The sequence below is a fragment of the Bidens hawaiensis genome, unplaced genomic scaffold, assembly GCF_021521415.1.
Source record: "Bidens hawaiensis isolate Kalapana, Puna unplaced genomic scaffold, B.hawaiensis_p1.1 tig00044823_1, whole genome shotgun sequence".
NCBI lineage: Eukaryota > Viridiplantae > Streptophyta > Magnoliopsida > Asterales > Asteraceae > Bidens > Bidens hawaiensis.
The window spans coordinates 59283-131371 of NW_027505919.1; the positions used below are offsets into that span (position 1 = coordinate 59283).

The window sequence follows — 72089 nt, forward strand, 5'->3', positions numbered from 1 at the left end:
CTAAAGTCTCACAGTGTTGTGTATAGTTGGGTTGAGTACGACTATTACTAATTGTGAACCATGATGTTGCTTTTGCAGAGAAACATGTGGGTTAAAACTGGGGTTTTCTACATACATCATATGGTGTATTCAAAATACCCATTTAATCCGTTACGGATTGGGCAATCCGTCATAAATTGTTGGGGTGCTTTGGAAAAAATGTTTTTTTTTGTCCTATTAATTATTTTATTGTTTTTTGTTGTCTTTTGTTTTTATTCTTATTTCTTCTTTTTGTTGGTTTTGTTTTTTTGTTAGTCGAGTATAACCATTTTTTGATCGGAGTTACAAAATTTTAAAATTGAAAACGAGCAAAATAAGCAGTAAGGGATTTATGTAGTAATAATGAATACATAACGAGTTCGTTTTGTTTTGTTTTTTTGTTAGTCGGGTGTAACCATTTTTTGTTCGGTTTTAAAGTTACAACGAAACAACAATTTTAAAAATGGAAAACGAACAAAACAAACAGAACGAGATTTAAATAATAATAATAATAATAATAATTAATACATTACGATTTAAAAAAAAAAACTAAACGAGTTCGGCAAAACGAGTTCTGGAAAAAGAAACAACATACAAAAAGAAATCTAAAATGCAGCACCACCGTCGTCATCATCGCCTAACGTGCTCCCCTCCTGGTCGAAAAGTGGCGCTTGTGCTGTGTATTGCTCACCATGCTGTTGGGCAGACATATACCCCACCATCCAGGTCATCTAACTACGGAGCTATGATACTCCATGCTCAACTCTCCATAGTCGGGAGTCAATGGCCGCATCCAAACGCACGGCGTGATATATACGCGGAACGTGCTGCGGGTCCTGATGCGGTGGCTGTTATGAACATGATAAAATAACGTTAATAACACTAAGATACAAAAAGAAATTAAACGATAACGTAACGTAATCGCAATCCGCGTAACCGGTCGGTCCGCGTAGCCCAAAGTAATCGCAATCCGCGTAACGTACGTGCCACCGTCCAACGACGTGCGGCCCTGCCTGTGCCAGTAAATGGCGAAGTAGTCGCCGAACGCGCGAGCTAGGTTGTAGTGTCTCCCCATAAGTAGGCATTGCAAAAAAAAAAAAAAACAGGTCACGTAGGTTGCAGTGATCTGCTCGCTGGTGACGACCCTGTATGGTAAATGCGATAAGCCTATGTAGGTACCTGTAAAAAAAGGATACAATTATATTATATTATATTATATTATATTATATTATATTATATTATATTATATTATATTATATTATATTATATTATACCTGTGCAACGGGTCCCTGATGGATGAGGATCGGGTGTCTGGGCCGTCGGGCCATGCATCATCGCTAATCTTTATCCACCAACGCTTCAACACATCATCTGGTGTCTCGTGTATGCTCTCCACGGCTTGAACACTCCTTCTTGCCTTTCAATCTCGACCTAAGCTTGGAGGGAATAGTGGCTTTCTTGTAGTAAATGAATCAGAACATATAGGTAGCAACTATCTCGAAATGGATAAGTAAGCTCCCCCATTTTTTCATGAGTATGGGTGAAAGGCCCGCTTTCACCTACGACTTTCTCTGATGAGAAAGAGGTAGTGATTCTAGGACTAGAGGGAAGTTCAAGTCGACCAATGTGATAGGCGAAGAACTAACTTCTCTGGTGTCCGTCAAAGGATTCGTAGGGGATGACCGTGAACAGAGAAATAAGCCACCTTCACCAAGCAACATCTTTAGATCAGGACTTGCCACGTTTTTCCCTGGTGACTGATCTGATTGGTTGGGCAACGATGCCTTCTTCTTTCTACTCCAACTTCCTTCACTCAAGCTGTTAATTGTGTAAGATTTAAACGTCTCCTCATTATATCCAGATTCATTTCTTTCCTTTGAATATAGGATATAGTAATATTTCTTACATTTATGAGGCTAACCAGGAGACCGCTGGACCAACATCCAACCGAGAGAGGGCAGTCTTTAGAAGCAACAGGTTGGGAAACCAAGAGAACGCTTGGCCTTTTCTTATCTTCTTCCCGCCCTAGGAGTAGGAGTAGCACAAAAAGAGGGATTAGCATTATAGACCATAAACCACTAACGCCTTCCTCATTCTCGATTCTACGAGAATTTTTATGAAAGCCTTTCATTTGCTTCTCTTCGATGGAAGTTTGATTTTCCCAGAATGTATCCTAATTTTTGGCCGAATTCTTCTTCTGATGATCGATTCAACCTCTGATCAAAAAGATATACCTTGGTTTCGAGCGCCAAAGCAAACTCCTCCATCGACAGATAACGGTCCTCCCCGAACATACGGAACTGAACCTCCGCCTTACTAGTATCTGCACCATCAACCAACATCTCGACCTGCGGCTCTCCAGCCGGCGTGGTCTGAAACAATATTAACACGTTTGTTAAATCTACTCTATTAAGTTATTTGAAAAGAAAAAAATAACTGAAAATAAACGTAGAGTAAAACTCTAGCGTGAGAGCCCGGTACGCTGGGTGCTCGGCGGTAAACAACATTTCCCATGGTGTATTAGTCCCAACAATGTTGTTTATCCTGTTTTTCGTCCCGACACTTCTTATAAAGTCCATACAAATGGTCGTGCTACGTTGCGGCGCCATACGCCGAAGCTGCGAAAACCGGATATGATAATTGGACTCTGGCTCAATAGTCAAAGGCGGATAGCCTTGTAGAAGCTCATCCCCTTCAATGTAGGTATTCGCCATCCATATTTAAGATATAATATTAGTTTATCAAACCCGTTTTCAAATCCAACCCGTTTTGAAACATGTTTCGTAACCTAATACCCAAATTTAACCCGTTTCATTTTCAATCCCGTATGTTAACCGAGGAACCAAATCCAACCATCAAATCCAACCCGTTTCAAACCCAAACCCAAACCCAACCCGTTTTCAAACCCAAATCCAACCTGTTTTCAAACCCTAACCCTAACCCGTTTCATTTTCAATCCCGTATGTTAACCGAGGAACCGAATCCAACCATCAAATCCAACCCGTTTTCAAACCCAAACCCAACCCGTTTTCAAACCCAAATCCAATGCGTTTTCAAACCTAACCCTAACCCGTTTCATTTTCAATCTCGTATGTTAACCGAGGAACCAAATCCAACCATCAAATCCAACCCGTTTTCAAACCCAAACCCAACTCGTTTTCAAACCCAAATCCAACCCGTTTTCAAACCCTAACCTATTTCATTTTCAATCCCGTGTTTTAACCGAGGAACCAAATCCAACCATCAAATCCAACCCGTTTTCAAACCCAAACCCAACCCGTTTTCAAACCCAAATCCAATCCGTTTTCAAACCTAATCCTAACCTGTTTCATTTTCAATCCCGTATGTTAACCGAGGAACCAAATCCAACCATAAAATCCAACCCGTTTTCAAACCCAAACCCAACCCGTTTTCAAACCCAAATCCAACCCGTTTTCAAACTCTAACCCTAACCCGTTTCATTTTCAATCCTATATGTTAACCGAGGAACCAAATCCAACCATCAAATCCAACCCGCTTTCAAACCCAAACCCAACCCGTTTTCAAACCCAAATCCAACCCGTTTTCAAACCCTAACCCTTAACCTAAATCAAAACCTATATCAAACTAGAGTATAATACAAGTATTTTACTTACCTTGATGTAGCCGGTCGGATCTTGAATAGTTTACGTAGAACGGAAACGGGTCGGCCAGAAGGGTGTGTGTTTGTTTTGTTTGAAAGTGGTAACTGATGAGAGACGGTGTGTGTATCATATGTGGGTCAATTCTCCATGGATAGGTCTATCCGCCACAGTTACTTTTTAAATCAAATCCGCCACAGATTGGGCTATATGTGGCGGATTGACTTTAAAATAATTTAAAATTTTTTTAGATATTATAAGTAATGTTTATACAAACTAAAACACGTTTGTTATATAATTTTTTATATATTTTGAGTTCCAATAATAACACAAATTTTATAGTAATAATAAATTACAAATAATAATAATAACACAAATTTTATATTAAACCAATAATAAATTACAAATTACAAATTTGAATAATTACATCAAAAAACATCTATATAGCGACAATTTCCTAATAATCTTCGGGGTTATTAGCAGTTCTTCTGGATAACCAGTCGAAAAATAACATCTACACAGCAAATCTTTGCCACAGCATTCCAGTCACCGGGAAGTGAGCAAATCTGTGTCGGTCAGAGCACTCCGGCCACCTGGATGTCAAATCCGGCAGGATACACCGGATAACTTTAAATAATGTACCCTATATAGGTACAGTTATGCCCGCATATCTCCTCCACCAGCTGTGGAGGGCCTTGCTGATATTATCGAGTCACTGATCGGTTAACATCAACAAGGCTACAATTTGGGGTGACACCAAATTCATCAAAGATTGTTAAATGAACCCCATGTGGGTGCATCGGTGCAATCTTTGTTGATATTGACAACCCCAAGTAGGTTGATACGGGACTTTATTATTTGGCTGACCAGTGTTGATCCCCACAATCACCACAATCCCCAATAAAGGACACTGTTGGGATTTATGAAGAGGGACTACTAAAGTGTTCCGCCAGCTCTCGACAGCTGCACTGGTAGCACATAAGTTCAAAATAGAATCTACACAACCAACATATGGTTTTATTTTGTAATAATAATGGACTCCAAAATAGCCTTTACACAGCCACCACTATTTCTGAACGAAATTATTATGGCTGTGTAGATGCTATTTTCAGACCCCGTCATCATTATTTTCCGCCAACATATGGTTTTATTTTGTAATAATAACGAACTCCAAAATAGCATTTACGCAGCCAACACTATTTCTGAACGAAATTATTATGGCTGTGTAGATGCTATTTTCGGACCTCGTTGTCATTGTTTTCCGGTGGTGGTGGTTTTGGTGGTATAATCTGGTGATATTTTGGTTGAAAGGTTGAGCATTTTTGAGGTTTTGGCGAGTTGAACGGTTATAATCCGTGGGTATTTAACAAAATCAATTATGGATCAAATCTGCCATGGATCTGATCTGCAGCAGAATCCGTGGAGGATAGGCCAATCCGTGGCAGATCTGATTTACATGCAGATATTTATTGTATTATTTTATATTATTCCTTATTATAAAATATATTATTTTTAAAAATATATTATGAAAAAATATATTATTTTTAAAAATATATTATAAAAAATATATTATTTTTAAAAAATAATATTATTCCTTACTATATATTATTTTAAAAATATATTATTTTTTAAAATATATTTTATAAAAAATATATTATTCACATATTCGCATATACTCTTTTATACGATCTTCGTACAAAGACTTCCATTCATGTGCCGCTTCATTGGCGTATCTTTCCCATTGACGTGTTGGTAACGGCACGGGGAAATTCCCTTCTAATTGTATGTTGAGCCGATGATTATCTTGAACATTTAAGATAGCTATCACTGGAACCTGACATAGCGGTTCGGGACTCTGTCTCATAGGGACGTAACTCTCATTGGAGGTCAGATAGAGATTGATTAAAACACAATGAAACGTTTGAGTCACTACATGTCCGTGCCTAGGTACCGAAAACCAGTTACTCTTTTGTTGGAATAAAGCTGACGTCAAGAAGTCTAGCGAATCACGAACCGTGTCATATTAACCAGTTGTATCGTAGTTCAACCTGTGCGTCCTCATGCATGCTCTAAACTCCTTGCAGTTTGTTTGACGCATGCCTAAACCGGGAGCGATTGCTCGGAAACCGCAATTACCATCTGGTTTTACATCGCTTATTCCTGAGATGAACGGGTATGCCATGTATGAATGATGTGCATATACTTTTCTATGATTGGGATGTCCTTTAGGTTACGCAGTAATGGGAAACCAAGGTCGGTTGCGGTCTGTTGCTTTTTAGATGAACGTTTTGGTGGTTTAGGTACCTTAAACCGGGGCTGAGACTGAGACTGGGAATGCGACAACAAATGGGTGGGGGTTTCAGGTGTTGGTTCCCGTGACGAGGGGCCGTACGAGCTGTGTCTGTGGGGATCAAATGACGGGGACGGGGCGTATGAGCTATGTCTGTAGGGATCAAATGACGGGGAGGGGGCGTTGTGGGGATCAGTTGACGGGGACGGGGAGTACGAACTTTGTCTAGGGGTTTCGTGTTTTATGGCTTATTGGTTTAGATTTGGACGCCCCCGATGGTCCTCTCGTTTCTCAGGCTCCTCCTTGTTTAATTTCCCAGGAAGAACATGCATTATCTTTGAGAGTAAACTTTTTTTTTTTCATTCGGTTGTTTAGTCGAAGAAATTGTTTTTCACATCTTCTAGCTCCGCTTCATAGTCTGGTTCTTCGTATTGAACAAACGTTGGACTGAAATCGAGCTTCCTCCAAAAGGGGTCTATGTCTTTTAATGGAATACGTATATTGTTAATAGTGTACCAGTTAAGCTTACAAGCACACCGTAGGCCCTGGGATGTATGTAACCGGTGGTCGCACGAACCCCCCGTATCTTGCAATGTGTCAAGCAAAGTCAGCTCTTTTTCAATTTTAGTGAGAGCAAAAATCGACACCCTATTATGTAGATTATTAAACAGAGTCAACTGATAGTACTTCTTGATCCTAACACGGGAGTCTTCAAAGGTTGCACCGATTTCTTCCATTTGGGAATTCACGACTTGAAGAGCAAACGCCGCAATAGAGTCTAGCGAATTGTTCGGTCCCGGAAGGTTTCTCTTCAAGTTCGTTGGTGGCCCTCTACTCCTTTTTTTGTATGCTCGTCGAAGTTTAGGCGGCCGTCAATCCAGCAGGACACGAATTTTTCTTTGTATGGAAGTTTACTCCTTTTGTTGTATGCTCGTACAGTACTTTCCACCAGTAAGAGAAGGATTCAAAGATATCAGTCTGAAAAAGACTCTAAGTTTTTTCTGTATGTTATGTATGATGTGCCACCAACAAAGGTTTTTGGTAGCTTCTGGAAAGACTATGTCATAGGATTTCAACAAGGCTTGGTCCGTATCAGTCAGGATCACACGCGGCTCCCTACAATCGCCGAGCATGTCTTTAAGTCATTCGAGGTCCCATGTGAAGTTTCACTGTTGTTCCCTGAAGATAACCGCGTGCGCAATACAGAAAGACTTTGATGTCTAAGTCACACCAACAAACTGAACAAACGACCACTTGTACATGTTGGTGTTGTACGTCATGTCAATCAAAAACAAATCTGGGAACGCACACCACACGGTATGCGACTTCTCATGACAGCAGAAAATATTCTCCGTCCTGTTGGTGGAAGGATTCTCCAATGTGTGAAAGGTGAACCCATGGGACACAAGAAAGTTTCTGTACCTACATTGGGTTTAACAAAAAATTACTAAATATTACAAATAATATATATTAAAAATAGTCTTACAAAATATTAAAAATAATAAAACAAAATAATATATAATAAAAATAGTCTTACAAAATAATATATATTAAAAATAGTTTTACAAAATAATAATATTCTTACAAAAAGTACCTGCAAGGGGGTGTCACCAATTTTATCTTGGCCATCAACGAGCTTCAAGATGTGGTATATGTCCTTATTAATACATTTGTTACCAGGAAACTGTTTCTTTAAGGCTGCCTTAATTTGAGTAGACCTCAGACCCTGCCTATGTAACGGCGCAACCATATCAACTTCCTCGTCGGTCATTTTCCGTAGAGCCGGGTTCCCCTCCTCAAACACAACGGGACCGTGGTTGTGCGTCTCTTTGACAACCTCTAACTTCCAACAATCACCTGCCGCGTTGTACCTCCCAATAAGTTTAAATGGACAACCCCTTTTAATACTCCCAGTATGCCTCACCCTGGCCTTGAGTTTTGGCCCCTCCTCGATTGCGTACAAGTTCAACACTTTTGTTCTTTGAACGTTGGACAGAGATAACACAACCATGCTCCCGTCCTGTCTTCTTAACCCAATCCACCAACTCATCAAGAGAATTAAAATACTGATATCAAGCAATGTAAATAAAGTATTATTTAGTAATGTGTTGAAAAAGAATAATAAGTTAAAAAAACATATGTCATACATTATCAGTTACATAGGAAAATGTCTCCTGGCATATGTAACGATCACCACCACCACCACCACCACCATCATCATCATCGTCGTCGTCGCCTCCTTCGACGTGAGCCTCTTGAATGCCATCAACGACGTTTCTCGTGACTGGTCGTGACACGTATGGTTGCTCTCCAAAAGGTAACTAGTACGAATTCTAGATTCCGTAATACGGATCGTCTGCATGTAACTGCTGCGAAGACTGACCATAAGGTTGTTCGGGTCTGGCATCGTGTATTTTCCTCCGGCCAGGAAGGGTGACTACCGTATATGACATACCCCTGATAAAATATAATGGCAACGTATAATATTTAAAAAATAACTGGCGCACTATTGTAATAAATAAATAACTAGAGTCTGGAAGTTCATTCAAATCTAGCAAACCCAACTTCTCCGGCTGATCGTTATATGCGTAGCCCGACTGCTCGTCGTTCCCGTCACCAAACAAAATATCATGCAACGACATTTTCTTTGTATATTTTAACAAATATTGAATCAATATATAAATATAGGACACCTTGGAGCCTTGAAGCCATTCATAATATATAAAGAAAGGGAGACGGTAGCCTTAAAATCAATTATTGAATCGATCCGTGGCGGATCGTGTATGAAGTCAAACTGATTTGATAGTCCGAGGTTGACGTGTACGAGATCTGTGGCGGATAGCCCTATCTGTGGCGGATATGGTATAGACATAATAAGACAAAAAATTTTGACATAATAAGACAAAAGCAGTTGATCCATGGTGGATCACCCAATCCGTGGCGGATTGTGTGGGTGTTTTTAATTTAGGGTGATATCTCTAGTAGGGCCCTAAAACTAACCTTAAACTGAAATTTCAGTCTTAATTCTCAATTTACTGTTATACCCTTTTCTGTAATATCTATTTAACAAACCAAAAAGTTGTGCATGGACAACCTGCAATTTGTTGCGGGGGTGTGGGGGGGGGGGGGGGGGGTTGGGGGTTGTGCCAACGTTGATCATGCTCACGAGAATAAACAAACTATATGATTTCACACACGAACAAGAAGGCTTGCACAAATTATATATACGCATTTAATTATTGAGACTACAAACCAATGTTGTTGGAAATTCATTTATTAATTATTAGTTCCGTGTATATTTTTGATAGAATGAATATATTTATACTCAATTTGTCTCATTCTCGTCAACCTCATGTAAATATACAAATACAATCTTCTCTATTTGGGTGAAGATATTAACAATTTTTAATATTAAAATTTTAATTGAGTTGTACATCAGCATTTTGTACTCTATGTAGGTGATGTTATACGCTAAGTTGTGCATCAACATGTTGTACACTATGTAGGTGATGTTGTACACTAATTTCCACTACCTCTTTACTTCAGATTTGGCAAAACCAGGGTCTCCTCTGTTGGGTTCACTCATCAATTTGATTGAAACATACGAATTGCCGGAGCATACAAAGAGAGTGAATTTCCCCCTCAAGATGCCAGATGGACGGTGGAGACGGTATCCACCTGTTGTCGCGGCGATAGAGATGGTTTCCATTTTCGGCAAGACTTTCGGATTTCTTGCCTAATATGCCTTTGTTAACGATAATGGATTTTCGGGTTAAAACCTTTTGGATTTTTGGCAAACGTACGGCTACATTATGCTTTTGATAGGTGTTTTGGATTTCGAGTGCATGTGATTTTGACCATTGTTATTTGATATGCACTGTGTTTTTGAGTTTTGATTAGGCAAATGAACATCAGATGGAATTTGAGTATCTGTAAGGTCACCTTATGGGAAGAGGTAATTCTCCAATCCAACTGGTAGGTAATGTAAAATGCAAAATAGCCTACCATCACTTGCACCAAAGTCGGCGCCTACTCAGGTATGTGTAACCTATAAAAGTGTAAAGACGAACTGTAGTTGTTCAAAACAGGCCAAACCAATAGTTTTGACTACATTCATGTCAACTTAATTTTTATATATCCAGTGGTTTTGTGTTGAAGCTGGCAACCTGCAGCTGAGTTCAACCACAGTAACAACTACATGTTTTTTTGTGCGTTTCTTATGAATGCGTAACAAAAATGGTTTTCGTGCATTTCTATTATACACGTTTTCTATCATCCCTTTTAGAGACCCGTTTTACTACTACAACAAGTTCTGGGTCATAACAACTTCACCTTCTTGCTTTAACAGGATCTGAACGTCACCCGTTCGTCCCGGATCGCACATGTTAACTCGTTTACTGTAAAATTTATGCTTTCCTTACACTTTATGGTCTAAATTACTATCCTACTCAGTTTCATGGAAAATTAACAACCTCAAACACTTAGACTTTTGATCAAAAGCGTACCTGTGTGGGTCCGATTCGCTACGGATCTGAGTCAACATGTGATCTAGACAGGTTTATTATTGTTTGGTGACGCTTGAACACGAAATATGTCCTCATTTATCTCGGATTTGGATATAGATTTGAAGGAGAGCGTTTGTGTGTGTGTTTGAGTGTGTGGAGGAAAATGTGAAAATGATGGTTTAAGGTTTTAGGAGGTTTAAGGGGTTTATATAGTATAAGCTCATTGACCTTAAGGCACACAACCATTCTCTTAACCCATCTTTTATTTTCGATGCCCACAACCCAACTTATTATTATTTAACTTAATTAAATGATAACACACCATTAAATAGACAAATTCTATTATTTATTATTTCAAAAGTAAGGTGTTACATTCAGCGATTCACAATGGGCCGGGCTAATGCCGATGGCAAAGAAAATGTGATACTGAAAGCAACCATGGACTTTAAAGAGTTCGTGCAAAAAAGGGTTTTCACATATGGCGGCGTGGGATGTTGTTCGTGATTATCCATGTTGGGCCATTATTTCTCTAATGGTACCGATTCACAACCCACAAAAAGATTAAGGACAAATGAAACGAGGGACTACACGACGTCTTCATAAACCCAATTTCTTAACACCAATCCCGAAGATGAAACCGATCCACATGTTTTTGTTGAGCCCGAAAGACAATTTAGGAAGGGTAAGGGATCTTTCGCATCCTTGTCGAACAAAGACGAGCATCTAAACAAGATTTACAAGCTTAGCACGTTCAATGAAGTCAAATGCGACCAAAGAACCTGAATTCGAGAGGAGAAGCCCTGTCTTATGCAAGAGGATGTTCTGATAGTTTATGTGAAAACAACTAGCTATGGACGAAGAACAACAAACTAAATACATGAATTTCATCTTAACCTACCACTTCACAGATTCCGTTGAGATGCCGGGGACAATTCTTAACTGAAAGTGTCAAGTGGCAAAACGTTGGGATGACATTTCCAATACTAATTTATTTTTGTTGTTGAACCTTTTATTTTAATTTATTGTAATATTTTAATCTCCTGATTTATTTGAGAAATAATTTTTAGTTTACACATTGTTTGACATTAATTATATATAAAAATAGTTATTATTTTTGTATTTTGAAAATAAATCAAAAATGGGGAAAATTGGGAGGGAACAAAAAGAAACCAGGAAAAAGTGGAAAAATACCATCAAAAATTTCACGTAAATTAATAATATGTTTCAATAAACATATACCTCAATATCCATATATATAAGCAAATTAACATGATCGATCAACACTTTTATAATCTTTTACTGGCAACTCACATAAACGCTATCACTGTTCTTCAATTATGTTTGTTTTACAAGACTTGAACCCTTAACTCTTTAAAGAAAGGAAAAACCTTAATTCAAGCCAAAGCCCTTTAATGTGTACATTTGTGAACTTAAACACCAAAATTAGCATCTAACTCGTTAACCAAACCAATACTTGTTGGATCCAAGAATTGCTCCCTCTAGGAATGACCCTAAAGCATGCATTAATCTCGTCCACTACATTTGCAGAAATAACCAAATTCACATACAATTTAATTTTTAGCAAGCTAGTAACACTATATAGCATGCATTTCTACATTTCTAAACACAAATTCAAATTTTTAACAATAAATTAACCAATTCAATAGCTAGCATATAGTCGATAGAAATTTTACTCAAAATACTTTGATTTTGACATTGTTTAATAATTTATGTGCACTAAATCACCAAAATTAGTCATGTTTGCAGTTGTTATAGCAAATTTTAACCTCAAAGTTTACATGAAAGTGGAAGACATTTGAGGTATGTTGTTTAATAAACACTATTTACTCATCTTACCCTTGATTATCACAGATAGCACAACTTAACAATGCCTACCCTGGCCCGTTTCGCTACCTCTGTCCTAGTTCAAATTATAGGGTCAGGTTTGAAACGTTAATCATGCATGGTGAAACTGAAACCATATCATATACTAAACTCGGTGGTGTCCCACAAAAGAAAAACACCAATAAAGACAAACATTTGAGATCTATTCACTTATCAAACAGACTTCATATTAACATATTCACTAATGTCTAATTAATATGCGGTGCTATGTCGATCTGTTAACGTAAACCGATTTCATCATCATAGAATTCATATTTCTTGTTCTAAGTATAAGTTGTTGCTAATTTTTGTGTTATTGGGTTAACTTGTCAATCGAGAAAATAACGTTACGTAGGGATTAAACGAGTTAGGTTACATGAGAGTGCGGGCTCGTTTAACACTAATGTTATTTGGGCTTTGTTATTAGTTTTATACTTGGGTTAAGTAATTATTTACTTGGGCAAGTGCAATGTTGCGTGGGCTTTTTATTAATATATATGGGCTCGTATGGGAACTGGTTTAGGTAGGATATTAATCGATGCTTTAATTCCTTGAGGCCGGCTCACTGATCGAACATATACAAAAACAAGAACACATAACATTTACTAGTTCTCTGGTTCTTCATCTATATAACATAAACAGTCAAAACTCTATTCTATTTACATAAATAAATCTTTCTCTTATCCGATAAATCATTGCATGTAACCCGCAAATAGGTTTATCTAAAAGTGATTCACGATTCAAATATTGATCCATTTGTCAATTTCTTCATCTACAATTGCATACAAGTTCTATGTTTGTTTTATTTGATTGATTTCTTGGGTTTTTAGACTACAAAATTTACAACATAAGTCGTATAGAACAGAATATGCAAAGGAATTATAATTAATTGATAGTTTATTGAATATCTTGATAAGATAATGAAGTAATGTTACAGACTTGATATATATAAATATATGTTTTGCAAAGAGGCAGTGAAAATAACCGTCTTAATAATAATAATAATAATAATAATAATAATAATAATAATAATAATAATAATAATAATAATAATAATAAGTGACATAATAATAATATATAAAGTTTACAGCAGTTGCTTCTGTTTAGCCCAAAGTAGTGTCGTCCACTTGAATCTTGCAAAGTGGGCAAGAATTGTTAACCCTTAACCACTTGTCCACACACTTCGTTGGAAAGAAGTGTGAACAAGGTAATTCCTTTACTTCATCATCATGTGCATACTTAACCAAGCATATGCAGCAAACCTGTTTTTAGACAAATAATTAAACAAGTAAGACTTTTTTTTTCTTTTTTTTTTTTTTTGTTATTTTACAGTGAGTAAACTCACGAAACAAAACACAGCTTGCTTTTTTTAAAGACTAGTTGTACACGCATCGTCTGACATCTAATCTCATACTGTTTCAAATGGTCATCTGGATATAGGTTAAACGGGCATATGACCACAGTTTTTCAAAGTTTGACCATTTGGTCAAACGGTCGTCCATATACTTGACAAACGGCCGTTCTAACAAAAACAATTCAAAGTTTGACCCTGATCTTTGGTTTGAATGGCCGTCCAGAAATAGTTAAAAATATTGTTCAGAGTTCAGAACAATAATTTCTAATTTTAAAGTTTTAACTTTTTTTTTGAGGTCAAAATGGCCATATGATAGTTTTGTGGACGGTCATTTGATGATGTTAAATCAATAGGGGTGGTGTAGCTATAGCCTGGCCCTTTAAAAAAATTATCGGTCAATAAATAACAGTTTGAAAACAACTGATTTAAAATTCAAAGAATTATCAAGGGTTTGGACTAGCTAACCGCATCTTCTCCGGATATGACCCGTTCACGATCAGTACCATCAGCTACAATCCCACCTTCATAAGCATCTGAGTTGTTTCCTTTATCATTTCTCTTATGTATTTTGAATTTGTAGGTAGGAAGAGACCTAATAGATTCTGCGGTAGCTCCTCCGTCTTCTTCAACAACTTCTCGGAAGCACAAAACCAACATCCAGCACATTGGCAAAATAGATGACCCTGTTATTTCAAATGTGATGAGAAACATAATGCATAGCCGGTTATTTCAAACCAAAATGAAAGAACAATGGCTATTGCACATACCCTTCCACCTTGAGAGCATAAGAAGCAGAAGGTCCATCATAATCCCAAAAGATCCAAACAAAACCAACGATAATCCAGACTGAAAGAAAACAATCCAGTAACATTTTGAAGCGCTCAACATATACCTGCACTCTGTGAAACAAAAAGCAGGTATTTTCTTTCATCATTTACGTAAATATGTATTATAAAATCACAAAAGGAAGAAAAAATAAAGTTACAGCTAGCCATATATACTTTGTTGATGTGCCATTAGTGTTAGGAATGTACCCTCGAAAAACAGCCGTAAGCCGCTGTTCCAGACTTAAAGGTGGATTACGGATTTTATAAAGCCAAATAAGAACAGGAAGTGTTGCGACACATCCGAAGGCATAACCACTAACCCAAGTGATTAGAAATCGAGCATGAGGAAGTTCATGCCTTGATAAATATAAAACAGCTATGGCTGCTATAATTTGGCACACTGTAATTACCAAAGCAGTTTATATGAGACTGTTACTACCCCCTCTAGCTGATGATGTATTTGTTGAATCGGTAGTAGAAAAAGAGGAAGGAGCTTGATTCATGTTTGTTACGTCAATCGTAACATCAATCGTTACGTCAATCGTAACATCAATCGTTACATCAATCGCATGCTGTGATTCCATTAGTATTGAAACCTAGAATTCCAACATAATTAATGTGATATTATGCTATATGACATCACAACATATATATTCTAGCATGGTTCAATGCATAAGTAAAATAAAAGAAATATTTTCTCAAAATTTTTGAAATTCAAGATTCAACATCAAATATATATATAATGAGACTATTTAATTAAGCTAAACATTTAACCAATCTTAAAAGCCATGTAGATTTAGAATAAACATCCCCAAGATCTAGCTAAGTTGATCTAAAGACATCTAAAAAAATCAAGATTAAATATAAAAAAATGGATTATCTTAAAATATTTTCAAGAACAAAACACAAATGATTGTACAAACACAGCAACGTCTAGTGATCAATTAACTAAAAATATCAATCCTTGTAATCTTAAGATTTTTGAAACTTACACTGTGTCCCGACTTTCATTTAAGGAGAGAAAAGAAAAGGAGAAAAATTGAAAGAGAAAAGAATGAGAGAGGGAGGAAAATGTGTCACTTCATTTCGTGTTCCTGAGTTTAATGAAAAATGGAAGAAAAGATGAGAAAATGTAGGAGTTAATAGGTAGTTAATGTTATACACATACATTTTCTCTCCTAATCTCTCCAATTTGGAAGAACGTGTATGAACTTAAGTTTTCTAGCCTTTTCTCTCCTCTCCCCTCCTTAAAAAATCTCTGGAACATGCTCCCCTCTTTAACTCAGGAACACGGCATTAGGGTTTTCTTTTTCATTTATATAACATTTATTTAAGACAATAGGAAAAAAAAGGAGCAAATTACACACACCAACTCTCTTTCTGTCTTTCAATCTAGATCTGTTGTAGTATTCATGACAACCAGATCATATGATTAAGATCAGAAATAAACTTCCCCATGAAGTTCTAATTTTATGGAACTATATAAGCAATCTCTGTGCATATATTATTATTAATCAGACCAAATAAAAGGAGTACCTTTGAAGAAGAAACAACATGCACCACCTTTCAAGAAACTGATCTCTCTCCAATGGTAGGTAGGTAAAGTGATGTTAATGTTGGGTTTTATGCAAGTTTATCAAAGTCTAAGTTAACCATATTTAACTAGAAAACGCAACGGAAGCTAGTGTTATAAAACTTGTTATGAACATACCATTATGTTAAAACTAAAAACCCGAAGCCAAGGATCAAAATTACAAGAACAAGATGCTCACAAAATGTAAATTGTACCTTCTTCTACCTTTAGAAGAACAAGTGGGTTGTTGAAGGGATGGTGGATGAATGACAAGCCTCCAAAGAAGAAGACCTCAAGAGTGTGATACCCCAAGCTATTTGTGACAACACCAAGTTGTTTTGCTAGGATTTATGAACACAAAACAAGCTCACAAAGCTCTCCTTTTTCTGCTGCTGCTGCCGTGAGTTTATGGAGAGGGAGAGAGAGATGTTGAAGCTTGTAAAACACTTGAGATTTCTTGAAAGAAAAAGTGAGTTTGCATGTGTTGTGTATGGAGGATCAAAAAGGGGAACCCATGATAAAAATAAGGAGCATCTTGGTTTTGATTGGGTAAAACCACCACCCCACATGGGTGGCCGGTTTTGTATATATATATATATTTTTTTTTTTTTTGTTTTGTTTTAACAATTAAAACATCTCCATCTCATACTTTATAAAACTAATTTTATAAAACATACATGCTATCTTAATTATTTAACCAATTTAAATAATTAATTTATATAAATAAATTATCCAGATAATTTATTTAAATCATCAAGTGTAATTATTTAGAAAACCAATTTTCTAATTGCGCAGTGTTCGGTATTCGTCTAAGTGATCAAATCACTAAAAGAATACATTTGGTGTTGTCTAGCTTGTTATTGGGTATGACCCGACTTGGATCAAACACAGTTAGCCACATTAATATAAATATGTGTCTCGGGCATATGAAATTCCAACAATCTCCCACTTGTACGAGATACATAGAAAATTAATGCAAGTGGTGAATACCGCCTAACAACAGTTCACCACCCCTAATGTGTTTGACGAAGTGCCATTCAATAACATCATCCCTTCAAGTCCCTTACTTGATATGATTTAGGTGAATCTATCATTATATCCCTTTGTTACTAGATGTCATGTTGGATCTAAGAGACATAGGCGATCATTCTCTTTACAATTCAACTTTATCAGGCCTTAGACATCTAAACTCTCAACACATAAGAAGAACAAATTCCATCTTGACTGTATACGCCTCTCACTATCACTTTATACTCCACCCGAGCTCATCCTTATGTACCATCTTTTACGAATAGCGAAGGGGAGAGTCAAAGTGTAATACTTAGTGAAAATCAAGACCCAGTATACATCTCAGGTCTAAGGATAATATGAAATTCTCCTTTACTCAAAATTACTAATGATCAGGTCCATCGACTCCATGTAGTAATATTGAGAGCGGGTCAGTCCAATATTTGTATCCCACAAATATCTATGAACCTTGGCAGCAAACCTATGCTCCATATTCATTCCTTATGAATATCCACCAATTCTAGTTCATAATAGTCTTGCTTCATATTTGTTCCCACAAATGTGATCGACTACGGACTTTTAGAATAAGATAACTTATTCATGGATTAAACATGCAAAATTAGAATTTAACTCAAGATTCCATAATCATATAAAAGAGTTAAATTACAAAAGTCTTTTAAACGTAAATACAAAATAGATCAAATCCAATTACTAGAATATCGAAGTCCTAAGCCACTCGCATGACGCTCATGTTTCGGTCTTTCTAGGAGCTTCGTGAATGGATCCGCAAGATTTTGATCAGTTCCAACTTTGCGAATACATATCTTTCCTTTTTCAACTTCATCCCTTATGTAGTTGAATCTCCGCTCTATGTGCCTTGTCTTTTGGTGCGAACGAGGTTCCTTGATTTGAGCAATCGCACCCTCGTTGTCACAAAAGATTTCTAGGGGGTCTTGAATGGTAGGGACCACCCCTAGATCAGTAATGAATTTCTTCAACCATGCAGCTTCCTGAGCTGCCAATGAAGCGGCGATGTATTCTGATTCTGTAGTGGACAATGCTACCACTTCCTGTTTTGAGCTCTTCCAAGAGACAGCTCCTCCATTAAGAGTGAACACATACCCAGATTGTGATCGAGAATCATCTCGATCAGTTTGGAAGCTCGCATCCGTGTAACCTTTTATAGCGAGTTCCTCCTCACCAGATCCATATATCAGAAACATATCCTTAGTTCTTCTAAGGTATTTCAATATGTTCTTAACAGCCATCCAATGACTGTTTCCTGGATTCTGTTGGTATCTGCTTGTCATGCTCAAAGCGCATGACACATCCGGTCTAGTACATATCATCGCATACATGATGGATCCTATAGCAGAAGCATATGGGATTTGTTTCATTATCTCTTGCTCACCCTTTGAGCTTGGACATTGAGCTGAACTCAATATAGTCCCTCTTTGAATAGGTACCAAACCTTTCTTGGAGTTTTCCATCTTGAACCTTTTCAAGATTTTATCAATGTATGTACTTTGGTTCAAACCTATCAAGCGCCTTGACCTATCCCTATAGATCTTTATTCCCAAAATATAGGCAGCTTCACCAAGATCCTTGATGGAAAATCTACTTCCAAGCCAAGCCTTAACGCTTTCCATGGTTGGAACGTCATTTCCAAATAGTAGAATGTCATCGACATATAATACTAAGAAGGTTATTATACTCCCACTAGCTTTCTTATACACACAAGCCTCATCAGCGTTCTTGATGAATCCAAAATTTTTGATTTCTTCATCAAAACGATGATTCCAAGTTCTAGATGCTTGTTTCAATCCATAGATTGATTTCTTTAACTTGCATACTTTATTAGGATGTTTCGGATCGACAAAACCTTCAGGCTGAACCATATAGACATCTTCCTCAAGATATCCATTTAGGAAAGCGGTCTTGACATCCATTTGCCAAATTTCATAATCATAATATGCAGCTATGGCAAATAATATCCTAATAGACTTTAGCATTGCTACAGGCGAAAAAGTTTCATCATAATCAACCCCTTGAGTTTGAGTGAAACCCTTAGCTACAAGTCTTGCTTTATAAGTATCCAAGTTTCCATGCATATCAGTTTTCCTTTTGAAAACCCACTTACTTCCAACAGCTTTGGAGTTGAGTGGTGGTTCAACCAATTCCCAAACTTGGTTGTCATACATGGATTGCATCTCAACGTTCATGGCTTCAAGCCATTTGTCACAATCATTCTTGGACATTGCATCACGGTATGTGGTTGGTTCATCCGAATCTACCACGTAGCAACCTTCTACAAAAAATCCATATCTTTCAGGTGGATTGCTAACTCTACCAGATCTGTGAACGTTTTGTGTGTTTTGATCAACCACTTGATCACTTTCAACAACCTCTTGTTGAGTGCTAGTATCAACCAATTCTGTATCATCTTGTTGTTCTTGATCCTCATCAAATTTCATTGTTCTATTATTAGTTCCTTCCTTAAGGAACTTAGTTTCCAAGAACTTACCCTTTCGAGCAATAATAACCTTTTGCTCACTAGGGTCGTAAAAGTAATATCCTAAATCATCTTTAGGATAACCTATAAAGATACACTTAGTGGATCGGACTTCTAATTTGTTTGGGGTGTATTGCTTTACATAAGCTTCACAACCCCAAACTTTTAAGAATGATAGCGATGGAACCCTTCCATGCCATATTTCAAAAGGTGTCTTCTCCACTTTCTTGGTTGGAGCCATATTCAATATGCGAACGGCGGAAGGTAAAGCATAGCCCCAAAATGATAGAGGTAAAGTGCTTCTAGCCATCATCGATCGAACCATATCTAATAGGGTACGATTTCTCCTTTCAGACACACCATTATGTTGTGGTGTTCCAGGTGGAGTAAGTTGTGAAATAATTCCACAACTCTTAAGATGATCTTGAAAAACACCACTTAGGTATTCACCTCCTCTATCACTACGAAGTACTTTGATTGTGGTCTTGAGTTGTCTTTCTACTTCAGTTTTGAAGTCTTTGAACATTTCAAAAGCTTCATCTTTGTGTTTCATTAAGTACACATAACCATATCGACTATAATCGTCAATAAAGGTAATGAAGTATCTTTCACCATTCCTAGTCATTGGTCTAAAAGGACCACATACATCCGAATGTATGATACCCAATAATTCTTTTGACCTTTCAAAAGTTTTATTAAAGGGTTGCTTTGTCATTTTGCCTTGTAAACAAGATTCACATACATCAAATGAATCATACTCATTTGTTTCTAGAATACCATTCTTGCGAAGAGTTTGCATGCGATTCTTGCTTATATGTCCAAGGCGACAATGCCAAAGATAGGAATCACCCAAGTCCTTCTTGAGTTTCTTGGTGTTGACATTGTACATTGAACTACTATGTGACGCACCAATTTGATCTATTTCATATATACCATTCATGGGTATAGCTTTAAAATAAAATATGCCATTCATCAAAACATGAATATCATAATCTATAAATTTAAGATCAAAGCCACATTGTTTTAAAAGGGACACGGAAATAATGTTTCTTCTTAACTTAGGAGCATACAAAACATTCTTCAAAATTACTTCCAAACCACTTGGAAGCTTTAACATGTAGTCTCCTTGGGCTTGGACTTCAACTCTTGCTCCATTGCCCATAAAGAGACTAATGTCCCCTTTGTTGAGTTGTTTACTTCTTTTGAACCCCTGCAACAAATTGCAAATGTGAGTTCCACATCCGGTATCAAGTACCCATGTATTTGAAGAAATAACATTTAGTTCAATATGTATAGTAAAGATAATACCTGAGGTATGCCCCGCATCCCTCTTATCTTTTAACGCTTTGAGATAGGTCGGACAATTCCTTTTCCAATGACCTATCTCTCCACACTCAAAGCATGGATCTTGCGCCGCAACCTTTTGCTTCTTTTCCTTCGGTTTGGTGGGCGTGATGGCTTTCCTCTTTCCCTTTCCTCGGACGTGGCCCTTGCCCTTAGCAACACTTGCTTTGGGGTTGGAGTTATGTCCCCTTTTTCCTTCATCGATTGTTAGAATGGGTAAAGCCTTTTTACCCATTCCCGCTTCGGCCGTTCTTAGCATTGCGTGAAGCTCACCAATGCTTTTGTCCCACCCATTCATGTTATAATTCATGACAAAGGTTTCAAACCTTTTGGTCAAAGAGTTGAGGATCAAATCCGTAGCCAACTCATTAGACACGGGACAATTCAACCTACGAAGCTTTTCGATGTAGCTTTTCATCTTTAGGACATAAGATGAGACGGTTTGGGTTTCCTCCATACGACATGCATGAAACGCTCGAACCGTTTCGAAACGTTCCGCTCTAGCTTGTTGAAGGAACATTTCCTTCAATTGAGTTATCATGTCGTATGCCCCATGATGCTCGAAATCCTTTTGGATTTCGGGAATCATAGTCCCTAACATGAGGCATGAGGCTTGCACCGAATCTTTGGTGTACTTGACCCAATCGTTATAAGCCTCCTCATTTTCCACGTCAGGCTCGTCGGGAATAGGATCGTCTAAGACATATGATATCTCTTCTTGCTTGAGAACTATTCTCAAGTTGCGATACCAATCCATAAAGTTATTATGGTTTAGACGATCCTTTTCAAGGATGGTTCTTAAGGATAGGTTACGGGTGTTATGGGTAGAGGTGTTGGCATTGTTAGCGGCCATCTACAAAATTTAACAAAGTTCTAATTTAGTATTATAAACAATTTAATTATTAATACCCTTTTATTCCAGATTTTAAAATAATAATTAAATTCTAGAATCCAACGATAAATCAAATTTCGGTTAGGTGACCTTTATCCCGTTATTTGATTTAACAAGGTAGTCAACCTTGACAATTGCAACCCTTTGCAACTTCTAGAGGTATGGGACCATTCGAAATCCTTATTTCGTGTTGGCATGTTTATCCCATCAACACCATTGGATCCTATGCTTAGGTGACCTTTATCACATGGTTTCCAATTCAAGTCGTCCTACTTGTATAAACATGTAAGATTAATATACAAGTGGTTAGGTGACCTTTATCCCACAAATATGTTAATATTACCTTAAGTATATTAGTTTGCTCAAAATGGTTAGGTGACCTTTATCCCATTAAAAGTTCCCTAATACGTTAAGTGTCATACAAAAGGATGGTGTTAGACTTGTTTCCTTGGTAATATGAAAAGGGATTTTAAATTTTCAAATATTCTAGTTGAAAAACATTATGCCATATCCTAACATGCATTTAGTAATATGGCGATTTTGAAAACCAATTTTCAAGGTTCTAGTTATAATAAAACCAATTTTATTATATATGAGTGATCGCTTAGTTTTAATAAACCCATTTAATTAAACTAATTGACGCGATATTACCAAATATATATTAGAACCCGTTTTATGCTTGTTGTCGTTCCTATGTGACGGTTTGGATATCCTAATATCTATCAACCACACATTACATTAAGTAAAACAAACAACCAAGCATACACATGCAAAATATAGTCATAACCGAAAACCGCTAAAGTTGACCATACTTGTTAGCCGAAACAAGTATAGGTCATAAGTCACACCTAAGGGACAAAACATGACACAAGGATGGAATGTTGACTCCCACTTGATCTTGCATCCAAATGCTTCAAGTATCCTTTCCAAGTTGTTGTGTTCTTGTTGGGCTTGTTAATGGGCTCCAAACTTCCAAAAGTCTTCTTGGACCCAAGAGTGAAATTTATGGGCCTAATGGGCTTGAATCCCATGATGGGCCGGTGAGGCCCAACAAGCCCAAAATTTCGGCCCAACCAATTTCACCAAATCTTGCATCTTCTAATTTTTACAAAATGTATCCTAATACATATTTTTCTAAAAAAAAATGCAACTAATCTACTTATTACATACCATCTTATGAATAAATAAATTACATAAGCCTAAGATTATGAATTATTACAACCATATTGAATAATAAACATAATCAACATACACAAAACAACAATCAACACATCCAAGGTCTAGGTTTCGGTTATGACACATCCAAACATACCAAATGTTCTAAGCATGCAACCTAAGCAACCAATGCCCAAACATCACCAAAAAAAAACGGCCCCCCCCCCAAAGAGGCTACGCCCCCCCCCCCCCCCAAAATTTTACAATTTTGATATTTCAACATCCAAATGTTAAATGGTTTCCTAAGATCTTTCCATGCATGTCAAGATCTTACAAAACCATGAGGGGTAAAATCCACCAAATTTTTTTGGACCTCCCTTTTCACCCATGAAAAATCCGAAATGTATGAACACAAAAGAAGCATAAGTCCTTGTAACCGGCTCTTGATGCCATTGTTGGGTTTTATGCAAGTTTATCAAAGTCTAAGTTAACCATATTTAACTAGAAAACGCAACGGAAGCTAGTGTTATAAAACTTGTTATGAACATACCATTATGTTAAAACTAAAAACCCGAAGCCAAGGATCAAAATTACAAGAACAAGATGCTCACAAAATGTAAATTGTACCTTCTTCTACCTTTAGAAGAACAAGTGGGTTGTTGAAGGGATGGTGGATGAATGACAAGCCTCCAAAGAAGAAGACCTCAAGAGTGTGATACCCCAAGCTATTTGTGACAACACCAAGTTGTTTTGCTAGGATTTATGAACACAAAACAAGCTCACAAAGCTCTCCTTTTTCTGCTGCTGCTGCCGTGAGTTTATGGAGAGGGAGAGAGAGATGTTGAAGCTTGTAAAACACTTGAGATTTCTTGAAAGAAAAAGTGAGTTTGCATGTGTTGTGTATGGAGGATCAAAAAGGGGAACCCATGATAAAAATAAGGAGCATCTTGGTTTTGATTGGGTAAAACCACCACCCCACATGGGTGGCCGGTTTTGTATATATATATTTTTTTTTTTTTTTTTTTGTTTTGTTTTAACAATTAAAACATCTCCATCTCATACTTTATAAAACTAATTTTATAAAACATACATGCTATCTTAATTATTTAACCAATTTAAATAATTAATTTATATAAATAAATTATCCAGATAATTTATTTAAATCATCAAGTGTAATTATTTAGAAAACCAATTTTCTAATTGCGCAGTGTTCGGTATTCGTCTAAGTGATCAAATCACTAAAAGAATACATTTGGTGTTGTCTAGCTTGTTATTGGGTATGACCCGACTTGGATCAAACACAGTTAGCCACATTAATATAAATATGTGTCTCGGGCATATGAAATTCCAACAGTTAAAGAGACTAGACTCTCATTTAACTTGTATAGGTAGCTGGCATGAGTGCGAATATTACTATTTCTGATACCCATGATGTTGATTATGCAGAGAAATCACGCGGCTAGAAACTAACCCTAAACTGAAATTTTAATCTTACCTTTTCAATTTACTGTTATACCCTTTTCTTTAATCTTAGTATTTGGTCATTGGTGATCACAATGCTTACGGTATGATTTCACACAAAAAATCAGAGGGTTCGTATAAAGTATAAGTGTTCATCATTTTGAGACTATAAACCAATGTTGGTGGAAATTCAAATATTAATTAGTTATCGTGTAAATCTTAATTTTTTTATCATACATATAAACAAATATTTTGTGAAATATATTCTCTTATAAACGAAACAAGAGATTTGCACAAGTTATGGTGATGTGAATAGCAAGAAACGCTACAAAGGTAGATGTCTTAAAAATACATGACCAAGTAAGTAAGATGCGCGTAAAAAGATAAGTTACAAAAAAGAAACTTGCTTGACTTCTAATTTATGGAGTTATATCATGACTAACGGATTTATACTGCTTGTAACTTATTATGTTGATGAAAACTTGGTTTGAAGGAAAAGTGTTATTGTTTAGAGTTATGCCCCAGCACATAGTGGTTCCGTATAAGCATAACACATTATTAACTCTTTAGTAGATTGGGGCATTGAGAAATTTTTTTTAACTATATGTTTGAATAACATATTAGTACGTGATGGAGATTTTATGCATGTACATTGTTAAATCTTATCGTTCAAGCCAAACACACTGAAAGTAATTGAAGGATCCATTGGTATGTTAAAGGAAGTGCAACCAAAAATACTAAGTTTGTGAAATATAATGTATACAACTTTCATTACAATGCAGAATATACATGCGTCAAGACATAAATACGGGATGGTATATTTCTATATATTTTATGCATGATCGATTGTGCATTTGGGCTATAATCGCTAAGGGGTATACATTAGTGAGTAACCCCCATTAGTTCTAGGTGGCAGCCACTTGACCACTCACCCCTCATCGGTCTCACGCAAACACCGCCCCCCTATTTTTGTTCACGCGTGACCTGACCTGACTGGGGATGGTCAGTAGCATCAATATCAATTTGTGTTGGTTTTGTGACCGTGCAGATGGTCGGGTTTTTATTAGAAAAATATATTTAATATATGTACTATTTACATTAACCTATTTCAAACCATTTCATTTCAACATATTTTTACCATTCTACTTTCTATATTTCAACCAATTTCAAACACATTTTAACCCAAAATGGATCCCAATTTTACCCCGGAGGTAATGCAAGGTGTGGTTTTAGCTTATGACGAATGGATCAAGTATAACAAACTCCTCCAACGACAAGCCAATTCAAGTCAAACCCATCATACCGATGATGATGCTCAAGAGGTAGTGCCGGAAACCCAACCTGAACCCGCGAAAAAGAAGATATCGAAAAATCGGGGCCCTAAAGAAACCCAACCCAAAACCGTTGTTTAAATATGTTTAATATGTTTGCCAACTTGTTTACAATTTTAATTTTTGTAAAGATATCAATTGTTTAAATATGTATACGTTTTACATTTTATTTATATGTTATTAGGCAATGCTCAAACGGGATCGAGTTTTTGGAAGGCCGTCACACTCAAATATCATGAAATTTTACAACTCCTGACGTATCGGAGACATGATTCCATAAACGGAAAATGGAGGGAGATGAATAAAAAGGTGGGATGGTTTAACAATCTCTACAACAACACCAAGGATAATCCAACGAGTGGTATTAATGACATTGATATTTCCAAGTTGGCAAACGATCGATATGTTGTCTAACATTGTTCGAAATTGTGCGAAGTGGAATTCATTGCCGAACGAGGTTGAGTCGGTGAAGTGGACAAAAACGTCTGAAAGTAAAGACTATAGTGTGGGTGATTCGGATGTCCGTTGTAACCAAGATCTTAATATGGATTTTAGAGATGATTGTTAGGGCATATAATTTCTGCTGAGGATCCTCTATCCTTGAATAACTTAAGGATAAATTATCCTTAAGATATGTTCAAGGTTGCAAAGGATTAAGGATCCTTGGTATTATCTATTTAATAATAATTGTATTTGAGTGGTGTTGTGTTTGTTAGATATAACGCCTGGACGACTTGGTCACCCTATTTTAGCGCTATTAGACGACTCCCGCACGCGGTCAAAGAGAAGGGAACGACTAGTGGGAAGAGTGGCGTGATTATAGATCAGCTAGGAACACACTTGTACTCTCGCACACTTTAGTATCTCTGAAAAATCTCTCTAGCACAGCACTCACACTTAGAAATATTGTAATACTGATCATGATCTCTACCTTTGTAACCCGATTTTGTGATTAATAAAGAGGTGATAGACAACTGTCATCACCCGAGGTTTTATGTCGGCGATCCTTTAAAGATCAAGGGCTTTTCCTCGTAACAAATCCTTGTGTTTGTGTTTGCAACCGATTCATTATTGTTCTTATCAAGTTAGCACTAATCCTCATTACATTATCCTTAGTAGATTTTTAACCAAAACAATTTGGCGCCCACCGTGAGACGAATTGGTGTTATAATCCAGAAAATACCCTATCAATTTTCAACCTTTTATATCAATACCACTCTCAATGGTCTCTCAACAATCTTCTGCTTCATCAACCATGCCCTCATCCATTTCTCACTCATCAAGAACCTTACCACCGATGCCTTCTACGCTATCAGCATCTCCAAGGACCACCGCGGCCGGAAACAAGACATAAATCACACTCTTCCAGAGCTAAAAAATCACTGCTGCCACTTCGGTGGTTAACTTTAACAATGATGTTTCTGCTATGTTTTCACAGGTTAAAGCTTACACGGAGCATCAGAGCAAGACTAACCAGAGGATCCTTCGGGAGATAGAAGATCTCAAAAGGACCAAGAGGCCACCAGAGGAGCAGACTCCTCTAATGCCTAGGATGCTGGATTTTACCACTCCAGGATCCTTGGCTCAACATGCGCAAGGATCATCTATCCTTCAACCGGGATCCATGGGTCAGCAAACTCAGGTATCCTCAATTTTCCAGCAAGGATCATCTATATTTCACCAGGGGTCCATGGGTCAGCAAGCTCAAGGACCCTCAGTTTTTCAGTAAGGATCATCTATCCTTACCCTAGTGTTCATGGGCCTTCAAGCTCAAGGATCCTCTCTCCTCCAGCAAGGATCATCAATCCTTCAGCCAGGATCCTCCGGATTGTATCATCAAGGATCTTTCAACTCCCAGCCTCAAGGATCCTTCATCCAGAGGAGATATAATCCCCTTGCAAACCATGCCTCTGGTGGACTAACTCCCGTAGCATATGCTTCTTACCTCAGCTATTCCTCTGGGATGCCAACATTCATAAACCAGAGAGGTAACTCATATAATCCTATATCCTTAGATGCTAATCTTGGTTCCATGCAGGATACATGTATCAACCAGGCTATGGCCAAGGAACCGCAGAAGCTTAAGGATATGATATCCAGCGTACCAGGGGTGATCCGTCCAATCCCTAAAATACCAGAAGGGAGCCATAAGTTATCCAGATTCACTCCATTAATCTGTGATGTGGAGATCCCAAAACGCTTTCAAACCCCCAAAATGAAAGTGTATGATGGGACCACTGATCCGGAAGAGCATGTGGCTCAATATATGGAGAGGATGGAGATCAATCCCATTCCTGAAAGACTCAAGGAAGCTTGTCTATGCAAGGGTTTCGGATCCACACTAACATGTGATGCTCTAAAATGGCTACTAAGTCTTCCTCCCTTTTCTGTTACTTCTTTTTCACATTTAGTTAACTTGTTCAACAACCAATTTTCTTGCAGTAGGAAATTTGAGAAGTTTACTAGTGACTTATATAGAGTTGTCCAACCTAATGATTAATCCCTTAGGGATTTTGTGACGAGGTTTGGCAGGGAGGCCCTAGAGATCCCTAATCTTGATATGGCTACGGCCGTGGAAGCGTTCAAGATGGGACTAAATAGGGTCTCCCCTTTTTATGATGATCTTGTGATGACTCCTTGCAGGACATTAGATGAAGTAAGGAACATGGCACCTAGATTCATACAACTAGAGGATCACAATGATCCAAGAACGCTTAGAGGCTCAAACGAAGCAAGAATCCCAGACAAGAAACAAGGATCCTCGTTTAGGTATAACAACCCGAAGCCTTACTCCAAATTCAACAATTAAAATGTTCGAGCAGTTGAAGAAGGAGATGATGATGAAGATTACCCAAGCATTTCTAAGTATTGCTTCTCCGTGGATACTCATGGTTTGATTTGTCCCATGAAGGATCTCGGAGAAAGAGCGAGGTGGCCCTGTAAAAACGAGATGTCAACGACCTTTAAAGACACAAATGGTGTGCGTTCCATGAGGATTTTGGCCATATGGCTGATGACTGCATTGGTTTAAGGAGGGAAATTGGATACCTCCTGAGCAAGGGTCATTTCAAAGAACTCTTGGGAAGAAAAATGTCAAGGATCCAGGATCCTGAAGATGTCCCGCAAAAGCAACTCCTCCTCCACCAGATGCACAAGTGATCAACTTTATCTCCGGTGGCTCAGATATATGTGGTACTTCGTTCTCCTCGGCCAAAAGACATGCCAAAGAAACCAAGATGGAGAACGGGGAACTAGCGGTCATATCTACCACTTTGATAAATGACAAAAGAATCTTCTTTGATGAAGAAGATAAAACAAGCATCCAGGATCCACACCATGACGGTTTGATTGTAAGTTTATTTATCGCTAACCATTATGTACGCAGGATCCTAGTCGATGGTGGAAGCTCAGTCAACATCATCCAACATGATATACTCCAGAAAATATTCCAAACTCGGAGATCATCAAGAGAACGTCGGTGCTAGTTGGTTTCAGTGGCTAAACCAAGAAAACAATGGGGGGGGGGGGGCATCAAACTCCCAATATACATCGAAGGGTTAAACTCTTATAAAAAATTTTGTGTTAATGACAATCTATCTTGTTGCAATGTTATCCTTGGAAGGCCTTGGCTACACAGAATGAAGGTTGTAGCCTCTAATTACCATCAGTGCATCAAGCTATCAACTCCTCGGGGAGTAGTAAGGATAGATGGTGACCATGTGGAAGCCAAGAATTATTATTCTTCATCAATGAGGCCAACAGCTAAACAGACGATAGCATAGAAAACCATAGCAGCATCTAGGAACGTGCTGGAGGCTCGGGAGTGAGATATAAAAGAAGTATCCTTGGACCCCGAGGATCTAGACGGGAAAGTTTTCCTAGGATCCAGTATCCCTAATGAGATCGAGGAGGATATAGTATCCTTCCTAAAGCGACGAAAATCCACATTTTCCTTCAAACATTCAGACATGACCGGTATTCCAAAGAAGGTAATTACTCATAAGTTAGGCCTTGATTATTCTATTTAAACCCGTCCATTAGAAGAGAAGGAAATTCGCTCCTGAGAGGAACGTGATCATACAAGAAGAAGTTGAAAAACTTCTTAAGGCCGATATGATCAGAGAGGTTAAATATCCTCGATGGTTGGCTAATGTGGTTGTTGTTTCAAAAAAGAATGGAAAGTGGAGGGTGTGTGTCACCGATTTAAACAAGGCATGCCCCAAGGATCCTTTCCCATTACCACATATAGACTCCATGGTGGATGCAACGGCAGGACATGATATGCTTACCTTTATGGATGCTTCCTCTGGATTTCAACACAAATTCAGATGGAACCATCTCATCAAGAGGATACATCATTCATGACTCCTACAGGCATATACTGTTATATTGCTATGCCATTTGGACTAAGAAATGTAGGGGCAACATATCTAAGATTGGTCAACATGATGTTCAAGGATCAGTTAGGCAAGACCATGGAAGTCTACATAGATGACATGGTGGTGAAGTAGAAGAGGGCTCAGGATCAGCTCAGAGATCTTGAAGAAGCATTCAATATCTTGGATCAGTACAAAATGAAGTTGAACCCGTCAAAATGCCACTTTGGTGTTAAGGCTGGGAAATTTCTTAGATACATGGTGAACAAGAGAGGAATAGAAGCGAGCCCCCGAGCAGATAGAAGCCGTCATCAATTTGAAGTCTCCTGTGAATGCTAAGGATGTCCAAAGACTGAGACGGGAAGAATAGCTGCTCTCAACATATTCATTTCCAGATCCTTAGAGAAGTGCAAAGACTTCTATGATATCTTGAGGAAGAATAAAAAGTTTTAATAGACTCAGAGGCATGAGGATGCACTTAAGGCTCTTAAGGATTATCTATCCTCAGTGCCTGCTTTGATAAAGCCAATTGATGGTGAGCCGCTGTCTCTATACTTAGCCGTATTAGGTAATGCAGTTAGTGTTGTTCTGGCCAAGGATCATGAAGGACAACAACACCCCGGTTTATTATGTAAGTAAAAGCCTCTTAGATGCAGAGGTCAGGTATTCTCACCTTGAAAAATTAATTCTTTCTTTGATGATGGCCTCGACCAAGTTGAGACACTATTTTGAAACACATACTATTATTTTAATAACTAATTATCCTGTTAAGAATGTGCTTAGAAAGTCAGATTTGTCCGGAAGAATGGCCAAGTGGGCTGTGAAGCTGAGTGGATACGATATTCAGTACGAGCCAGAACAACCATTAAGTCACAAGCGCTTGCAGACTTTGTGGCTGATTTCAATAGTGACGTGCAGAAGGAAACTGATCTAGAGGTCCAACAACTAGAAGAAACCAAGGATCCTTGGACCCTCTTCACATATGGAGCATCTAATGTAAGAGGAACAGGATTAGGTATCCTACTGAAATCGCCACAGGGGAACATAATACCCCAAGTCTATTGCATGTGCATTTCAAGCCACCAACAATGAGGGCAGAACATGTAGCACGTATCGTAGGTTTACTTTTAGCCAAACAAATGATGATCATGTATCTTCAAGTTTATATAGATTCTTTACTTATAACTAACCACTTGAACGGCTCTTATACCGTGAAAGGTGAGAATAAGATCAGGTTTTTAGAAACTGTGAAGGGAATTAGCAAAAATCCTTCGAGTTTTTTAGTAATCATGCAGGTACCAAGAGAAAAAAATGCTGGGGCAGATGCCTTATCTCAACTTAGCATCATCATTGAAGATCCCGGATGATGTAAAGATACCTATCATTCATATATTGTCTCCGCAATTAGAGAACAGGAAGCTGTGGAGGTAACACTGAATTGCTCAAAAGAACTGAAGGATCCTTCATCCTCTCCAAAAGCAGGATCTTGGATCCTTCCAATCAAGAAATTCCTCCAAGATGGAGAAATCCCAACAGGGGAAAACCCTAAAGCTTTCAGATTAAAGGTATCACAATTTATTATTTTACAAAATACTGTATATAGAATCGTATGCAGGTCCCTATTTAAGATGCATCGAGGATCCTGAAATACAAGAGGTACTCCAAGACTTACACGAAGGCGATTGCGGCAACCACACATGGGGGAGGGCATTATTCTCCAGGATACTTAGGACTGGATACTTCTGGCCAACAATGAAGAAGGACGCAATTGAGTACTCAAAGAAGTGTGATGCTTGCAAAAGGCATCGAAACATCCTTCATCAGCCAGTCAAAACCGATGTATCCTATATCCTCTTCATGGCCTTTCATGTAGTGGGGAATGGATACTGTTGGCAAGCTACCAAAGGCACCAGGCGGAAAGGTCTTTATGCTTGCTATGACAGGCTACTTCTCTAAATGGATTGAGGCAGATGCATTCGTGCAAGTCCGAGAAATGGAAGTTATATCCTTCATTAAAAGAAACATTATAACTAGATTTGGTATCCATCTGAAATTGTTTGTGATAATGGATCCCAGTTTATTGGGAAAAAAAACTACTAACTTTTGTGACAGTTGGGGCATCATGATGATTACTTCTACACCAGTTCACCCTCAAGCCAACGGTAAAGCAGAATCATGTAACAAGATCATCATCAACAATTTGAAGAAGAAACTAGGATCCAAGAAAGGCAAGTGGGCTGAGGAACTTCCTTATGTTCTTTGGGCTGATAGAATGACACCAAATAATGCAACGTGCCAAATACCCTTCTCATTGGGTGTTTGGATCAGAAGCAGTAATTCCTACAGAGATGGTGGTTCCTACAGCCAGAACAAGCATCCGCAATCCTGAGGGCCACTAAAGAAATCCTTCTCGAAGACTCGGATAATGTTGAAGAACTTAGAGACCTAGCCAAGATCAGAATGGCAGCATATCAACAAAGGGTAGCTGGGGCATACAACAAGAGTATCAGGATCAGAAGATTCCAAGAAGGAGATCTAGTCTTGAGGAAAAGCCTTCCAAAATACAACCATTCTGCCGAATGGAAAGTTATCACCTAAGTGGGAAGGTCCATATCTGATCGAGTCGGAGGCAGGAAAGGGGTCATATCATTTGCTCACCATGAGAAGGCGACAGGGTTACCAAGAGCATGGAATGCTATCCATCTCAAGAAGTACTTTTTCTGATCAGGATCAAGTATCCTCTGAGGATCGAGTATCCTTTAAGGATCAAGGATCCTAAAATTGGTAATATCTATCTGATCTCTTATTCATTTAAGATTCTTATTGATCTAATGATAATATATTCTTAACGTTTGTTTTTTCCAAGTTTTAAATAATAATGCAGGATTCTAATTAAATGATCAATAACTAAGAGGTTGGCCACCTTTCCTTCATGTTTAAGGTACTTAACTATTTTCCTTTGGCCTAGCCAATGATTAAGATGTGACCCCCCGATGGTCATATCTTCCAAGGTTTAAAAATTTTCACATTTCTTATAAATTAGAGTTTCTACACTCTCGCCTGGAACGCACCGATTATCCAACGTATAGTTCGGGGCAGCGGAACCAGTACACGCTTAGTGGCTGACAATTTCGTTGTCTTAGGCTATATGGAGGATCCTACGATTTATGATAGACGTACCATACCACCAGTTTATAACATTTTCATGTTATCTCACGTTTGGGCTAAATCCCGGTTTGGGCGTGTCCCCAGTTAACATCCGTATTTTTGGGCTTGTCCCCAGTTTAGGCTTGTCCCCGGTTCGGGCTTGTCCCCAGTTCACGGGCTTGTCCCCAGTTGCACGGGCTTGTCCCTAGTTTATTTTATGGGCTTGTCCCCAGTTTGTTGGGTTTAATCCCAGTTTAATTTCATAAGTTTTTTGCCACAGGTATCCTAAGTTCAAATATGAGTATTACAGAAGTAATAACACTTGTGGATTCAAGATCATGGAAGGATCCTTACTTATAGTAACTTAGGTCTAATTGGACCTTATGGTATGATTTATACTTATCAGTTTACATTTACTTGGATAAAATCTTTCATTAACTCATTTTTGTCATGATTTAAGATCCTTAATATACTTTTTAGAAGGATATTCAATCCTTAGAACTTTTTACTAAAAAATATTCATCAAAGCTTACAACAAGACTAAAGCTATATTAAATTTACTTTCAGAATAACAAATAACAAGTGAATAGTCCAAAGATTTAAATTATTATTTATGTCACTTGGACTTACCCAAAAACCTTAAATATTGAATATATGAATTATAATGTGATTATACGAGTATATAAGATTCTCAGTACGAATTATACTCAAATGTACAACTAGTCGTATCGAAATTACGATTAATCGATGAACGGTTATTGAAACCCGAACGAATCGGGAATTACATTATAGACAAAATATATGATGTTTAGTGATGTTTACGAAGTATTAAAGCTTCGGGATAAGTGAATTATAGCACAGAAAAAGGATTTCGACTTATTAGTACGTCAGTACGATAAACGAAACCTTTAACATCAAACCAAGCAAGAGACGATCGATCAAGCCGAAAAAGATGCACAATTACCGACAATACGATGTGTTAAGTCATTAAATGTCATGGTTTAAGTTTTTAAAGTTTTTAAATCAGTTTTATATAAATTTTATTTTTAAGCCAAAAAACGACCGTCTTGGCCTCGTTTTGAGCGAAATTAAACGTTTAACCGAGAAACGAACTGAACCAGATTATCCACAATATTATCCGGATTATACAAAATCCAAATGTGTGGCCATGGGTTGAGATGTGGGCCCCACCCCACATCACAACTAGGACCGATCGGTCCACCTTAACCATTATAACATTTCATTTTCTTTTTTTAACATCCCAACCCCAACTTTCTCTCATCAATCTTCAACATTCATCCAAAGATCCAAGTTTTTAAGCAAGAAAACGAGGTATAGACCGAGTTATAATCGTGTTATTCTTCTTTTCTTGATTCATTTACAAGAAAGTGAGGTTTCAAGTGAAATATGGGTGAAAACTTGAGATGAAACCGATTCTTGGAGGATCAAGTGATGTATACAAGTTATACAAAGGATCTTGGTCCAAGAAAGTAGCTAAAAGAGTCAAAATCGAATTTTTACGGTCAAAATCTTTGTTTTGATGTTTTAATCGAAACCATCAAAGAAATGGCTTGATTGTGGGTATAACTTGCTTGGTGTGGTGTTGTTGTGCTTGTAAGTGTTGTATCTAGTGGCTAGCAAAGGCTAGAAACCAAGATCTTTGCGATCTAACGCTAGAAAACACAAGATAGTTCGGTTTTCGTATGATTTAGATAATTTGGACAGATTGTGATAGACCGAGAGTTGGGTCACGAAATTTCACAGAGATGATCTACACATGAAAATATGAGATCTGTGAATTTTTGGTAATTTTTGGATAAAGGATGAATATTTGGTGAATTTAATGCTCGGTTTTGGCCAAAAATGGTGAAAAATAGCTAAACATCATGAAAATTCTGGGAAATTTAAGATAAGCTTTTTATAACATATAAAAGTCACACACAAAATTTCAGGTTCATTGGAGAAGTCTAAGTAGGCTTTTCGGTAAAACGAGTTCTAAGGATTTCTAGCTCGGTTTTGGTAAAAATGGCATGAAAAGTGAGTTTTTGGTTCTGGAAAAATTACAGGGAACTATGTGGGTGACAGGGGTCATCCCAGAAAAATTTGGGATTTTTCGAAGGTCGTTTGGTATTTTCGACATATTTGGTGTTTAAATGACGTTTAAAAATGGTTAAATAAATTTTAGATATAAAAATTAATTCTGGAAAAATTTTATTAAATTCCTTACTGTCAAAATATGGTTTGTACAAAATTTCAAGGTCCGAGACTAGACGGATATTTATTTGTGCTAAATGGAACTTAAAAACAAACTTTTAAAGCTTAAAACGAGTAAACCGGCGAAGTTCGCTTAAGCGAGCTGACTGGTGTTTGAAAACTTTAAAAATGGATGATTTTTATGAAACTAAGTTAATCAAGTAAAAATAAATCATCCGAAAATAATTCGGATGATTTGAGTAATTTTACCCGATTTAACCGTTTCCGGTGTATTAAAGACGGAAACGGGCCCCGCGGCCAAACGGGGTGTCTAACCGAGCTCTAATTTCACCACTTTAATGAAAATATCAATAATAACTATTTTCGGGTCGTGTGTGGTCAAACTCATTTTTGTAAACATAAAGACGAATAACCGTGCTAGGCACGCAAAACGAGAAAACAAACTAACGGTAGTTTTGACTAAAGAACTCTAGGTGATATCATAATCTAAGTCCTGAAAAGTATTTCAGGGTTAACATTGTCCCCGGATCGTGTACGATACTGGGTTAGCAGTGTTCCCAGACGTACTGGTTAACACGAACTTAAGTTATATTGATAGAAATTGTGTAGTAACGATTTGGGGATCGTATTACAGATCTGTACCAGTAGCCATGCACCGTAGTACATCTTGCTCACAAGAAGGTGAGTTTTCACGAGCCCTTTTTACTGAACTGTTTTAAATATTTTCCCGGGGCGGAAAGAATGTTTTTATCAAAGTGTTTAAGTACATGCTGATCGCATGGAAATGAACGTATTTATATAATGTTTATTGTACGGGAATCATACGGTAATGAATTAAGATGGTAATTGTCTGAGTTGCTAACAGTGTAAGGCCCGAAACAGTGTTCTGGGGTAACCGAGTTCCCAGAGGTTATTAAATGTGTTTCTGGGGTAACAGAGTTCCCAGAGGTTATTAAATGTGTTTCTGGGGTAACAGAGTTCCCAGAGGTTATTGGAAGTATTCTGGGGTAACAGAGTTCCCGGAGGTTAATCGATATGTTTTGGGATTAACAGAGTTCTCACTTGTGGGCTCAGCATAATTACAACGCTTATTTATGATTATTATAATGATTTGTTGTGGTTTATTTAAATTAGTGAAACTCACCAACTATTCGTAGTTGACCCGTTTTCTTTACATGCTTTCTAGGTACACTCAAATCGGAATGAGTGATATGTGTTCGATGCTGTGTGCTATTTTGTGGAAGTCTAGAGATCTATATTTTGCATTAAATATGTTAATGTACTATCGGTAACACTTATGTGATAACGCTTAGATGGTTATGAAACTCAGAACAATGTAATACGTTTAAATTAATGTAGTGGTGTTTTCTTTATAAACAATGCTGTTGATATCAGATGTGTCTGTTGCATCCCGTGTACGTTTCCGCTGCGGTTACGGGGTGTTACAATACAACACACGAAACATGGACCTTTCACCTGATATTGATTGTGACGGCTATCTTTGTCACGTACGGATAGTCATACCATTCTGTTGAGTCAAAGATTTGACTTGATATGACTAAAGGGAGATTGGAATCTTATAACACTCCCAGAAATGGCTAAGTATGAAAACCGAGCACACTTGGACCTCCCAGCAAGGTTTTACCTGTCCTAGCAAGGTATTTTACCTTTCGGACAAGGTTATCTTCTTGAAGTCTTCTTTAGTGACAATCCGAGTAGAGTTCACTATGTCTAGCAAGGTTGTTCTTCATAGCCAAGCAAGGTTTACTTCCGAGAAGGCTCTTGGCAAACTAAGCTTTTGAAGCCTAGTATGTGGAAGATCTAGCAAGGTATTCTTTAATAAAACAGCGGTCCGAGCACGCTTGATGGAAGTTGATAAAGAGTTATCTTAAGGACTTCATCGGCAAGGTTCAACTCTGAGCAAGCTACAGTGTTACCAGCACACTTGTATTTTCTAATAAGTTATTCATTAACAAAGAGTTCAAAGGATTTCTGAAGAACAAGTTTGCTCGTTAGATCTTATCGGGCAAAGTCTGCTATGGTCAAGAAGATTGAAGTCTGCTAGATCAGCATTTTCTAAGGAAAATACTCTAAGTAAACTCTACCCGGAGATCTATTTACCAGCACACTTCAAGGTTACCGGGTCTACTCGTAAAGACAAAAGGCACAATGCCTACTCCCAGAAGACAAATGACACAAAGTCTACCCGGATGACCTGTTTTTACACTAAGTATATTTTTGAATATGTAATATGATTATGTACCTATCATTAGGGTTTCAAGAAGTCATGACATATTTCAGGTGGTGGCAGGCCTATAAATAGAATAATTTAGGTCATGCCTACCATAAGTTGGATTCGCCACATTACACTTTTAAGAAAAGAATCGAATATTCCTGATTAGTGTGTGACGGCTGTCCTAAGATTAATACGGATAAACATTCCTTACAAGAAACCCTAATCAATTTACATTTGTATGAGACCTTTCTATAAATGTAAATCTTTTGAGTCATTGTTTGTGTATGTTACATTTTTTAGTCTTAAACCAACAATTCTATTTGTTTCTGATTCTGCCGTTAACAAACAGTCAATCTTACCAAAAATACTAACGTCACCAACCTTCTTGTGTGGGTTGTGACATTTATTTTGAGTTTGAGTGATCAAAGTAAGGGATTGGCAAATGGTATCAGAGATTATTTTTTGTTGTTTTGTGTGAAGATTTGTTGCCTATTGTTGATTATTTGAAGATGAAGAATGACGTGAGCTGAGTATTGTTCCATTGAATACTGACGTCAGCAACTCTGCTCTTTCTTTATTCTTTCAGATCTACAATTTTGGGTTTCTTCTTTTACTCTGTTTTACATAAAGTTTGAATTTTTATCATTTGATCTTGCTCCAATTGAATCAGATACATCAGATCTGAAGAGCTTCTTCTCAGATCTGATTGATTTTTCAACTTTGATTTTTAATCTGTTTAAGATTTTCTCTGTTTTTCTCTAAAATCATTTTACAAAGGCACCAAAAATATATCTGGTTTTGAAGAGCAAAAGGTATCCACCAACAAAATTCCAATGCTTTATGGGCAAGAGAATTTTATCAAATGGAAAGTCTTGTTTGAGGCTGCTGTGTGCTATAATGACGTAGATATGTGAAACTCCATTACCTATGGGAGGACCCGTATCTTTTCCGCATCAGTGATGATCAGCTGATTAGGAGGTGTGTAGATGTCAAGGAGGGATGGCAGATTCTAAGCCATTGTTATGTGGGACCGATAGGAGGTCACCACGGTGCGAGTTCAATGGCGTAGAAGGTGTTTGTTTTTGGTTTTTATTGGCCTTCTATCTTTAAGGACGCGCATGCGTTTGTTAGGAGTTTTGATCATTGCTAGCTTGTCGGCAACATTTCATCACGAAACGTAATGCCCCAGAATGCTATTTAAGTTTGTGAGGTTTTCGATGTGTGGGGCATTGATTTCATGGGACCGTTTCCATCTTCTCGTGGGAACAAATACATACACTTGGCCGTTGATTATGTCTCAAAGTGGGTTGAGGCTAAGGCTTTACCCAAGAATGATGCCCCGAGTGGTAGTGTGTTTTCTTAAAATTCTCTTCGCTCGTTTTGGTGTCCCAAAAGCCTTGATCATTGAACGAGGTACTCACTTCTACAATGTGCAGATGGATAAGGAGTTGCAGCGCTACGGGGTCACCCATCGGTCTGCGACCGCCAACCACCCACATACTAGTGGACAGGTGGAAGTGAGTAATCGGGGAATCAAGCGTATTCTTAAGAAAACGGTTGGTTCAAATCGTTGGGATTGGTCCGACAAATTAGATGACGCTTTGTGGGCCTTCCGTATAGCCCACAAGACTCCGACTGGTACCACAACATTTCGGATTATTTATGTGAAGGCATGTCATCTTCCTGTTGAGTTGGAGCACCGTGCTTCATGGGCCCTTTAGAGGGTTAATCTTAATTTATCCGCCGCAGAGTGCTCTCGTTTCCATCAGTTGCATGAGTTAGAGGAGCTCCGGGATCACGCATATTCTCAGTCGTTTAAGTATAAGGACCGGACGAAAAAACTGCATGATAGAAAGTTGAAGGGCAATAAGCAGTTCAAGTGTGGTGATATGGTAATACTGTATAACTCCTGGTTGAGGTTATTCCTGGGAAACTTGAAATCCCGATGGTCGGGACCGTTCACGGTCACTGAGGTATTCCGTATGGCACTATTGAAATACAAGATTAGAGCGGGAAGTTTAAGGTGAACGACCATAGGTTGAAGCATTACATAGGTGAGCCGGTAGTTGATCAGACAGTCGAGGTGTTTTACCTTGACTCATTCACTGAGACATAGACGAGTTGGATGCATCACTCGGGAGACTGCTCAAGTTGTATAGTGTGTATTATGATTTTCTTTATTATCTGTTTTATTTTTGTTATTTATAAAAACATAAAAAAAATTAAAAAATTAATAAAAATCAAAAAATACAAAAACACAAAAATATGTTTATTTCTTATGTTTTGTTTTCTGTTTTGTACGCCGCTACAAGCAAGCGAGTTTGAGTTATTGCAGGAATTATTATGCGCATGGTAGCTCTGATGGTGTTTTGGAACTGGTTCTCCCGAGATTTCCACCGAGAATGAATTACTATACGGTCGCTCGATTGATACGTAGCTGATGAAGATTCTGCATATAACCAGGGGAGTAACCTGTTCTCTATTTTACTTTTTTCTATTTTAAGTTTTATTTTTATTTTATTTCTTTTCCTTGTTCTCATCGAGGACGATTTCGTTCTAAGTGTGGAGACGGGAATTTATTTTACTTAGTTGTAGAAAAAATATTGAAAAAAAAAATTAATCATAACCTTTTTGTTCTTTCGCTAAAAATTATGTCGGCTACTTAAGTTCGAGGGACATATACTTGTATATGTTTGGTCCTGTTATCTACCTGTAGACATACGGGGTAGCTATTGACCCGAAAACTGAAAGTGGCTGGGCAACTGAATATGAAAAAAAAATTAAGAAAAATGTCCCTTGAAAATTGATTTTGTTTTACGTTAAGTAGGAAATGATATTATTACCGTTGTGTTAACGAACTCTCGTAACTTTCGAAATATATAATATAATAATAAAAAAAGAGATGGTTTGAATATCTGATTTGGGATGTGTCGGTAGGCCCAACTAGCTTTGATAATTCTCTTCAGCAGTTTTTATATATATAGTAATTTGAAAAACGGTGAAACCGAATTTCGATGCTTAGGGAGGATTACCATAATTTGAAAAATTTGAGATGGTAAGTATTAAATGCACTCAAACCAGCACACCACCACATGTACATCTTTTTACGAGCTTAGAAATAGTTATATACTTTAGGGTGATAGAAAAACTATGTTATGAAAGTTATTTGTACTCTGAAAAGTTGTTCCAAGAAAAGCAGTTGTATTGAGATAGTTATGTATTGTAAAATGGCAAAGAAGCATTATTTTAAGTTAGTAAAAAGAGGCCAAAGATGACATACTAGGCGGGACTTAAAGTTTACGTGTTACCAAGGGGATAGTGACTATGAGGATACACTATTGGGGCTCGAAGGTTCTTAGTCAATAAATATCAAATTAGCAATTTATAGTAAAAAGTCCAGTAATATATAGGAATAGCTCGTACGACCTCCACATGACCATTCATCCATCAAATTTCACCAAGTGCATCTAATTAGTACCATCAACGAGTCCTTGGCTTATAGTGATTTGTCGAACCAGTTTGCTTCGACTCTAGATCTTCTAACACTCTTTGTCTGAGATGGGGTAGGTGTAGCCTTAATTTTTTGACATAAAACGCTTAATGCAATTGGGGGCTTGATTGGCTGGTGGCTGGGTTTAACTGGACAACAATATCGGCAATCGCAATCAATATGTCGAGTTGTTTTTTATGCATTAGTAACGTTAAATAATCTGGGAGTTTGTTGTTTTTCACTTGGTTATGATCCTGTGTATATTTCTTTTTCAGGGACGAAAAAGTCTTAAGTGTGGGGATGTTTGATGTGTTTTAAAACACACTTACTTTCTGTACCTTTTTATCAGGTTTTAAGTGCTTAATCGTATAATAAATAATAGTTATGGCATATTTTTACATGATCTTACAAAGTTTAATAATATTGTAGGTTATGAATTTTACAAGAGAAAAAGATTCGGGTTTTTGAAGTCATTAGAGGCCTTTATGATCAATTTCAAGACTAAAACTCAAGGCCCGACCCAAGCCCATAAGATCAAAGCTTTACATGATAATATATTAAGTTAAATAAAGAGAAAAAAAACCCTAAGCTAGCATCTCTAAGAGCTGATCGGACAACAAGCAAGAAAAAGAAAAACATTAAGTTTGTTGTTTGGTGTTGAGTTTGGTCGGCTTTGTGGTGTTTGATTTTGGGAGACAAAGGCTAAACATAGGTTTGTGTGGCTGTGAATAAGCTCCCACGGGAGCAACAATTCAACAAATATTATACAACAAAATAAATATTTAAACCAACCCTTGTTCAAACCTCCGATCGGGACAGCAAGCTTAAGAGAAAAAAAGATATTTTTCAAGATTGGTTAGCCAAGGAAAGATGAAGAAAGCCAAAGGTGATTCGGGACAGCAGCTCGGGGAATTTTTCATCATATAACTCAGCCACCAATTGGTAGTAAACACTCCATTAACTTTGGGTTCTTGTTCAAGATTCATACTTGTTGATTTGATCTTTAAATTGAATTGTTTTGCATTAGAATTGAAGATTGCGTTGTGCTTGATTAATTGATTGTTGAATGAGTTTAATTATTAATTGGTTGAGTTTTATGATGTTTATAATAAGATATACCGGCTGTCCAAAAGTTATTTTAGGCTAAAGTTGTTAGTTCAACCTAGGTTTGATGAATATTGTTAGGTTTTAGTAAGTAATATGGATTGTTTGATCATCATGACTTGAATTGTTAATGAAAGTTTGGTTTAATATTGAATTAGGTTGTGTTTAGTGGCTGAGATTTTCTTAATTATACTCACATACCCGTTGCTTTGATTTATTGAATTAGTTTTGGTTGATTATGCTTGTTAGACTCTTTACTTTGTGTTTAGAGATTGTTTGCGGGAAATAAAACCGTAGGGTTTAAGTGGGTGTGTTAATTGATTAGATTCAGCGGGTAGGCACCTTCTTAGAGACCGAGAGGTGATAAGAAGTAAGGTCGTCTCATAGCTTTTACTTGTTCGGATTAGGATCGCGCGAGAGCGGGTTCGGTTCTTGTCGGGTTTGGGTTTGTGAGCGATTACTGATCTAGTTTAAGTTAAACCAAATTGTTCCTCTATCCTTGGTTGCATTGTATTCGTTTCCATTAGGGTCATGTGTCGGTGAGACCGTGAGGAGAGACGACATTAGAACACTTTAGCAATTCGTTTCCCGGTTTGTTCTTAAAATCAACTAAGTGTAAGTTAGGGTTTGTTAGTGAGACCGAGAGGTGATCTAGGTTTCTTGAGAGAACCTTAGTTGTGTAATCCTTGGATACCGGTGTCGTGAGATTATTCATTCCATTAGCTTGTTAGACCTTCGATAGGATTCTTACCTAGGTAGACGTTTTCTCCAATTGCAGTTAAGTCTCAAAGTTTCGCTAAGTCTTTTTAAGTTTAGTCTTTTAATTTGGTTAAAGTAAGTTAGGTTAAGTAGTTTATTTATTAAAAATCATTTAAAAAATATTATTCTTGGGGAAGTCTTTTCTAGGGTTAGTGATCATTGACGATTTCACGTGTCCTCGTGTTCGATACTTGGACTTCCTAAGTTCTATGTTACTTAAGATCGGTACACTTGCCGGGTGTGTGTAGTTTATTTAGGAAAATCCGTTTTATAAATTTAAAGCTTAGTTGTGAGTTCTGTATAAAGAAACACCCTCTTAACACACATCATCGACTTTTCCTTTGAAGCTCTCACTTGACTTTCCTATTTTGAATCTTTCACTTGGTCTTGAGGGATCAACTCCAATAATCTTTTAAGTTCTGAGACCATCATAGTCAACTGTGAAAGGTACAAATTCCTTAATTTCTATGTCTTGTCTTTCCACTGAACTCTTGAAAAAGATTATCCTTTCCATATTGATTGGTTTATCATCTATGTTTCTCTTATTCCTTGATTTTTCATATTCTTCCATACATTCCACTTCCCCGATATTAAATAACTCTTGGTTTGAGAAAACAGGGTAAACATGAATGAAAAGATCATCAATCTTCTTCTTCATGGTTTCTTTTGTTTTCTTTGACATTTTCTCTTCTTTGTGGTACTTTTTAGGCAGATCTGTCATTGTTTTTCTTTGCCTTCGAACAATAACAAATATCAAATGATTTGTGTTCTCTTCTCATTTATTCATGATGTTTCTTCATTTTTGCTGTGATCTTGGGCAGCACTAAAATCTTGCTTATTCCTTTTGTTTAAACACTTATCAACTCTGATCAAGGTAGGCATTTCTCTTTTCCTTATCAACCTTCATGGGTAATTGTCATTAAAAGGTGGAGGAACAACCTTGTACTTATCTTCCTCCTTGATCTTGTTCAACTTCCCACAAATATTCCAAGTTGAACTAAATTCTTCAGAAAATCATTTTCAACTTCAAGTTGAGTATTCTTCAACTTTTCATCCAGATAAATTTTCTTCAATTCTTCTATGTCAGTGACATATCTGGATTGAATCATATAACTATCCATACAATCATGTTCCAGACTCTTAATCATTTCCTCGTAACTCAAGTCACTTATTTCATACACATTAATCATGCTTTGTTTCTTAAAACATTCACTTTGTAACTTTTCAACTGTCATTCTCTTGCAAAGTGTCCTGGTAATTGGCAGTTGTAGCAAATAGCCTAGGATTTATCAAATCCAATTATATCATTTGGTCCTTAAACTAATGACCTCCCAGTTCTGCTATACAGCCTCTTGCTTCTCACAGCTAGCATTGCAGCTTGCCACTTCAGATCCATATCTTCTAAGTCATTAGGATCAATTTGTTCAAGATCTTCTTCAACCACACTTGTATGAATCAGATTCTTTGCTACAAAAGCATTGTAAGACTCAATGAACATGGAGAAGAGAGCTTGATAATCACTTCCATGGTTCATATTTCCAGCATTATGAGGAGCATGTCCACTAGCCATTGAGGATGTATCATTGTCATCAATCAATTGGACATTGAATCTTCGTGGTCCAGATTATTTGCTTGACTGACCAGCAACAAACATCCTTGGTGTCTCACCACCATATTCACTTGGCTCTTTTATTATGGGAATCTGCTGTTGGTTCTTTGTAGACATATTTCCCATGGGTGCAATAAGAGCATTAGCCACTTGAAAATTTGGCATGTCTTCTTTGATCATATTATTCTCTATCATCTCTTGCTCTATTTCTTGCAAAAATCATATAACATCATCAAGCTTGAGGGCTGAAATGTTTGGTTTCTGCTTGATGAACTTGCTGGCAGTGTACCATTCTCCAGATAAAGATGACAACGATTTCTAATTTAGATCAAAATCTGTGATTGCAAGGTCAGTTGTTCTGATCTCAAATAGCCACGAACCTCTGAACAACACCCTCCCTAAACTTGAAACGGTCTAGTTGTTGCTTCAACCTGTCCTTCTTGATGTCCTTAAGCTCTGTGCTTCCTTCAAACATCTCTACTACAGCATCATACATTGCTTTTGCTGTAGTATGATGAGCCACACTGGTCAAGATTTTCTATGATAAACCATGCTTCAACATAGATAAGGCTCTGTCATATTTCTTTTTCATTGTTCTGTCAACTGTTTGGTTGTTTGTTGTGCCATCAGGAACATATGGCCCATTCGTAATCGAATTCCGCATCTCAACATCATTATAACAAACGGCAGCCTCAAAGAACACTTTCAGTTTGAGGTAGTCCATACAGCCTAGGAATCTTATTAGTAGAAACCTCTTGCTCATCCATTGATCCAGACATGTTTTTGGTATTTTAAAATATTTTTGGAGTTTAAAAATTACTTGAAAGAAACATAACAAAATTAAACTAAAAATCTTGAAAAACAACCAGATATGGGGACAAAATCCTCATATCTGATTTATCTTGACGGATAAGAGCAAGGTCTATAATAAAGGAAAGAACTTTAATGTAGATCTAAGTAAGAAAACACTTTTAAACCTTAACAATCTATGAAAAATGAAAAACTAGGCAGCTGACGTCACAAAACAATGTAACAATTGTCACCTGACGTCATTCTTCACCTTCAAAATCAACAATATTTAGCAATAGTTCTTCACAAAAGTAGCAAAAACATGCTCTCATAACACTTGTCGGTCCCGTATAGCTCACTTAATCGTTGAATCACTCACAATCGTAACACACACTCACGTGTTGACAGGAAGGTTACGAAATATTGTTTTTATGAAAAACCAGAGAATATTAAAGACGGAATCAATAAAACTCTTAAAATTTCTCAACGGACACGATAGTAACAAACACAAGAAGTAACTCAAAATATTTCCATGTATATTGTGAAGGATACATTGAAAATTAATTAGGGTTTCAAGGTGGAATGTTTGAATTCTTGGCAGCTTTTCCGTACAAGATAAAGATAGCTGGTAAATCACAATATTCGCTCAGTGTCCGTTGTTTTCATATGCGTGTGTAACAACCCACATTTTAGGCCTATAATTATTTTTAATTTAAACATAAGATTTAAATTTCCGGCTTTGATTACAATAACAAGAGTCTAGAATACTTGGCCCAAATAACTTGAAACTTTAATAACTAACCAATTACACTATAACACAACAAGTTTGACACATTAGGCTCCACCCTCTCCGTTAACACTTACAATGGGTTCGGGTCTTGATTACCAAGCCTAACTTAAAATTTTAAACATTGGTCTTTTATAAACTTAATATTTTATAATCCATTTAAAGATTATTCAACTAATTTGTAAAAATTACTAGCTTACCACATATAACTCAAAACATGAATATTAATATCAATACATACGTAAATTGTAGTATATAACTATCCCCCCCCCCTTGCATCTAGCATACTAAATAACCAAATTAATATGTGACTGAAACATAATTATGTTGTTATTGATTGTCAATTGCATGTTTTATTGAAGTTGAATCTTTGAGTAAACCTTAAATATGCATGAAAAGTGAAATTGAGATGCATGGTTGATGGATTATGGGTCTAGAGGATTGTATGCATGATTAATTGTTCATAGGTTATTACTTTGTTGGATTTTGGTGAAAGATGATGCTGGACAGAATCATAGATGGTGTTAATACGGCAGTAACTTAATGTTAATTATACGTTTTAAAGTGGTTATTAACTCCTTGATGTAGTATGTCGAATCTAGTTTCCAGGAATCCAAGTTTGTAATTTTTGGACATGTGGAAGTCACTTTTTATTAATTTATAAATTAGTTGTGCAGTTCTAATTCGGGATCCTTTTTATAGGATGATTTGTTAATAGCATATCTCACAAACGACAAGACCAATTGAGATGATTCCACCTCTAGAAGTTAATAAATTGAGTGTGGAATCTAACTAATTGGTCTTGCATTAATTGGATTAACCATGTAACAGGACTAGTCAAGAACATTTATTTGCGCATGATAATGACTACTGTGTACCTACTGTGTTGTTTTGATTCTTGTGATAAAATCCTATATGCTAAAAATATAAAATATTTCCCGAAACCTATCTCACGTGTGCTTCTGTGGTAAATTTTGGTATTTTTGTCTGCATATTATGAATAGTGAAATAGAGTAATCTTGACGTGTTAAATTCTGTCTTGGAAAACTTAGCTGCTGAATTCTTATTGGAATGTGTAAAGTTATTTGTTTGATCGATGTTGAGTTGTGTTTGACATATATGCCCTTGTAATTGATAATGTACTGAAAATATATCTTAGTAACATTAGATGCCATATGTGATCACACCCGTAACTTATCACCAATGTGTTGTCAAGTCGCACTTGTTTCACAAACGTAACACGAACACATCTCATGCATAACTTTTATGCGTCGAGTCTAGAGACTCACTCATGGTTCAAAACACTTAGAAATCTCATTTTTGTTTTAGAGCACTAGTGAGGATTTCTTTTACGCACGCTTTTCTCGGACTTCAGAAATTTCGCGACTGTGAGTTTCATGGCCCCTCTTAATTTTTAACGTTTTATTAGGGGGAGATAACATACTCCAAAAACTATAGATTGTGTTACTATGTATATATCACTTTTGAGATTAAGTGGCAACAAACCAACTAGGTCCTTCAGAAACAATCGAACCGGTTAATATTGGATGATAGTGAGTCAGTGTTGAGTAGTACTACTGGGTTTAACAAACCCCACCCAACTCTAAACTCGATTGTAGGCCGAGTGGGTGTAATTCTGGCTAACACATTACCATGGTCGTGGTTGAAATGGTGGCAAGGCAAACGTATAATCAGTCAGATTCGGTGTTAAACACTTAGTAATAAATGCTTGATAGGTTAGCTACCTACTGATATATATTAAAATAACTCTATCTGGTAACACCGAAACGAAACGATTACTTTACTTAAACCTGTGAAGTCACCAACCTTGTGTTGACACTTTTAGTATGTTTATCTCAGGTAGCCGAGGCGGGCGCGCGGTTTAGGACATGCATGCACTATTCTCAAACGTTTTAAATTGCTTTTAACTTTATCTTATCAGCTGTTGCTTTAAACCATCCTGTGTTGGCATAATAATTTACATTACGGTTTACGCTTCCGCACTTATTTCAGACTTGTATGTCTTTGTTTGTTTTTAAAAGACTTTAATGATGATGTTTGATATAGCTAATGACTTCGATCCTGTTAGTTCACACCCTCTAACGGTAAAATTTCGTTAGTGGATATTGAGGGTGTGACACGAATGAAATGAAAGATCTTCCTATGGTGTGTGACTATCTAGAAGTGTTCCCAGAGGACCTTCCGGGGTTGCCACCGGAACGAGAGATAAAAAAAAGTTAATACTAGGAGGACATCCCATTGCAAAGCACCGTGCCGCTTGGAGTCATCCGAGATGAAAGAGCTAATGTCCCAAATGCAAAAACTCCTCGACAAGGGTTTTATAATATCGAGTGTTTTCGTCGCGAGGTGTACCGGTGTTGTTCATGAAAAATAAAGACAGAAAAATGAGAATGTAACAACTCGGGTTTTCCATTTATTATATAATATCCATTATCCGACCCGTTTTCGTTTCCATGTAATTTTTAACAAAATATTTCGTTTACGAGTTAATAATATTTTATTATTATTGATTATATATTTAATTAATTATCTGAAAGAACTTTGAGTTAAATTCAATTTATACCCTAAACATAAGTTTTTAATCATTTTTGTATCAACACCAAAAGCACAAGGACTAAGTTGCAAAAATATGATTTAAATAATACTCGTTAAGTTGCTTGCACCAAACCGTAATCCCTTAAGTTGCTTGCACCTTAATTTTCGTATTGTAATTAACAATTGATCCTGGCAAATCATACTCATAGCATATTCGACCTTCACAGCCACATCAAATAGGTAATAAATCGTGTATTGATGTTATTGCTAAACTTAAAATAAACCCATCATATAAAACTTATATTTCGAGTTATATAGTTAATCAAAATACAATTAAGCGCTCCTATAGCACCCCCTCAACCCATCGATCATATCCCTAAGAGTATTTAGACTAGAATCATCTGCAACATCAAAAACTCAGCCCGTTTATGGTCGCGACTATGTTACCAATGTTCATCATCATTGCAGCATCATTGGAGGTAATTGAGTAGTGTTTCTTGTTCGTATTAATCCATAAAGCCGAAGCTTAATGTTATATAAACCTAAAACAACAAATTAATCGATTTAGGAATTAGGGTTCTTGTTATCAATTTGGGATTTAACAATATATGTATATAAATTAATGTTCTTGTATTTTAAAAAAATGACACCTTGGTTCAGTTGGTTGTATGGTGTGTGTTCATGTACTGAGCCGGCCAGGGGCTCAGGTTCGAGCCATGGGCAGCGCATTTTTGGTTACTTTATTTTTTTAATGGTTTTAAGGATTTTAATAGTTTATAAATTCATATAAAATATAATTTAAACATTAGTTTATAAAAATCGACGTCTTAGAGTTTATGTTTTTTGTCATATCTCGTTAAAAGCTTTCGTTATGTATATATATATATATGTGTGTGTGTGTGTGTGTGTGTGTGTTGTAAGTATACATTAGTAAATAAACCAACATTATTTTATTAAAACCCGACACTTAATATTACAATATACTTGCGTTCTTGTCATTAAAATATTTATAAACTCATATGTATATATTTATATTTATATATATATAGGGTGGGATCAAGAGATAACTCCTACTAATAAGAGAACTAGAGAACTTAAGAAAAGAACATTGATTTTAGTTAATCAGTGGAAAAAAGAAGACGGAACAAAAAAATAGAGTGAGTTTTTTAATGAGGAAGGGTAAAGTTGGAATTGAACAAATTCTAATGGTTCTCTTCTCCATCGTTCTCCAGATCTCCCACCGTAGCTCAGCCACTGTCGGTCCACTCTCACCTCAAATTTGACATAGGTAATTTTGTGTATATCAATTGGTTGCTTCATAATTATGTTACAAACTGTTTTAATCCATGCCTTCACTCCTTGCATCTGCACTCATAACAAAGGTTCTTTTAGAATCATTATTTCGATTATCTTGTTCGTCCAGATCTGCTTGGAAATTGATTACAAATCAGAACAACAATAACAGATAAATGATTGTGACATTCAAGTTCACACATTATCACATCGATTAGGCATATTATACATCAAATTAAGCAAAACAGGGGCTATCATGTTCGACAAGATCTGTTTTTTTTTTCCTTTTATTGAGTAACAATGAGTAACAATATAGTGCTTAAGACAATAATTTGTACACTTATTGCATATGAAAAGCCATGAATGATGCACATGTTGATTAGTTCATGTATTTTACATGATTTGCCAAGTGTTACATATATGTATTGCTATGCACTACATGTATATGCAACTTTGGTGTACTACATATATGTATTGCTATGTACTGCATGTATATAAGTATTACATATATGCATTACATATATACAATGATGTTATAATACATGTATTTACAGTTGGGTTTTTACAAGATTATCAAAGTCATATAAACCCATTTATATGAAAAACGCAATGGATTAATTAGTTTTAAATCTTGCTAATATGATCAATATAAAACCGATTTTATATAAAACCCAATGCCTGGATCCATATATGATAATACATGCTATCAAAACAACCATAGGGTGTTCTAGCATACTACCTTCAAGATGCTAAGAAATATGAAGGATGATGAGAATTGAATGTCTAGTCTTCAAAGTAGAAGCACCTCAAGCTTGTATACCCTTCAAGCTTCCAACAAAGCACCCTTGGTTGCTAGGATTTACACTATAAAACTCCTTGTTAACCCTCTCTTGGTCAAAAATCATAGAGAGAAAAGAAGAGCTTACTTGCAAAATGTGGGTGAGAGAGAGAGAGGATGCAACCTTTGCACACTTCCATTGGCCAATTAGTTCTCTGGCATGTTCTTGAAAGAGTGTATTAATAAATAGATGAGATAGAACACCCCAACTATTTTCCATTATCTGGTGAATGGCTATCCTGATCATTTACAAGTAAATGTCAGGACCAAACATGTACACGTACATGCCCTTCAAGTGTAGATATTTGACATAATTTTCAGCGAACGTATGTAAAAATCTTTTTGGTTTTTCTCTATACATACTTTAAAAAACACAATATTTTTGTCTTTTTCAATTTTCTTATAATCAAAATAAACTTCACAGTCTTTTTGGTTTTTCGGATTTTTCTGTACAAACTGAAAATACATTCTTTTTGGATTTTCAAATTTTAAAATGTTTTTAGTTTTTCAAAATATTATAAAGGAAAACATTAAAGAAAAGAAATCACAATATTTTTGATTTTTCTGAATTTTCTAATGTTTTTGGATTAAGAATTTTTAATGTTTTTGAGTTTTATCTATACAAACGAAAAACACAATCTTTTTGTATTTTCTAGATTTTCACCCCCAAAACCAAAATAAATTTTAAAATAAAAATTAACAGAAAATAAAGATAGTCATCCTTGTTTAAGGATATCAGTGAGGGTCTTCAATCCGTTTAAACCAAGCAAAAAATGAAAACGCGTTTTGTCAAAAGCTTTGGTAAACAGATCGGCTTTCTGAAAGTCAGTATGTACTTTCTCAAGGTCAATCAACTTCTTCTGAAAGCAATCCCGTATAAAGTGATATCGAATTTCGATATGTTTTGTTTTCGAATGTTGTACAGGATTCTTTGTGATAGAAATTGTAGCAGAATTATCAATCAGAATAGGAGTAGTAAGAAACTTCAAACCGTAGTCGCGGAGATGTTGTTGTATCCACAACCTCCATAGTCCGAGTCTGAATAAGCAGTAAGATCAAAAATATCATCCTTGGGGTACCCTAACCCGATGTCTTGATTTCCCCACAAATACTGAAGTATTCTCTTAACCGCAGCTAGATGAGTCACTCGTGGACTTGCTTGAAACCTAGCACAAATACAAACAGCAAACATAATGTCAGGGCGAGAAGCCGTTAGATACATTAAAGAACCGATCATGGCACCATAGAGGGTAGGATCAACGGTATCCTCCAATTCATTCGGTGATAAATTGTGACCCACAGGAAGAGGAGTAGAAGGGATATTTCTGGCAGATATCTTGAATCGGCTCAAGACGTCGTTCACATACTTAGTCTGGTGAATAAAGATTCCGTTAGCAGACTGGTGAACCTGCAACCCTAAAAATAAATTCATCTCTCCCATCGAACTCATCTCGAACTTTGTTTGCATGGACTTCTCGAACTCCTTACACAATGTGTCGTTTGTAGACCCAAATATAATGTCGTCGACATAAATCTGAACTAGGAGAAGATCGTCACCAACAGTTTTATGAAATAAAGTGCAGTCGACAGTTCCCCGTTTGAAGCCATTATCAATAAGATGGTTGGCAAGCGTTCCATACCATGCTCTCGGGGCTTGATATAGACCATACATGGCCTTTTTTAATCGGTAAACTCGGTCAGGATAATCAGGATCTTCAAAACCAGGAGGCTGTAAAACAAACACTTCCTCATGTAGTTCACCATTGAGAAAAGCACTTTTAACATCCATTTGATAGACCTTGATATTCTTATAAGCAGCATATGCCAGGAAGATTCGAATCGACTCTAATCTTGCAACTGGAGCATATACTTTTGTGTAATCAATACCCTCTTGCTGATTAAATCCTTGCACCACTAGACGTGCTTTTTTTCTGACAATCACCCCTCGATCGTCTTTCTTACACTTAAATACCCACTTAGTCGGAATCACTTTCTTGACTCTAGCAGGTTTATCTATTAAATCCCAAACATCCAAACGTGCAAATTGCTGTAATTCTTCTTGCATAGCTTCTACCCAAGAAGGATCTTTAAGTGCCTTACGAGCCGTCGTTGGCTCAACTTGAGATAGAAAGCAAGTGAATTTTCCAAGATTTACAATTCCCGATGAATGCAAATCGGTATAAGCACACAATACATTATTATCACTTGACGAAGCAACTTGATGACGTGTACGAACACCCACATCAAGTTCTCCAATGATGTTTTCCTGTGGATGATATCCATGAATCCGAAGAGTGGGATTCTCAGGAACAACAACATTATCAAATAAATTAGTGTAATGTTCACCAAGTTCAGGAGATGAACCATTATCACTGTCAAGTTCAATAACTTGATCTTCAGCTTGATCATCATCAGAGGAAGAAGTTAAATTATCAACAGTAACTGGAGAAGCAGCATGTGGTTCTTCAATTGGAGCATCAGGTTGAGCTTCAACATCATTAGAACTTGAAAATTGTGGAATTGCCAAATGTTCTTCAAAGTATGCTCGGACCAGGTCTTCGTCTATGTGTTCAGTTGATGGAGTAATTGAATTAAATAAACTATCGTAGTAAAACATCCAATCGGGAACTTTCCCTTGAGGAGGAGTTGTGTACTTTTGACAGTCCATATGGTGCCACTCTTTAACGCAACCAGATGTAAAGTTAAATACCCTTTTATTTGGAGATGCATATCCCAAGAAATACCCTTCGATAGTTTTTTCTTCAAATTTACCAGCATCCTTCTTCAACATTGTACACGGACACCCAAAAGGTTCCAGGTACTTTAAATTAGGTTTTCGATTATTCCATAACTCATAACTTGTCTTTTTGAGTCTTTTAACGGTTAGAACTCGATTAAGAGTACAACAAGTTGTATTCACCGCCTCATTCCAGAATTGGACGGGAAGCTTAGAATCAGCGAGCATTGTTGTGACAATCGTCAATTTCAGGTTAACTCCGTTAACTCAACTCCGTCAATTCAAACTTAAGATCACTGAATCTATAACGCATACCTCATTACATTTAAAATAGGGTTTAAATGACGCTTAACACTTACTACATGTGTAGTCTTTCGGGATTTGCACCGAAACGCAAACGAGTTGACGCAAACGATTGGTGAATAAACGAAAAACGTCAACATAATAATTATGTGATAATTATGTGTTAACATATGTGTTACTTGATTATATTGTGTGTAATGCTAGACAAGAAACAAGAACTAAATTAGTTTAAGCTAGGAAAAGTAATACTTAGAAGTGGAGGGGCCAAAGTGTAACATCGTATTCTATAAATAATAACAATAAACAAACCCTAACACACTTTTTCTTTTCTTTTCCTCCTACCCCGATCGGAAACCCACCCTCCATCACCCTTGGCTGCCGTCACCTATACACACACATACAACTAGGATTTCAAGCTTTTGATTGAAGAATTAGGTGCTAGGAAGGTATAATCGATTATCCTATGCATCCTTTATACTTGATTTTGATGTTTGTTGGGTTAATTACAAACCCTAGGTGCCGATTTTGATATGGTGTTGTTTTAATATGATTGTTGATTGATTTGTTGATGATATGACAACTAGAATGAATATTGTTACATGTTAATTGTTGTGTCTTTGATTTGAGTTCAAAACAAAAACCCTAATCATGTATGTAATGTGTAATTGATGTGCATGGATGGTGTTTATGGAGTCTAGAGTGTTATATGAATGCATGATGGTTCATAGATAGTTAATATGTTGAGTTTGAACCCAAACAGTTTCTGGACAGAATGTGTTAGTGATGTTAAATTGACTGTAACGTGGTGTAAAGGTGAAAATTGGTTGGGATTATTGGTACTAATGTAAACTAGGTTGAGTCTAGTTTCTATAGAGTATAAACTTGTAATTTTTGGACAAGTAGAAGTTAAATTTTATGATTTTACAAAAACGTTGTGCAAAGCTGAGCTGTTAGACCTGTTGTTAGGTTGTTTTGTAAATGTTATATCTAATGAACTACGAGACCAATTGGGGTGGTTCCACTTCTGGAAGTTGACTTATTGAGTTAGGAACCTAACCCAAGTGGTCTTGAATTTATTGGATTTTTGTTTAACGGGAATTTCAAATAACATTCTGTTGCGCATGAATTTGACTGTTATGAGTTTGCTGTAATGATTTGATGATTGTGAGAAAACTATGTGGAATAAAAATATAATAAAATATGTTCTGGAAACCTAAGACATATATGCTTCTGTGATGATTTTTGGTAAATTAATTGAGATGCTATGATCAGTGGAATAGTACAATCTTTCAAGTAGAATTTCTGTCTCGGTGAAACTAGCTGCTGAGTTTTGTGAAAACGCATGAAACATGATACTTGCTATATAATTGTTATGTTTTGACCAAATTACCCTTGCGGGGAATAATTGCTAATTGATTGTCGTAATTTGACCAAATTGCCCTTATGGGGAATAATGGCTAGTTAATTGTCATGATTTGACCAAAATGCCCTTACGGGGAGTAATAGCTAGTGATGTACTTTATGAATACATGACACGTATATGATTGCTTACACATGTAATATGTCACAAATACACTTGTTAAAGTCACACACGATTCACAAACGAAACACGAAACATGTTATGTTCATAGGTATTATGTGCCGGGTCTAGAGACTCGATAATATTCCGACACTTAGAAAACTCTCTTTGTTGTTTTAGAACGCTAGAGAGAGTTTTTCTGTGACGCGCATCTTGGTGATTTAATTTGGGAATTTCTTCGCAAACAGTGAGTTTCACTTTCCCCTTTTTAAAGGCTTTTCTCTTGGGGGAGATAACATACTCCGAACGCATTTAAGATTTTGTTAATATAGATTATATATCACTTGTAAAGACTAAGTGGCAAACGCGTAAACTAAAGTCCTTCATAACATCGAACCGGTTAATATTTGGATAATAGCGAGTCACTGTTGAGTAGTACTACTGGGTTTGACAAACCCCATCCAACGCTAAACTCGACTCGAGGTCGAGCGGGTGTAATCTTGGCTAAACACATACCATGGTCTGGATGACCTGGTGTCAAGGCAAATTGATAAACAGTCAGCTTCGGTGTCGAACACTTAGTAATTCTTGCTTTATAGGCTAGCTATCTATAGATATATAATTGACATAACACTATCTGGTAACGCACAACGCTGTAACGCACAACGCTGTAATGCAAAACGCTGTAACGCATAACGCTTAATGCAAAACGCTGAACGCAAACGCTAAACATTTATTTTTATATAAACTTGTGAACTCATCAACCTTGTGTTGACACTTTTAGTATGTTATTCTCAGGTAGCCGAGGCGGGCGCGCGGTTTAGGAACATGCATTGCTTGAAAACGCTTTTGTTATGCAAACTTATTTTTAACAGTTATCATTGGTTTTAAGTCGTCCTGCGTGACGTAACTTTTGGTTAAAGGTTTTTACGCTTCCGCATTTAATTTCTCGTAAACGTTTTCATGGTTTTGAAACTTTGTTTTATGGTTTGATTATAACTAATGATTCTGATCCTGTTAGTTCACACCCTCTGACGGTAAAACTCCGTTAGTGGATTTTGAGGGTGTGACAGATTGGTATCAGAGCCATTGGTTATAGTAAACTAGAAGCTGCATGCATACTAGACTATAACCGCGACGACCCATTACTTATAATGATACGCACTGCATAGATTTGTGTAGTCTTTGTTATCTTATCTCTTTACCTCTTTCACTCATACGCGCGCGCATACACGGCTTACCTGTAGGAATGTCGACGCCACCCTCATCATCATCTGATCCGATGACTCATGCTCACGGGAAGGAACCACAGTTACCTACCGCATCGCCACCCCGAGTAGTCCCGGAACTCGAAGCTCCCGCACCGAAGAGGTACCGCCTATCCGGAGGCATATACGAAAACGACGTTAGCTGGGATTGGTACCCTAACATGATCAGACGTATGGTCTATCGCGAGCAAGTTCCCCCGTTACCTCACCCGAACCACCCTGCTTATCCCAACACCCTACCACCCATAACCGAACCTGTAGAGCAAGTTCTCTTAGCTGTTGTTTCATGCTTGGAGCGTGACGTGGGTTACATGCGCTATACGAGAGCGAACGTTTCCGGACTGTTAAAAGACGGAACTGAGACTAAGGAGGAGATTGCCCACATGGCAGCGGCAATGAAGGAAATGCAAGAGGCTAGTGATCAACAGATGAAGATTATGAGAAAGATGCAAGCCGAGATGATAGACTTGCAAGAGCAACTTCAAGTAGCAAGGACCCGAACCGAGATAGCTTTAGAGCGTTGCGATGTCTTACAAATGCAAATTGTTCATAACGCAACCGAACCTGAGGCAAAGCCTGATGCCGAGCCTGAGGCAGAGCCTGTAGAGGAGCCTGAGGAGGATCCCGAGGAAGATCCCGAGGAGGAACCTGAAGAAGAACCGGAGGAAGAACCGACTGAGGAGGAGGCACAGTCAGAGGTGTCCTTAGACGATGACATCTGAGAATGATAACACCTAGATGTCTCGAAGAAACGCTGGACACGGTCGCGGTAACATCAACTTAACCGCAACAGAACTCCAAACCCTGTTGAATGACCATGCGGCGGCAGCTCTAGCCGCACATGTTCAGAATCAAGCTGGAGGTCCAACTGGAACGTGTACTTTCAAGAACTACCTAGACTGCAAGCCCAATTCGTTTAAGGGCACGGAGGGAGCCATAGGTTTCCTGCGTTGGGCTGAGAAGACCGAATCGGCGTTTGAGATGTGTAATTGTCCCCCTGCCAGTAGGGTCAAATTTGCTGCTAGAACACTTAAAGATTCTGCCCTCACTTGGTGGAATTCAAACGTGCAGATCCTTGGATTGGAACTGGCTAATGCTATGAACTGGGAGGAGTTCAAAAACATGATGCGAGAGGAGTACTGTCCGAGAGAGGAGATTTCGAAGTTAGAGTCAGAATTTTGGTCACTGAAGATGGTGGGCTCAGAAATTGAAGCCTACACTACCCGTTCTCACGAGTTGGCTGTGATGTGTCCGCGGATGGTATATCCGCCGAGTAAGAGGATTGAGATGTATATCGATGGGTTAGCACCGCAGATTCAGGGCATGGTGACGTCTTCCAGACCAGCCACGATTCAACAAGCGATCCGTTTAGCTCACAAACTGACGGATCAGGCTGTGACCCAAGGTGCGTTACCACCTAGGGGTTCAACCGCTAAAGCCCGTGACAACCAGAGTAATGACAACCACAGCAACAGCAACCCGAGCAGCGGAAAGAGGAAGTTTGACAACACCAGATCCTCGTCCTCGAACCTCCCACCGCAACAACACTACCGTAAGCCCGAATTCACTCGGAGCTTTAACAATCAAAGTCACAACAACAATAACAACGGTAGCGGGCAGGGTTCGAGCGGATATGCTGGGAAATATCCGAAGTGCAATAGGTGCAATTATCATCATGTTGGCCCATGTGACCGTGTCAAGTGTCAGAGATGCGGAAAGATGGGTCACCAGGCGAAGGAGTGTAGAGGAGACCTTGCGGCAAAGGGTGCTCCTAAACCACCTATGACGACGAAGGGATGTTTCGAATGTGGGCAGGAAGGTCATTTCAGGAAAGATTGTCCCAAGCTGAAACATAACAACAACAACGGAGGTAATGGAAGTGGCAGTAGTGGTGGAAGCAATGGCAAGGGAAGAGCTTTTGTGATTGTGTCGGGTCAAGCCCGCAATGATCCGTACGTGGTGACTGGTAATTTCCCTGTGAACGATTGTTTTGCTTCTGTATTGTTTGACACTGGAGCTGATAGGAGTTTTGTGTCGAAAGCCTTTGCCAACTCTTAGACTTAACTCCAACTCCGTTAGATGCTAAGTTTCCTGTTGAATTAGCTGACGGTAAGACTATAGTAACGACTCATGTACTTGCGGGATGTAAGTTAAAACTGTCAGGTCATGTCTTTGATATCGACCTTATTCCTTTTACGCTTAGTAGTTTCGATGTCGTGGTCGGCATAGACTGGTTATCCGAGAACCGAGCGGAGATTATATGTCACGACAAGGTAGTTCACATTACTACCCCTTCCGGCGAGATCATTTCGGTCCGAGGTGAGAGAAGTGGCATGACCACCAGCGTCATTACCCTCATGAAGGCGCAGAAGTATCTACGAAAGGGTCATCCGGCAATTTTGGCGCAGATTGTTGAGAAACCCGCGGAGGAGAAGCGAATTGAAGATATACCTGTTGTGCGAGATTTTCCGGAAGTTTTCCCGGAGGAATTGCCTGGACTCCCTCCTATACGACAAGTCGAATTCCAAATCGAGTTGACACCCGGTGCAGCACCCATAGCACGAGCCCCGTATCGGCTCGCACCGGCGGAGCTTCAGGAACTGTTCACTCAGTTGCAAGATTTGTTGGATAAGGGTTTAATCCGACCTAGCTCATCGCCATGGGGAGCCCCTGTCTTGTTTGTCCGAAAGAAGGACGGGACTTTCCGCATGTGCATCGACTACCGGGAGTTGAACAAGGTGACGGTCAAGAACCGTTATCCTTTACCCCGAATTGATGATTTGTTTGACCAGCTCCAAGGATCGAGTTACTACTCGAAGATCGATCAGCGATCCGGTTACCATCAGCTAAGAGTGCGCGAAGAGGATATTTCAAAGACGGCTTTCAGAACACGGTATGGTCACTACGAGTTTTCGGTTATGCCTTTTGGCTTAACCAACGCACCAGCCGTATTTATGGATCTCATGAATCGAGTATGCAAGGCGTACCTCGACAAGTTTGTGATTGTTTTCATTGATGATATTCTTGTCTACTCCAAGAACGAAGCTGACCATGACGAACACTTAAGGGTAATTCTGGAATTATTGAAGAAGGAACAACTGTATGCTAAACTCTCGAAATGTGAGTTTTGGCTTCGCGAGGTTCACTTTTTAGGACATGTGATCAACGAGAATGGTATCCATGTCGATCCCGGAAAGGTAGAGGCCATCAAAAACTGGGAAGCACCTAAGACTCCGACTGAGGTGCGGCAATTCCTAGGACTGGCCGGCTACTACTGACGTTTCATCGAGGGATTTTCAAAGATTGCTCAACCCCTCACCGCTTTGACTCACAAAGGCACTAAGTACAATTGGGGTGACGCGCAAGAATCCGCTTTTCAACTGTTGAAAACCAAACTTTGTAGCGCCCCTATTCTAGCCCTCCCCGAGGGAACGGAAAATTTTGAGGTACACTGTGACGCATCGATACAAGGTCTCGGTTGTGTGCTGATGCAACTCGAGAAGGTTATAGCTTATGCCTCTCAACAACTACGGGTTCACGAGAAGAACTACACGACCCATGATTTGGAACTCGGAGATGTGGTGTTTGCCCTTAAGATATGGAGGCATTACTTGTACGGTACCAAGTTTACCATTTACACCGACCACAAGAGTCTCCAGCATATCTACGATCAGAAGGAGCTGAACATGCGACAGCGTCGTTGGTTCGAGTTGCTTAAGGTTTATGATTGTGCCATCAAGTATCACCCTGGCAAGGCCAATGTAGTGGCCGACGCCCTCAGCAGAAAAGAAACAGATAAACCCAGACGAGTGTGAGCATTGCAACTCACGATTCATGCAAACTTACCCGACCAGATTCGCGAGGCGCAACACGAAGCTTTGAAAGATGATAATCTTCCATCGGAACTCATGCGGGGCATGAACAAGCAACTTGAAACCAGATCGGACGGGGTCCGATATTTTGAGAACCGGATTTGGGTTCCACGGTTCGGAGAGTTGAGAACTCTGGTAATGGACGAGGCACACAAGTCCCGATATTCTATCCACCCTGGCTTAGATAAAATGTATCATGATTTAAAGGCACTTTACTGGTGGCCGAACATGAAAGCCGACATTGCCACCTACGTGAGCAAATGCTTGACTTGCGCCCGAGTCAAAGTAGAATACCAGAAACCATCTGGTCTACTACAACAACCGGAACTCCCAATGTGGAAATGGGAACACATCTCAATAGATTTTATTACGGGTTTACCTAAGACACCGACGGGATGCGATACCATCTGGGTGATCGTTGACCGGTTGACTAAGTCTGCACACTTCTTAGCGATTAAGGAATAGGACAAAATGGAAAGACTGACTCGTGTTTACATGAAAGAAGTGGTGTCTAGGCACGGAGTGCCTGTCTCAATCATTTCCGATCGAGATTCTCGTTTCACTTCGCACTTTTGGAAGTCGCTGCAAAGCGCACTAGGCACCCGTCTTGATATGAGCACAGCATACCATCCTCAGACGGATGGGCAAAGTGAACGAACTATTCAGACCCTGGAAGATATGTTGCGTGCATGCGTGTTGGATTTCGGTAAAAGTTGGGAACCTCACTTACCTTTGGTTGAGTTTTCGTATAATAACAGCTACCATGCAAGTATTAAAGCAGCACCGTTTGAAGCGCTGTACGGACGGAAGTGTCGATCACCACTCTGCTGGGCAGAGGTGGGTGACAGCCAAATCACTGGTCCAGAACTGGTACTCGAAACTTCGGAAAAGATTGTTCAAATCCGAAATCGCATGGCAGTAGCACGAGATCGCCAAAAGAGTTAAACCGACAAGCGCCGAAAACCTCTCAAATTTCAAGTGAACGATCGAGTGTTACTCAAAGTCTCACCTTGGAAAGGTGTGGTTCGCTTTGGTAAGCGAAACAAACTCAACCCACGATATGTTGGTCCTTACCGGATAAATGAGCGTATTGGTCCGGTGGCGTACCGACTGGACCTACCAACGGAACTAAGTGGCGTACACAATGTTTTTCACATATCCAATTTGAAGAAATGCCTATCTGATGAAACCCAAGTAGTCCCTCTGGAGGAACTGCAAGTCGATGAACAGTTACGCTTCATTGAAAAACCAGTTGAAGTTTTGGACTGAGAAACCAAAACACTCAAGCACAGCAAAATTCCAATCGTTAAGGTTCGTTGGAACTTGAGACGTGGACCGGAGTTCACGTGGGAACGCGAGGATCAAATGATGAAGAAGTATCCTCACCTTTTTGAAGGGCTGACCAAACACAGAAAACCGCGAAACCCGACAAACCGTCAGAAATCACCGGAGGTATGAATTAAATTTCGGGACGAAATTTCTTTCTACTAGAATATAATATGACAAACTGAAAATTTTTCTTACTTTTTCAGACACTCATCACGACTTGACACAAATTTTTGGGACGAAAATTCTTTAACATGGGAATGATGTGACAATCGTCAATTTCAGGTTAACTCCGTTAACTCAACTCTGTCAATTCAAACTTAAGATCACTGAATCTATAACGCATACCTCATTACATTTAAACTAGGGTTTAAATGACGCTTAACACTTACTACATGTGTAGTCTTTCGGGATTTGCACCGAAACGCAAACGAGTTGACGCAAACGATTGGTGAATAAACGAAAAACGTCAACATAATAATTATGTGATAATTATGTGTTAACATATGTGTTACTTGATTATATTGTGTGTAATGCTAGACAAGAAACAAGAACTAAATTAGTTTAAGCTAGGAAAAGTAATACTTAAAAGTGGAGGGGCCAAAGTGTAACATAGTATTCTATAAATAATAACAAAAAACAAACCCTAACACACGTTTTCTTTTCTTTTCCTCCTACCCCGATCGGAAACCCACCCTCCATCACCCTTGGCTGCCGTCACCTATACACACACATACAACTAGGATTTCAAGCTTTTGATTGAAGAATTAGGTGCTAGGAAGGTATAATCGATTATCCTATGCATCCTTTATACTTGATTTTGATGTTTTTTGGGTTAATTACAAACCCTAGGTGCCGATTTTGATATGGTGTTGTGTTAATATGATTGTTGATTGATTTGTTGATGATATGACAACTAGAATGAATATTGTTACATGTTAATTGTTGTGTCTTTGATTTGAGTTCAAAAAAAAACCCTAATCATGTATGTAATGTGTAATTGATGTGCATGGATGGTGTTTATGGAGTCTAGAGTGTTATATGAATGCATGATGGTTCATAGATAGTTAATATGATGAGTTTGGATGCAAACAGTTTCTGGACAGAACGTGTTAGTGATGTTAAATTGACTGTAACGAGGTGTAAAGGTGAAAATTGGTTGGGATTATTGGTATTACTGTAAACTAGGTTGAGTCTAGTTTCTATAGAGTATAAACTTGTAATTTTTGGACAAGTAGAAGTTAAATTTTATGATTTTACAAACACGTTGTGCAAAGCTGAGCTGTTAGACTTGATGTTAGGTTGTTTTGTAAATGTTATATCTCATGAACTACGAGACCAATTGGGGTGGTTCCACTTCTGGAATTTGACTTATTGAGTTAGGAACCTAACCCAAGTGGTCTTGCATTTATTGGATTTTTCGTTTAACCGGAATTTCAAATAACATTCTGTTGCGCATGAATTTGACTGTTATGAGTTTGCTGTAATGATTTGATGATTGTGAGAAAACTATGTGGAATAAAAATATAATAAAATATGTTCTGGAAACCTAAGACATATATGCTTCTGTGATGATTTTTGGTAAATTAATTGAGATGCTATGATCAGTGGAATAGTACAATCTTTCAAGTAGAATTTCTGTCTCGGTGAAACTAGCTGCTGAGTTTTGTGAAAACGCATGAAACATGATACTTGCTATATAATTGTTATGTTTTGACCAAATTACCCTTGCGGGGAATAATTGCTAATTGATTGTCATAATTTGACCAAATTGCCCTTATGGGGAATAATGGCTAGTTAATTGTCATGATTTGACCAAAATGCCCTTACGGGGAGTAATAGCTAGTGATGTACTTTATGAATACATGACACGTATATGATTGCTTACACATGTAATGTGTCACAAATACACTTGTTAAAGTCACACACGATTCACAAACGAAACATGAAACATGTTATGTGCATAGGTATTATGTGCCGGGTCTAGAGACTCGATAATATTCCGACACTTAGAAAAATCTCTTTGTTGTTTTAGAACGCTAGAGAGAGTTTTTCTGTGACGCGCATCTTGGTGATTTAATTTGGGAATTTCTTCGCAAACAGTGAGTTTCACTTTCCCCTTTTTAAACGCTTTTCTCTTTGGGGAGATAACATACTCCGAACGCATTTAAGATTTTGTTTATATAGATTATATATCACTTGTAAAGACTAAGTGGCAAACGCGTAAACTAAAGTCCTTCATAACATCGAACCGGTTAATATTTGGATAATAGCGAGTCACTGTTGAGTAGTACTACTGGGTTTGACAAACCCCACCCAACGCTAAACTCGACTGGAGGTCGAGCGGGTGTAATCTTGGCTAAACACATACCATGGTCTGGATGACCTGGTGGCATGGCAAATTAATAAACAGTCAGCTTCGGTGTCGAACACTTAGTAATACTTGCTTTATTGGCTAGCTACCTATAGATATATAATTGACATAACACTATCTGGTAACGCAAAACGCTGTAACGCACAACGCTGTAACGCAAAACGCTGTAACGCACAACGCTTAACGCAAAACGCTGAACGCAAACGCTAAACATTTATTTTTATATAAACTTGTGAACTCACCAACCTTGTGTTGACACTTTTAGTATGTTATTCTCAGGTAGCCGAAGCGGGCGCGCGGTTTAGGAACATGCATTGATTGAAAACGCTTTTGTTATGCAAACTTATTTTTAACAGTTATCATTGGTTTTAAGTCGTCCTGCGTGACGCAACTTTTGGTTAAAGGTTTTTACGCTTCCGCATTTAATTTCTCGTAAACGTTTTCATGGTTTTGAAATTTTGTTTTATGGTTTGATTATAACTAATGATTCCGATCCTGTTAGTTCACACCCTCTGACGGTAAAACTCCGTTAGTGGATTTTGAGGGTGTGACAATTGTACGTGCATCTTCAATTAAGGTTCGATTCTTTCGTTCAGCAACACCATTTTGTTGAGGTATGTATGGTGTACTGTATTCTCGATGAATTCCTTTTTGAGCACAAAAGAAATCCAATACAGTGTTTTTGAATTCAGTACCATTATCACTATGGATTCTCCTCACCTTTTGTTTGTATAGTGATTCGATCTTGTTGATAAGGTTTTGTACCAAAACCGGTGTTTGATCTTTAGAACTTATAAATAACACCCATGAGTATCTTGAATAATCATCAGTCACCACAAGACAGTACCAATCCACAGAAATACTCGCACGGTTCACATGACCAAATAAATCCATATGAAGTCGTTCAAGAGGAGTATTAATGGAATTCAATAATTTAGAAGGATGTGTCTTCTTCTTCTGCTAGCCCTTTTTGCATGCAACGCAATGATCGGATAATTTAAAATTCTTCAACGAGAGACCTTCCACTAAATCATTAGCCATCAAATAATTCATCTTTCTAACATGTATGTGACCCATTCTACGATGCCATAGAATCGAGTCTTTCTCGGTTGCTTTCGAGACAAAACATGTTTCAATCGATGTGGATACCTTAGAACTCATGTTAAAGACATAAATATCATTCGATCATGGTGATCGCATGACAACCATGTCCTCGGGAATAACATAACCCGGTTTCAAGATAAGACATTCTTTGTCAGTAAATATCGTTGTGTACTTTTTATCAAAAATCTGCGATACACTTAATAAGTTATGATCCACTTTATCACAATAATTTACTTTCTCAAAGGTAATATGACCATTTGAAACTTCACCTATTGTGTGATCATGCCCCCAGAATTCCCAGAAAATGCCACATAACCCCCTTGAATATTTCTCACGTTGGTTAATAGGTTGAGATTCCCAGTAATATGACGAGAACATCCACTATCCATTATCCAGTTTTCACTAGACACAGTTTTGGATGAACCATACACACAAAATAAAGATGATTAGTTCAAAAAGGCAGCCCAGGCCTCAGTCTTGGGCACCTTTTGGTTTTATCTAGGATCATTAACTTTAACAGACTTCAACTGTTGTTCAGCAACTTGTGAATAAGTTACCGGCTTTCTAGACTTTTATCTAAAGTAAGCTGCTTAAACCACATTTGAATTCTCATTCTTGTATAACTGTGCAGTTGGAATAAACTTGGGTTTCACTTGACCATGAGTCTCATTAACATGAATCACCTTTCGAGGATTCACATTAGAGAACATAATATGAGTGTCATCAGCATACGACACAGGTCGTTTCAGAATCTCTTTTACCAAAGGAACCGGCTTAGAATGGTCTTTGATAAAAGGATGAAGATTCTGATAGCTCTTCTGACTACAATTCCTCACTACATGACCATGTTGAACGCAAAGAAAACAACCTTGCATGTCTACATGATGATGTTGAGAGGTATTTGGAACAAATGACGCAGAAGTTTGATGATGACTCACATTTTTGGTCATGCTCTTAGCAAACTCATCAGATAATTCAGACTTCTTTTTCAAGTAAAAATATAAATTAGAACAGTTCGAGAAACTTTTCAACGTATCTGTCCTTATCAGAAATCTTTGGTTTATCTGACTTCTTTGCCTTTACTGGTTTAGTTTTCACCGGTTCTTTCTTTTTCATGTGAGACTTGAATGAACCATACACAGCTTCCTCAAATTCTTGTGATTCGCAAAGAATATGATTAGAACTAGGGATGTTCTTATTCTTGTGTATTATCTCAGGTTCAAATACGTCCTCGATAATTACTTTGTCGACATTCTCAACAAAGACTTTGTTACTTTGAACATGAGGTTTTTGAAGAACAACTTGGGGCTTAACAGTTTCTTTTTCAGTTTTAACTGGTTTAGATTTTTAAAAAATCACAGATTCTTTTTCAATTAAATCCTCTTCTTTTCTAGCAAAAGGATTAATTTTGTAATCATTGTGGAAAGGTGGCAGAATTTCAGCAAACCCGATTCCTTTCTTTGAATCCTTTTGTTTACCAGATACTTCAATAATTTCATTCAACAGAAAAGAAGAATTTCTAAATTTTCCCAGTTTGTTCTTTAACTCAAGAACCTCATTCTCAAGTTCAGTTATCTTTGAACGATGTTTCAGAATTTCTTGAAACTTTTGGTCATTAATCGTCATTTTTACAGATAACTCAGCTTTGAGATCGTGGTTACTTGTCGACAATGCTTCAATCTTTTCTCGAGATCTCATTTGAGATTCAAGAGATTGTCGATAAGTATCCTTCAAAGAAGCAATTTCTCTTACAAGATTATCATTGTGATTTTTCAAAGCTTCTAACTTAGGTTTGTTAGATTCACAATCAACACATGATACTTTAACAGATGAAGTTGCAGAGATAGAATGACTAACCTCATTGATCTTGGCCATACAAGCAAATATTGTTGGAGGCTTGTCACAAGAGTCGTCAGAATCAGATCCAGAATCATTATCAGAAGACATCTCACTCCCACTTGCATCTTGAAAATTTTTATGTAACCCAAACATAGCCAAATTTGCTTGAGCATCATTACATAGTAACCGTTGTGACCAATCATTTCCATCTGCCAACATTGCTTGTGTTGTAGAAGAAGATGGTTTCTTTTCAGCATCACTACCTCGTGGTGTAGAAGAATTTTGATGTTGACCACGAGAACCAGTGTATTCTTTCTTTGGTTTGTCATACTCATTTGTAAAATGCCCAAATTCTTGACAATTATAGCATTTTACTTTCAACTTGTCAAAACCAAATTTCTTGTTTAAAGCCGGAAGATCTTTTCCAGTTCTTTGCATGAATCTTTTAACTTTACGGACAATCATAGCCATGTTCCACTTTAAATCCATGATTTCCAAAATCATCTGGATCTATCTGATCATAGTCCTCATCAGTTAAATCACTTGTGGCAATCTTACTACTCACTAAGTTTTCATATGAAGACATGAAAGCTGTCAGAAAAGCAAAGTTTTGCTCAGGTTCCTTCATATTAACACTAGGTGGTGAAGCAAATTGATTAGTAGTAGTTGAACTTCCAGAACCACCAGACAATCCAGAATTACCAGCAGAGTAAAAACATACTTTTGGATCATTAAACATAGTTGATTCCTTTTCACTTGCAGCTTGAGTAAGAAAAGCATTAATTGGAGAGATCGTTGAACTAAGAGGCATACTTCCACCATAGAAAGCTGGATCTTGACTTTCCTTGGAGGATTTTTGACACTTAAGATTGTATTCTCTGGCTTCAATCTTTTGTAAAAATTCAAGTGCAGTCTAGTCTTCATTCAAGAAAAAGTCATTCTCTTTCAAAACCGTTAGAAATGTCGAGTAAGAACTTGGAAGCACACTCTTAATAGTGTCAATTTTATCAGTCTCAGAAATTTCCAATTTCATCTTGTCCATTTCAGCAATTAAATGATTAAACCGTGTAATCATCTCTTCAACTGTTTCTCCCTTCAATAGATTAAAGTTTCGAAACTGAAACTTGTGCATCACTTTTTTACTCTCAGCTGTGTTTCCCATACTTCTCATGCGCAGATGTTGAAATAAAGAAGCACATCTCTTGATACTACCCACTTGATGAAAGATATTTTTGGGCAATGCCATAGTAAGAGTGGAATAGGCTTTTATCTCGATTTCTAAAGCTTTCTTCTCTTCTTATGAGTATTGAGAAACAGCTTTAGGAGTATACCCAATAGTATCATCACCAATCATTGCTGCCATATAAACTTCATCGAGACAATATGAGAAATCAGGGTGAACAGACCCCAAATGAGCACGAAACCGAGGTTCTCACTTGGCAAAGTCACTAAACATCATCAATCTTGGACATTTCGAATGTGAACCTATCTCGGTATCAAGTTGCAACATTTGTTGCATCAACATGTTTTAAGAAGCCAATGCATACATACCAGCCATTGTTGACAAGTTTCAAAAATTCAAGGGTGTAACGAATCAACCAGCGAATAAGATTAACGAACTATAAAGAGTTTTAGCGAACTGTGAACAGTAGATTAACGAATCAAACCTTAACGAAGCTAAGATTGATTTGATAGTGAATCAGGATTGAGTTTAACGAATCAATCTAACAAATCAGAAATCAACGAATCAGATTTAACAATAAGTCAAACTAAAGAATTGACTAACGAATTAGTTAGTGTTGGGTCAAGAGCTTGACTCAAATGAGAAGATTTGACCAAAATGAAGATTATGAAAGATTGGAATCTTCTCAACCTCCTTGGAAACTGCTAAGTATTGAATCCGAGCACACATTGGGATCCGAGCAAGCTTTTACTTAGCCGAGTACGAGATTTTGCCTCCCGGGCAAGGTATACTAATTTAGTGCATTCCCGAGTAAGGATCACTGATTTGGTATCTCCGAGTAAGGTTCACTTTGTCAAGCAGGTTTGTTCTTCAAGACCAAGTACTTTACTCTTCCGAGTAAGGTTTGGTCAACCAAGTCCATGAAGCCAAGTGATTTGAAGACCGGGCAAGGTATTCTTTAGTAATTATGGTCCGAGCAAGCTTGATGTATAAATGGAATATATCTCTAAGTAACATCAGGCAAGGTTCAACTCAAGCAAGGAACTGTACTCCCGAGTACGCTTTGCTAAAAAGTTATTTATGGCAAAGAGTTGAAATGGACCATCGAAGAACAAGGTTGCTCGTAAGGAGTTGTCGAGCAAAGTCTGGCAAAGTCAAGAAGGCTGAAGTCTACTCGGTGAATATTTTACTTGGTAAAATATTCTTTAATTAAGGCCTACCCGGAAACTGTACCCGAGCATACTCGGAAAGACAAGATTGATGCAAAGCCTACCCGGAAGACTTGTTTTACACTTAGTTTATTTTGAATATGTAATTTGATTATGTATTATCGGATAGGGTTTCTAGAAGGAATGACAGCTGTCCTAGGTTACCAGGCCTATAAATAGAATATTTAGGGCACGCCGCCAAGAGAGAGAGAGAGACAGAGCGCACAATACGGATAAGACAGACTCATTTATTGAGAGAATATTGTGTGACGGCTGTCCTAGGATTCCTAGAAAACCCTAAATCGATTATCCTTTTGTATGATTAACATTATATAAATGGAAATCTTTTGAGTGAATCCTGAGTGTGCTTTCTATCTTTGATTATTCATTGCAACCGTATGTTTGTTATTGATTCCGCCTTTAACAAACGGATATCTTTCTGAATATAGTAACCCGTCATTAACTCTCTTGTCAACACGACTAATTTGTGTGAGTTATGACATGATTGATTAAGATCAAGGTGAAATCAAAGGGACCGACAAGTGGTTTCAGAGCTTGATTACTGCTATTTTAGAAAGATTGTTGCTGATTGAAGATTTGAAGAAGAATGACGTAAGCAGACCACTGTTCGATTGATTTGTGACGTCAGCAGCCCTGTTTTTCATTTTTCTTCCATATCTACAATCAGCCGGTGTTTTCTCTTCCTTATTTCAATTAAAGTTCTAATCTTTATATCTAAATCTTGTTCTAATCACATCAGACACATCAGATCTGAGCATTCTGTTTTCAGATCTGATTATTTTGAAATTTTTTTTAAGGAAACTGATTTTTAATTTTTCAAAATGTCTGGATATGAGGAACAAGAGGTGTCTACTAACAAGATACCAAGGTTGTATGGACAGGAAAACTTTATCAAATGGAAGGTACTCTTTGAAGCAGCCGTATGCTACAATGATATTGATATGTGGAACTCCATCAAGAATGGTCCACAAACTGCTGTTGAAGAAGGTGCTAATGCAACTGCAACTGCTGCTGTAAGGGAAAAAATGAGAAAGGTGGATGACAAAGCCTTAGCTATGATTAAGCTAGGTTTGTCTTGGGAGATTCTGACTAAGGTGGCTCATCACACAACTGCCAAACAAATGTATGATGCTATCCTTGAAATGTATGAATGGAATACTGAACTAAAGAACATAAAGAAGCAAAGATTGAAGCAACAGTTGGAAAGGTTCAATTATAGGGATGGAGAAAGGTTGAAATCAATACTAGAATGTTTTCTAAGTATTGTGAATTAGTTGAGGACAACTGATTATGTAATGACTGACTTTGATTTGAATACAAAGTTACTCAACTCAATGCCAAAAGAATGGTATACTGCTTGCAAATTCATCCTTCAGAAGCAAGATTTCAATGAATTGAAATTGGATGATGTGGTATGCTTTCTTCAGGCTGCAGAACTTGAAATGATAGAAAATAAGATGATTAAGGAAGATAGACCATGCTTCAATGTTTAAAATGCATTGATTGCACCCATGGGAAATCTGTCTACCAAGAACCAACAGCAAATTCCCATCATTGAAGAACCAGCTGAACATAATGTTGTTACTCCAAAATCCTTCATTGGAGGTAGCACAACTAATTAAGGAAATCAGCAGAGGTTCAATGTGCAACTGATTGATGATACTGATTCTGCCTCCAAGCCAAGTGGAAATGCTCCTAATACTGGCACAGGACATGGTCAAAGCAATGAAACACAAGCTTTGTTTTCTATGTTTACTGAGTCATATAATGCATTTGTTGCAAAGAATATAATTCACACAAGTGTGGTACAAGATGATTTAGAACAAATTGATGCAGATGATTTGGAAGACATGGATTTGAAGTGGCAAGCTGCCATGTTGGGTTTGAGAAGTAAAAGGCTGTATAACAGAACTGGTAGGTCTCTGGTTTCTGGTCCTAATGACAGGATTGGATTTGACAAGTCAAAAGCAATATGCTACAATTGTCAGCAACCTGGTCATTTTGCAAGAGAATGCAATCAACCAAGAAACTTTCAAATGAATCAATTCCAGAATCAACAACCAGGAGGTCAGCATCAATATCAACAAAATCAACAACAAGAAGGTCAGCATCAATATCAACAAAATCAACCAAGAGGTCAGCAGAATTACCAACAAAATCAGCCAATATTCAACAACAACAGCAATCAAATGAACAACTTCAATAACAACAACTACAACCCAAACTTCAACAACTTTCAGCCTCAAATGAATAATCAACAACAAAGTATGCAACAGAATCAAGGTTTTCAAATGAATAACAATCAAAATCTTCAAGCAAATCAAAATGTTCCAAACAACACTGTTCTAGCAAATTAAAATCTG

The 72089-nt window shown here is 37.6% G+C and overlaps 1 protein-coding gene and 1 pseudogene across 1 annotated transcript; both read right to left on the reverse strand.

Moving 5' to 3' along the window:
* Nucleotides 1-7148: 7148 nt before the first annotated feature.
* LOC143615922 (uncharacterized) lies at nt 7149-7939 on the reverse strand. The gene is made up of 2 exons (XM_077088914.1): nt 7647-7939; nt 7149-7350 (listed from the first exon to the last, which is right to left on the reverse strand). Exons 1-2 carry the CDS (start codon nt 7937-7939, stop codon nt 7149-7151), a joined length of 495 nt encoding a protein of 164 aa, XP_076945029.1.
* Nucleotides 7940-8261: 322 nt separating this feature from the next.
* On the reverse strand, nt 8262-43821 carry LOC143615923 (E3 ubiquitin-protein ligase At4g11680-like; annotated as a pseudogene).
* Nucleotides 43822-72089: the final 28268 nt, after the last annotated feature.

Bases quoted from the DNA above. Each gene is read 5' to 3' on its own strand.
- LOC143615922 (XM_077088914.1), bottom strand. From the start codon at position 7,939: ATGGTTGTGTTATCTCTGTCCAACGTTCAAAGAACAAAAGTGTTGAAC. The intron at 7,351-7,646 runs GTCTACTCAAAT...AACCCAATGTAG, and splicing joins TTACATAGGCAGGGTCTGAG to GTACAGAAACTTTCTTGTGT.